The 55,998-nt window shown below is 34.0% G+C and overlaps 2 protein-coding genes and 2 long non-coding RNA genes across 6 annotated transcripts; 2 read left to right on the forward strand and 2 right to left on the reverse strand.

Annotated features, from left to right (window-relative positions):
* The first annotated feature begins 17,765 nt into the window (after nt 1-17,765).
* LOC112697513 (uncharacterized) lies at nt 17,766-19,854 on the forward strand. Its single transcript, XM_072221446.1, has 3 exons — nt 17,766-18,500; nt 18,834-19,272; nt 19,593-19,854. The coding sequence occupies exons 1-3, from the start codon at nt 18,402-18,404 to the stop codon at nt 19,625-19,627; spliced, it is 573 nt and encodes a 190-aa protein (XP_072077547.1). The 5' UTR covers nt 17,766-18,401; the 3' UTR covers nt 19,628-19,854.
* Nucleotides 19,855-33,465: 13,611 nt separating this feature from the next.
* LOC112697514 (probable galacturonosyltransferase-like 1) lies at nt 33,466-34,476 on the forward strand. The gene has a single exon (XM_025750725.3). The coding sequence runs from the start codon at nt 33,565-33,567 to the stop codon at nt 34,417-34,419; it is 855 nt and encodes a 284-aa protein (XP_025606510.1). The 5' UTR covers nt 33,466-33,564; the 3' UTR covers nt 34,420-34,476.
* A 5,412-nt stretch (nt 34,477-39,888) lies between these two features.
* On the reverse strand, nt 39,889-44,998 carry LOC140180408 (uncharacterized). Of its 3 annotated transcripts, none has more exons than XR_011874645.1 (4): nt 44,584-44,998; nt 43,431-43,516; nt 41,607-41,837; nt 39,889-40,783 (listed from the first exon to the last, which is right to left on the reverse strand). It is a non-coding gene; the product is annotated as an uncharacterized lncRNA (long non-coding RNA). The 3 variants fall into 3 exon arrangements; XR_011874646.1 differs by having other exon boundaries at nt 40,588-40,783; nt 44,552-44,998; XR_011874644.1 differs by lacking the exon at nt 39,889-40,783 and having other exon boundaries at nt 41,576-41,837; nt 44,552-44,998.
* Nucleotides 44,999-46,608: 1,610 nt separating this feature from the next.
* On the reverse strand, nt 46,609-47,729 carry LOC112697515 (uncharacterized). The gene is made up of 3 exons (XR_011874643.1): nt 47,133-47,729; nt 46,958-47,059; nt 46,609-46,875 (listed from the first exon to the last, which is right to left on the reverse strand). It is a non-coding gene; the product is annotated as an uncharacterized lncRNA (long non-coding RNA).
* Between the last annotated feature and the right edge of the window lie 8,269 nt (nt 47,730-55,998).

The following is a 55,998-nucleotide window of genomic DNA, read 5'->3' on the forward strand; positions in this document are numbered from 1 at the left end:
GATCGAATCTAATATCTATATTCTTTATGTTTGAATTCGATGTGCACATCTACCGGATATCGAATACTATCTGTAAAATAGAAAATATATTAGAAAAACTTATTTCTACATGAGAAAAAGTTAGTAAACTTCTTTTTTATTCTGATGAACCTCTTTTTTTTTATCCTTTTAAACATATTTATTCCAAAAAGGAAAAGTCTAGGGGACCAGCAGTTTTATTGAATTTTGGCCAGCTATCATTAAACCAATCTTTTTAAATAACAAAAAATAAAATAATATGACATATATGAATAATAATTATTAATAAAAATAAAACATAAAAATAACATATATATTATTTATTTATTATTTATTATCTTCCTTTGTTGTGAACTTCTTTTACCACCGATTCCAACAAATAGTCTCTCTCTTGCTTCTTCGTTTCTTGCTGGATGTTTTAGTTTTAGCCTTTTTCTGCTTCCTCCTTTCATATTATTGCTACCGCCTATTGCGAGTTCAACATTTGAGACAATTTGCATTCCTCCATGGTCTTCTTTCACTGCTGGAATTGGTTCAGGTAAGGCATAATTAGTGTAATATTGTGGGCTATAGGTATTGGTGGGATGTGTTGGTGGTTGTGTGAGAGGTCTGGTTCTATATTTTGGTTTAAGTTTTGATGTTGCTTAGTGATACATAACGTATATCTCGGCAATCTTCACAAACGTACGGCAATCTTCACAAACGAATATCTCATCACAAAACAGAATCAAACAATAACTAACCCACAAGATCCGAACGAGCTATGTAAAATTCGACAACGTCATTGACAAGTCAAATGTAAACATTAAGGATAGCTTTGGCAAAAATAGAGGATTCCGATATAGGCTATAACCAAACAACCTAAAACGTCTATATAAGCAGATAGGTAATCTCGGAATAAAACAGATCACATAACTCACACTGATTTATTATAATCACTTCTCATAACTTATATTCTTACTTGAGCGTCAGAGTACGTTTTACAGGTGCTCCCGCCGCGGTGTTCCAATTCAGCCGACGTGTAACTCTTTCACCCGAATTCGATCGGCAACAGAAGAAGTTACCATACCTCGACTACATACGTACGGAACACTTAGTATATTGAAATGTGTGGTGGTCAGGACGAGGTTCAATATGGGCCAGGGTTAATTGGTTTTAGTGGTTTAGTAGGGCTTTATTTGTCTCATTAACTGCAAGGTTTGAAAAAAAATTTAGGAGGTTTACAAATGTTGTTTTCATAGAGGGTTTGTGCTGATTTGATTCCCGTTTGGTGTTCTTTTGGTTTGAGTTTTTTTTTTGTCTTTAAGTCTCCATCCTATTTAAGTGGCTCTCAACTCTGAGCTCCAAGCCTCCTTTACCCCTTGATTCGTTGCAACAACTTCACCTGAGTTAAGGCACATTATTGATGATGATAGCAGAGGGGTCTTATTACCCCGTATGGTCTCTAGTTAAAACTTTTAGTTGTTTTCTCTTGGGCTTTAAGCCCCCTTGTAAACCAAAAAAAAAAAAACTTCAATAAATTTAGAGCAGTTTCTGCTTTCATGTCTTATGGCTCAATTTGGGTAAACAACTTAAATAAGTTCTTTTGAAAAAAAAGTTTAAAGTTTAAGGACTTTTATTAATAGCAGCTTATAAATAGATTATTTTGTGTTTGGATTTTTAGTTATAGAAATACTTATTTTAAAATTGTAGCGTTTGGATAAATAACTCAAAAAATACAATTTGTTTTTTCACAAAAAATAGATATTAAAACAACGATGATAACCAACGACGGACCCAGGTGGTGGATTAGGGGGCATTTGCCCCCACTCTTTTTTTTTTAAATATATACATACATAATATACTTTTATTTTAAATTTAAAATGACCTATTATAAATAAATTTATCCTAATTATTTAAAGCTTCAAATCCACTTTATCTTTTTATCATTTTGACTATTAGTTAACAAAATCAAATTTAGTCTTCTCTCATTCTCAAATCTAAGCCGTCATCACTCTTTTATTCTCTTAAATCATCTTTTTAGTTTCAACCTTCTTTTTTCTATTCCTTTTCATTAGCCATGTGAATAATCCTTCCACTTTGCAATTGCATACACCAAATGACAATAAAAATTTATTTGACACACTTCGATTTTAAAACGGTCCCACCGGACGTGCCAATTTGTTTTGTCAATTTTTAGCAAAATCGATGGTGGTTCGTTTCTAATGGTCTGGGAGCGAAACCAACTCCTCTAGATACCAATTTTCTATACGTGCATCAAAGCGTCTTCGATTAGACGAATATTGAAATAAAAAATAAACTAAAATTTGTAAAAGAATAAAAGAAGTTAAAAGCCATGAATTCGAAAAGAAAATTGGTTGAAATCGAAAAAATTGCGTTGAAATTTAAAGAAAGCAATAAAGTGCCTTCGACTGGGTCAAAGGGTTTTGACATGAAATTTAAAGGTGCTGAAATATAAATTGGACATTAAAATTAAAGAATGCTTGAAAGATAAATTTGCTTAAAAGGTAAAGTTTACAGAAAGATAAATTAAAAAGATAAAGACGTGGAAGGAACTCTACAGATAATTAACTCAAAGCAGACTCAGAAAGTCTCTGGGAGATATGAGTGTGCGTGAATAATTTTTGAATCAAAGTTTCAACCTTTATTCTCTAACACTTTCTAGTATTTATAATCTATTTCTGTAACCGATCACTAATTATAGTGTTGTTCGTATGCGCAGTCCTTGATAACCGTTTCCACTTCTTTGCCAATAAAACGTTACTCATCAATTCCTCACGTGATGAAAGTCCTCAACTTCTCAACTTATGTAACCGTTTGATTCACAATTTTGAGTGATCATTCAATTTTCACTTAAATACTTGTTCGACGAGGTCTGCTCGATTTAATCGAAGCATCCAAAAATCAAATATGCATCGAACAACTCTTGACCAATGCCTGCGCATGCTTCTTTTAAGCATCCACTTCCACTTCAAATTAGCTCACCTTAATCAAAAATATTTAGACTAAGAATTCTATAACGAATTAATTTCAATTGAAACCACTAGATAAAAAAATTATAATTTCATCTAATATATTAAAAAATTGCAATCTAATAAATTTATTTTTCAAACAATTTATATACGTAACTTATTCTAAAATTAAGAATAATAATAATCATCTTTTAAAGAAGTTAATTCTAGCAACCTAATGGGCAATACAACGTGACACAAGACACCGTCAAGGTTAAAAGAATGTGGTCCGTGTAAAATACAAGTGGCCACTTATTACTGCTCAAGTTTCAGAATAAAACGGAAAATCATTCGTACCTTAATACATAATAGAAATATTTGACTAAAGTGATTTCATTCCAAAATTCTAATTAATTTTTCGGGAATCATTCTCCTTATTAGTAGTAAGCCATAGTGTGATGACACAGTGGTATCTCTTCAAATTTTATTTTTTTTTTATAAATAGGTTCATATTGATACATCATCAAACTAAAATAATCAAATAGTTTGTATTACTATTATTATCCTCTGTAATTTTTTTCTTTTTCAACATGGCCATGGATATCAAACCTTCGCTACTCTCTTTTCTAGTGGTGCTACTCTTCCTTTTGTTTGCTCAATCCTCAAATGCAACCAACAAAATTGTTGAAGTGAACAAAATCTGCAACACAACCATACACCCTTCATTTTGTTCAAAAATTCTAAACTCAAAACCCGGTGGTACAAACCGTGCAGATCTAATTACCCTTGTAAATTACACAATTGGTGTTGTTCGTTCCAACGTTACAAACATAATTCGTCTCATTAAGAAATTCAACTAATTCAGATGCAAAAGATCATTACGAATTGTGTTTGAAACATTTCGATTACGACGAAGGCGCATTAGGCGAAGTGGAATACGCTGAGAAAATGCTGAAGGCGAAGGATTACCAAGGTGTTAATGTTGCTGCTTCTGGTGTTATGGCGACGGTTGATGGTTGTGTTTTTGGTGATTCACCAAGTGATCCTGTTTTTTCCTGATCATTCTTCGCTACCGAAATATGCTGAATATGTGAAGCAAGTTGCGGATATTATTTGTGCCATTTGTAACTATTTGACGGGTATTTATAAGTAATTGTAGGTTAGTTAATTGGGTTTGTACTTCTTAGGCTGCGTTTGTTTTTGAGAACAGGACATGACAAGACATTAAGAATAGAACAGGACAAGACACTGATGGACAGAGATATAAAATTTTGTATTCGTGTTTTTTGTTTGGTGATAAACTAGAACAAATTATGAAAATCTAATTTATTCTCATTTTTTATTCTAAAAATTTGAGATGAAAAATATAATAATAAAAAATATAATTATGAAAAATTAACAAAAATAATAAAAAAAAATAAAAAATAAGTTGTATTTTTTGTTAGTGTCTCCGTGTTCTTTCTATTAGGATGGACACAAAATACACTAATTCAATATCTTTGAACACATTGTCTCTGTCCATGTTTCTTCTGTCAAACACGATCGTATATCTCTGTGTCCTTATCTTCGTGTCTTGTCTCTGTAAACAAATACAATGTAAAAAGAAATGTTAGGATGGTACAATTTGTGATTTGTAGCCATCAATTAGTTATTATTAGTATTTTTAATGATATAGAATTTATAATGTAGTGATTATTTACCTTTTGTACTAATTAAGTGTTAGTTCTTAAACTTTCTCTTATGTAAAAGTTACTTTGTAAGTAGTAATGAAATAAAATTATGAATTTTTAGTTTGACTTACATGTGATTATGTGAAATACATCTCATTGATAAAATAATGTGTAGAGTGTGTCAAAAAAGAACATATTTTTTACTAACATAAAATATATTGAAAAGGTAAAAAACAGAGGCCCACATCTAAAATGCTAAATCGCAAGTTGTGCATCCATCAATATTTTTCTTATTTTGAAAGTGCTTAGTCAAAATAGCCTTTGTAATCTTTTAATGAATTTAATTTTGACAAAGTTTTATACTTACATCAAATTAAAATAGTCATTCAAAAATACATTAAAATTAATTTATATATATATATATATATTATTTAATTTTTATTTTTTTATTTATCAGATTCAATATTTATCAATTTAAAATGGTCAAATATTTTAATATATGATGTGAATTTTCTTTATTGAATAAAACTAATGTAGATTGTTTCTATTTTTATATTGTATTTTGTTACTCGCTACTTGAGATTAGGGATGGCAAAACTCCTTGAGACGTGGAGATTTCTACGGAGATTATCTCAAATGGGGATCCGACTGTGAAGAATTTTTTCCGTGGGGATGGGGACAGGGAACAAAATTTTTCAGAGGCAAGCGCGGGGACTCGAGCGGGGATTCCCGCTAATCCCCGAAATTCATAAATTTACTGAATTGTCTTTAATAGTTTATTTTTCATATATGTGTTTTAGTCATTTCACATATATAGAAACCCAAAACCCTTAATCCTCATTTGCATAACCCTTCTTCAATTTAGAGATCTCTAACGCTGTCCATACTCTATCCAACCTCTCTGCAGCCATTCCCTTGCCACTCTCCCTTCTCACTGCATTGTCACACCTCACGGTGCCATCACCCTCACTTCATCGTGCTCTCTATTTGCGGCGTCCCTTTCTGTAACTATGTCGTCATATCCATTTTCCTCTCTATTGCCGTGTCTCCCACCTCGTTCACTGCTCTGTCTTCTGACTTGCCGTTGGATTCTCCCACTGTGCATTTTGAAAGAAGTCATCATCTTGTCGTTTAGATTTTTTGTATAAAATCTTGCTATTTTTGTATAGGATGGATACTTGTAGCTCTATTCATATAGAAATTAATAAGAGTAAACTACCATTTGTACCCACGAAAGTTGAAAACGCTGACATATCTATCCATAAAAAAAAGAAATTACCATTTGTACCCATAAAAATGGTTTTTATAAGCAAAATTATCAAAACTCTAAAAAATTACCTAAAATCCCTAAATTACCCTTATTTTCACCACCACACCACCTCCTTTACCCAATCACCTTTCTAACCCTAACCCTCTTCACCCAGCCGCTAGCAACCCTAGAGCGACAGTGCCCCCTTCTCCTCTTTTCACCGCCGACCACCCTCACCTACCGGGGCTACCTTCTCCTCATCACCAAACCAGTGCCCCTGACGGGCCATCGCGCCAGCCGCCACCACCGCAGTCCCCTTGCGTGTCTCTTTCACCATTTTTCTTTTCTCCCAGAAAAAGTGAATCCAAATACATGAGACTTCTGTGTTTCATTGTTCAGATTTGATCTTCTCTCCTCACTCTCTTCACACCTTGGATCTGTGTTCTTTTTCACCCTATTTCTATTAGCTTTCTCCATGATACCCTTTTCAATATTTTGTTCCCTCAAACAGCTTCAGATTCAGCTGAAACCAAGATCCAATTTTGACTCTCACCCATCGTCATCCATTTCAAATCCCTCTTTGGGTTGATTTTGATTCTTCCAAAGGTGAAGGTTATGGTGACGAAGGAGTGGCAATGAGGTGGTTTGTGGCAGAGAAATAAAGGTTTTGCTGGAGAGGAGTCGGGCTATGGTGGCCCACCCACTTGTTGCCGAACCAAGCGTGACGATCCACCTGTGGGTGAAGGCCTGATGCTCTACCTGTGGGGAGAGCTGGTTGCACCATCGGAGCTTGCAAAAATGGGTTGGTTCATGAACCTGTAATGAAGAACATAGCAAAGAGGTAGATATAACAATGGCAGGGATCAGGCAGTGACGGTGGTGGTTCTACGACGCGGAAAGAGGTGAAGAGGGTTGGCTATGGCGGAGATAAGGTAGCTTGAAGAGGAGGGTCTCTGACGCAGTAGGCTCTGGTTCGAGGTCGATGGTGATGGTGGCGAGGAGAAGCTGGCACTCTGGTTCGAGGTCGATGGTGATGGTGGCGAGGAGAAGCTGGCGACGAGCTCAGAAAATGGAAGGAGAGAGAGAAGATGGGTTAGTGGTGATGGTGGCAGTGGTGGGAAAAAGATGAGAACATTGAGAGAGAGAGAGAGAGAGAGAGAGAGAGAGAGAGAGAGAGAGAGAGAGAGAGAGAGGAGGGGAGGAGATGACACTGGTAGAGAGAAGGGTAGTTTAGGAATTTTAATTAATTTTTTAGAGTTTGGATAATTTTGCTTGTAAAAACCATTTTTTATGGGTACAAATGGTAATTTCCTTTTTTTATGGGTAGATATGTCAGCGTTTTCAACTTTTGTGGGTACCAATGGTAGTTTACTCAAATTAATAATTAGTTAGAGCTATCAGATAAATGGGGAATGGGGTCCCCGTGGGGCTCTACGGAGAATGAGGATGGAGAGCAATATTCCCTCACGGCGGGAAACAGAGACGAGGACGGGGAGCAAATCTGGGGGTGGGGATGGGAAGCAGGGAGACATCCCCCGCCCCCGCCCTAGCCCTAGCCCTACCCCAATGACATTCCTACTTGAGATGAATAATCATAATATTTTGTAGTTAATATATATAATATTGTTTCTTTTTAGGATTGATTAAGTTCTTTTTTTTCGGGTCGACTTTTTTTTCTCCATTTTTTTTCTTTGGCAATTTTTTCTTTTTTTTTTCCTTAGCTTCTTTATGTTTGTATATATACTTGTTACATTGTCACGCTATAGAGACAGATGTTACCAACAGATTTAGTAGTGAATTTTTCGATAATTATGAGTGAAAATGCGTCTTTAAAATAAATTATCTCAAATTTAAAATTTTTTAACTAAATCCAACTGTAAATAGAGGCACGAAAATAAATTTTATTAGCGTCAAATTTAGTATGAAAAATTTTCGACCGCAACATACATAAATTAGTGAAACACGGCGTTTAGCCAATGATGAATGCCTTACTTTTGGATGTTTTCGCTAGTAAATCTAACCGTAAATTTGAGATAAAATTCAAACGCAAAATGAGGTCGACTTATCCGTGAATAGGGTCGAACCTAACAAACAAAAATTTTGGCATCTGACGTATCTCTTAATAGACTCCTCGGTGTCCAATGGCTCTGCGTCTCTAATAGTCCGAACCCAACCCAACTTTATATAAGATTTCGAAGAACTACTAACAGCCGGTTCGCGACCGAATATCGCGATGCTCTGGCTCTGTAGGAAGTCGCTACTACTATCTGTCCATCCGCTCACAGGCTCTCCATCAATGGGTAGGCCAAATATATGAGCGATATCTTCCAATGTCACAGTAACCTCACCCACCGGTAATACAAACGAATGAGTTTCTGGCCTCCACCTTCCACCAAAGCCGCTAATAAGGGGTAGTCATAAAATTCTCTTATCAACCCAATCCTAGAAACGTGGTAGAATCCCGTTGAGCATAAGTAGTTTCCGACCATCGGATATCACTTCAGCAACGGATCCAGTTTACGATCCATCAAATTCCTGTTTAGCTGGTTCAACAAAAATATATTTATTCACTAAATATTAGCTTAAATAAATAAAAATTATTAGAAATAAACATATTTATACTTATTTAGTTTCGAAAATAAATAAGTACAAATAATATTTATTTTTGAAAATATATAAATATCAATAATAATATTTATATTCAAAAATAATAAATATAAATAACATTTTTATTTGGAAAAGAATTGTAAATAATATTTATATTTATATAAAATAAAATATATAATTATATTAGATAACTAAAAATATTATTCGAAAATATTATTAAAAAATAATAATACTAAAATAATAATATATATTTTCATATAATATCAACAACAACAAAAATAAAAATTTTTTTAATGTAAATACATAAAATAATAAAATTTATGAACTTACATAAACTGAATGATCCAAATAATTGATAATATGTTCTTCGGGTGCCGTATAATTACGTACCATTTTTAATCACTACAAATTAATAATTTTTTTATATAATTTTTTTCTTCAAATAACCCTAACTCTAACACTCTTCTTTAGCCTCTCAACTTCTCCACTCACTGTAAAATTGTGAAGTATTCAACAACAATACTAATGCATGAAAATGGTCCCAGAAGCTCAATTTATAGAGCTTCCTTGAGCGTCACTGGTTACCAGAGTGGGGGGTTGTCCCCTGCATGCAGACCACCTACAACACGCCCCCCATGTTGCTCCAGGCTCTTCGAAAACGAGCGAAGACCCTGCTGCGCTGCCAGGATTCCGAGACCAAGACTATGCTACCCGTCACTACAAGCCACCTCACCACACCCCATGCATGTTTTCAGTGCCCACCACGCCTTTGATGCCCTGTCACAACGCGAAAAAACACCTCCACGCCTTTGATGCCCTGTCACAACGCGAAAAAACACCTCTCTTTCTAATATTGAGCCAATACACCAATGTAGCTTTCATAAAAGAAAAATAATTTCTGCGAATATTGAGAAGTATACCCAAAAAATATTTTAGTTGACATCATTTTTTAGTGAAATTTATTTTAGCAATTTAAAGAATAAGAAAAGAAAAAAATTTTAAAGTTGAATTTTGTTTTTTTATTGCAAATTGATAATGTTGAGAGATAAGATATAATTTTTTTAGAGGAGAGAAAGATATTTTAAAAAATAATAATGCTATACATTCAGATCTTTTTATGAATTAAATTTAACTAAGTTAAACAAAAAGACTTGAAATAATGTTAGTTTGATTTTTGTTATGTTAGACCAATTTGATTAGACTTGATTAAAAAAATTTAAATGTATAGTATTATTCTAAAAATAGATGTTTTTGAAAGTGCTCACTCTAGTACATATAGTCAAACTATGTAAAAAATACATAAAAAAAGAGCAAGAATGAAAAAATGTCAGGTGAATGGTTACTTTTTTGTTTATAAATAAAATATAATTTGTTAAAGGTGCAATTAGAATAGCTACGAGTGTGAGCAGTTTAGAGAGAGCAAGAAGAGAATAAAGAAGTTGTGACTTAATTGAAATGGAAAAACTCAAAAAGACATCTAAGTACTGTATACCTTATATATAATCATAGATAAAAGTTGTTAGTTCGAACACCATTTAACTAATTCTGTCATGCTTACATGTTAATTGTGCACACTATACTCACCAGATCACATACTACTCTAACCACTTTGTAATAAATATTCCTTCTATTAACTATCTAAATAACTACACAGCTAGCTAATATTAGTTCATTTAACTCTGAACTTATATATACATCAAGTAACATAATTTTATCATCAAATATAATAATCTTTTGTACTCTATGTATATTATGAATTTGTATGTCAGTGTTGACCTTTTTTGAACGATCAAAATGATAGTTTATTTTTTTCATAAATAAATATAAAAATATTTTATTATCAAAATATGTTTTATTAGATAAATATTTGAAATGCGTATATATGTACCACTTCAGAAGTATCACCCACGAAATGAATCAAACTCTATTTTGTGAATGTTATAATCAAAATGACATATTGATGGGACAAAATCAAGCATAAAGCACAAGGAGACGACCCATGCATGCATTTATTCAAGTAAGACACCACGCTGCATGGATGGTAGAAGTTACTCAATTTGATGGTGGAAAACTCAGCCCATTTTGTGTGTGCCATCCATGAACCATTTTTAAGGTACCTATGCAGGAAATGGAGTGTGTTTTTGTTGTATTTGTATTATTGTGTTTCAAACTTAGTCCTATATATATTAATATGAATTATGAAACTTTTGTGTTCATATATTAGAATTGAATATTTATAGACAAAAGAAAGAAAATTGATGGATTCTCACACACATAGTGTGAATTTGTCTTTGTATTAGATTCTTATTTTGATAAATGAACAAAAATAAATAAATTCCAACTAAGCAATATGAATTTTGGAAAGCAATTCAATAATGATGATTAGTGATAATAATGATAGTTTTTTTAATCAAACACAGATTTTATTGATGCAATAAAATAAAATATCCATCTTGGACTTACAACAAAGGTAAAAATGAGTATTTTCAAACCAAATGAAAAATCTAAAAATTAACTTCTAAGAAAAGAGAAGAAATGTTACTAAAGAATATGAAAAGTAAAGTGAAAAAAGGAAAAAAGTTATTGAGTAAGAAAGCTAGTATTGGAGAAATAGTTAGTCACTGCTACTAGAGTTCTAAATCCTGCAATAGCTACTACTTCTTGAGGAGAAATGACTTTGGCTTTGAAGATTCTGAAGCTTTTCATCTTCCAAATTTGTCAGGTTAGTATTGCTACCAAATGAGTTTTCTCTCTCACTTGCTCTCTCCCTCTGAATTATTCCTGGAGCCATAAACACCATATCCATGTTTCTGTTTCTTAGGTTGTCCAGGAAAGGTTTGCTATTTTTCAAGCATTCTCTGATTCTAGGCATTAGGTGAGGTAGTTAAGAGTTGATAACATTGAAGCATCGCAACGATTGCATACTTGGTTCACTATTTGGATTCTAGAGTGTAACTTTTCCTTGGCCGGTAAGCCTTCATGCATTACTTTTCAAAGAAAAATTTTAATTTTGGTCTGGCATTTTAACTTTCAAATTGAACTTCAAATTTTTCTCCTTCTGCACTGTTCCGGCAAGAACTCAATTGGCGCATAGTAAAACTGAAAGGCCAAGGTATATCCAGAGACAACTGAGTAGCATTCACTCTTCTCCTTATTCCAGGTAACTATATCTTCTGCTTCTTTGCTATTTGTGTTTATGATTGCCTGCGCTACTGTGTGTGTGGATGTTGAGGTGATTAGCTCTTGATTCCAATTTTGATCTGGTAGGAGTAGTTTAGAAACCCAAACTGGGTGATTGTGTGAATTGTCCTCTATGATTTTAACTAAATGTCTTCTTCCAATCTTTCAGAAAATGCCTTTCTCCAAAATTTTTCTGCATTCCATAACACTTTTCTAACCCCAAGATGGATTATTACCTATTTTTGCATGTAGGAAGTTTGAAAATTTAAAATATTTACTTTGATAGACCCTGTAAATTAGAGAGTAAGGCCGAAAAATCAACCTCCATCCCTATTTCCTTAACACAGCCAAATTAAAAGCCTTGAAATCCTTAAAATTCAAACCACATTGGTTCTTTGGTCTACAAGCAATTCGCCAATTAATCCACTGCATCTTTCTCTATGCGTTCCTTTAGCCCCAAAAATACTGCATCATTGTCTTTTGTATGTCTTCTAATAGTGTCTCGGGGAGCTTAAAGCAGCTCAATATATAGATAAGCACTGTAGTTGACATTGCTTTTAGTAAAATCTCTCTGCCACTAGCTAAGAGCAAAACTCGCTTCCAATGCTGTAGCTTTTGCAAAACTTTATCTTTGATAAAATTAAACGTCTTCTTTTTCAATCGATTGACCACTGAAGGAAGTCCTAAATATTTGTTCTGGCAGCCAACATATGGTACAAACAACAGGACAGCCAGATGATCACGGATTGATGGAGGAGTGTTCTTACTAAAGAAAACAGAAGATTTATCTAAATTTATCACTGGACCACTCACTTTTTCATAGACTTTTAACAACTTTAGTATACTTTCACAATCTTCTATTGTCGTCTTGCTAAACAAAATAGAATCATCTGCAAAGAATAAATGATTGACCTTAGGACATTTGGGATAAAGTTTCAAACCAGAAAACTCTAGCCTCCATTCTCTTTGTAGAGCAGACAAGAAAAACCCTCTGCACAGAAAAAAAAATAAATAGGGGAAGAGAGGATCACCCGGACGTAATCCTTTACATGGTTTGACAAAACTATGAGGTTGACCTTCCACAGTGACGGAGTAAAAAATCGTCGTCACACACTCTTTGATCTAGTCCATCCATTTTTTGCAAAATCCCATCTTGTTCATAATCTCCCACACAAAATTTCACTCAACCCTATCGTAAACCTTGCTCATATCAAGTTTCAGAGCCAATTCATAGTCTCCAAAACTCTTATTCTTAAGAAAATGCATAAACTCATGCGCAATTAAAATATTATTGCTAATCAATCTTCCTCTAATAAAAGCGTTCTGAGTATCATTTATCACCTTGTTCATCACATGTTGTAGTCTATGCACCAATATTTTAGAAATGATTTTATAGGAAATACTACTAAGGTTGATTGGTCTAATGTGCTTCATAGTGTTAGCATTTCTAATTTTCGGGATAAGGAAATATTTGTATGATTGAAAGCTTTCAACAATTTACCTCCTGAGAAGAAACTCTTGATTGCACTAATTACATCCTTCTTAATTAGCTCCCAGTAAAACTAAAAAAAAACTTTCCTATAAACTCATCATCGTCCGGAGCTGAAAATAGATTAATAGAAAACACTGCTGTTTTAATCTCGCTATCTGTTACTGTTCTAGTGAGCATTTAGTTTGTGCCAACATCCACTTTTGTAGGAATTCCTTTTAAAACTTCCGTAGGCTCCCTTGGATTATCAGAAGTAAATAAATTAACAAAATATTCTTGATCTACAGCCACAATAGCTTGTTTATTAGAGGCCATGTTACCACTTCCATTAATGAGTTCATGGATTTTATTCCTCCGGCATCTTGACTGAAATATAGAGTGAAAGAACTTTGTGTTTTTGTCACTCCAATTTAGCTATTGTACTTGAGACTTTTTCTTCCAAAAACATTCTTCCTGCTCCAAGTTCTCCTCTAACTCAGCCTCGAAAATTTTGATTACTGCCCCATTCGCAGTTATTCCTTTTCCTTGTTCTTCCAATTTTTTCTGCACACTTCGAATCTGCTGTTTTGAGTTTGAAGCTGCTAATTTTTGCCATCCCACCAATTTATGCCTGCAATGTTTTAGTTTTGTAGCCAATTTAAATAGGGGTGAGCCCACTACTTCCAAGTCCCAAACATGTTTACAATTCTCGATACCTCTTCGTTATCGCACCAACGCTCTTGGAACTTGAATCTTCTTCTAGACTTTCTTCCTTCCTTTTCTAAATTAATGAAAAAGGGAAAATGATCAAATCTTCTATCATCCAAATAAGACATAAAGTCTTTTGGATATTCTGCTCTGTATTCTGTCGAAACAAGTATTCTGTCTAGTATTTTCTTAATAAAATTACCTTTGAATTGCCTATTACTCCATGTGAATTTCTTGCCTTCATATCCCAAATCCGCCAATTCAGTTTCATTAATAAAATCATTGAATTTTTAAATGGATGATGCTGATTTCATTCTCCCTCCCTCCTTCTCATGGTGGGCTTTATATTTATAGTATTGAAATCTCCTACCACCAATCGATGCTCTCCCGAATTATCCATGACCTGAAGTAACTGTCCGAACTGAATTTCTCTAATAGTTTCATTGTGTGAAAGTGCATAGAAAAAACTTCCCATGTTTTTTCATTTTGACCACCCTCCCATGCAAAGTACAAAAAAAAACCTCAAAAGCTCTTATTTGTACCTTCGTTTCCTCCTTACAAGTAACTATTAACCCTTCCGCCTGTCCACGAGTCCACACAAAACAAATTCAAAAAACCAATATCCTTAATTACCCTCTCCACATGCGAGGTGTTATTTTTTGTTTCACAGAGAAACAATACTGTCAAGGACTTTTTCAAACTCCGATAGTTTCACATTGTCATCTCCATGGATCCTTGGGTGCCAATTGTTGGGCGGCACCCTCTCCCTTCTCAGTTTGACTTGTTTCTATCGAACAATACTTCTTACTTACTGCTATATCCTCCTTTTCCCCTGTTCTCCTTTTAACCCCTGTCACCTTATTGCTCAGTTTACCCTCTCCTTGCCATCTACTTCAAATGCAACTTTTGTTTTCCTTTAGTCTCAAGTGCACTGGCCGAAGCATTAAAAAAAATTCTGTTTGAGTTAAAATTCTATTTTGAATTTTCTTCTCTATTCTCCATCTGTGCTGCCTTCTCAGTGTTATATTTCTTTTTCTGAACTGGTTGATCAACAAGGACCAAAATTCTCCTCTCCTCCTTCTGTGTCCCACTTTCCACCTCATTGTTCTTAACTCCTTTTCGCATGTTAACCTCATTAGCCAAGAGACTTGCAAAGCTTTTGATCAGGCTTAACAGAGTTGGCTTTCTATCTCTTTGGTATTTCTTCTCTGGCTGCTGATCATCATTTGGATTCTGGTTCTCTTTTTGGGAGCTGACCTTCCTTCCAAATTGTTTAGCTTTGTTCCAAGGCCCCAATTTATCTTCTTCAACCTTCTTTGCTGCCGAATCCTCAAAGAATTTACTGCATCCTCGAGTCTCATGTCCCAAGAATCCACAGTAGTAACAAAAGTTTCCTATTCTTTCATATTTGACTTGCAGCTCAATCACCTTCTTATTTTCTCCTGCAATCTTCATCAATCTTCTCAATAATTTTGTGGCATCCAGCCCAATCTGCACTATTACTATTTGCTCATCTTTTTTCTCTTAAATTGAATAAGTCAACATCGAGTGCTTCTCCCATCACTCCCCCATTCTTCCTACCTAATTCTTTCGTTTTACAATGTTCCGGTAAACCCACAATTGAATCTTCTCCTTTCTATCTCTTTAGGTTGAGAATATAATTTTTAAATAGCCAAAGAAATTCATTCTCAATCTTAATTATCTCAATCTCCTTTCCAAAAAAAATTAGAACACGTTGCCACTATGATCCAAAATTTTAAAGCCCTCAAATTGTCTCCAGATCAAGGGTAAAACAACCTCTAAAGTACTAGCACTGAACATACGATCAGCCATTAATCTCCCTCCAAACCTTCCCTTATATTCTCCTTACCAAATTTAATAACTTGATCTTTCTTTAGCACCTCCAATCTACCTCCTAACTTCTGAGATGTAATAAATGTTATCATTATTAATTCGTATGAGATTTATTCACAAAAATTTTAATAAGGATTAACCTCAAGATCCTAGTAGAACACCTTTTAAAAAAATTCTAGCTAAGAGCACACGTTAATTTTTTTTACTTTTTATTTTAAATACTTGAGGTGGGATTTGAACTCCTTTTCTCAAAAAAAGAGGCACCATTGACAGCCACCAAATTATCATGCTTCTTATATATAAAACACACACACACATACATATATATATATATATATATATATATATATATATATTCAACATTATTCTTTCTTATTTTCAATATCTATCTTTCGTATTTTTTTCTATTTATGTTTAGTATCATTCGTGATAAATTTATTTTAATATTTTTTAATTTATTTATCTATAAATTTTATTTGTATCTAAAATAATTAAAATATTATTTTAGACATTTATTTTCCTACAGTCCCATCTCAACCACCACACACACGAAATGGACTTTATCCGTTTCAAAACTTGCATCCACGGAATGGATGAACCTTGGAAAGGAGCACACATGTTAATTAAAAAAAAAAAAAGTAAGTCGACTTGCATCACCTTAAATAGACTAAAATTTTTATGAAAAATAGTTAAAGAATTGATGAAGTAAAATTTTAGTTGAATACAATTATCATCAATTCGCTAGATTTGTTAAAAATTTAAAGAATTTTCAAGTTGTTTATAGTAGTATTAGAAATCAAAGAATGCCAACTTAAAGTTAAAAAAAATATAAGATGTTCAAGTTACTTATTTAAATAGTCAAAGTAAAGTTGGTCAAATATGTGTATTCATCACCAATTAAAAAACTGAAAAGTCTCGAATTATTAGCATCACCCTTTGCTTATATAAAAGCCATATGTACATATGATTATATGTGTGTTTCATAAAAAAAATGAGTATAGTTTCTCAAAATTAAAAATCTTTATCTGTTCTTTTATTTTATTGAGAGTTGATGAGTTTAGAAGATTGAAAATATAAGTGTCATTTATGTAAATGAGTGATCCTGAAACCAATCAATTGTAGAGTTTATACTTACAATACATCCAACATTGTTGCATTAGTATCATATCACTTCTTCTCTTCCAAAGAAAAAATGTAATGAATAGGGTATGTTGGTGTTAGTATTTAAAAAATATTTTGTTAGAGGTGTATCGATTATTAGTAAAAAAACTTCATAAAATATGAATGCGAAAAGGGTTAATGTGGAGTATAATTAGTATCATATTTTTGCACATATTGATGGGAAGTTTTTTAACATTTATTTAAAAAAAAAATTGAAAACCATTTTTTCTTAGAAAAATATTTAGAATTTGAAAAGATACCAAGATTTTTTTTTTATTATTATTTTGATTAGAATTTGAAAAGATACCAGACGACTAATTTCCTTTGCTTTCTTGAACTAAGTTCTTGATCCAATGCTTGTTTCTTTCCGTTCTCCAAAATATTTCAAGAAACTTGGCCATAAAAGAGCAGCAATAATATTTCAAGACGTGAGCGGCGTCGGCAAACGGATCGGGGGCTAATGCGAAAGGGTCCAAGGAGGGATAATGCGTGTGGTGGAAAGTTGTTTCTCTTTTATGTCTACGACTTTTAAGATGGTTACTGAGTTTATGGATTGAGAAAGAAATTGGAAATTTGAAGACTTGTTTTCACTGTTTCTTTGATTTTCTTGCAAACAGAGAATTGAGGCTTTGGTGCGATGGTTTGAAAGAGGAAGAGCGGTGACATTGGATGGAACATCTGCGCGGAAAAATAGAAATTAGGACTTTAGGAGGAAGGGAGAGGTAATGATGCGTATAATTAAGATTATATATTAAATAGTATTTTATCTTATTAATTAGGTACTTCTTAGGTACTCTTGAAGTACTCTGGTGTACATGGATGGTTAGATAGAGTGTATCTATTAGGGTTAGGATGTCTAATATCCTTGTATATATATGGATAATAGTAATGAAAAATGTAAGAAAGCTCTTCGCTCCTCAGCTGCCTATTTCTTTCTTTTCAGAGCCTCCTTTCATACGGTGCTTACTCCACTATTTTACCATTCAACTCTGCAGGTTTGAATAGAGTTTTGTTGGTGCGGTGAGCGTGGAGCCTGCAACAAAGTGTGAATCTTTCACCACATATGAGAACTTGTAGTGAGAGTAGCTCGTAAAAGTAGATCTGTCCGATTTATTCATCAATGGCAACAAATGAGGCAGAGGTGATGAATCCAGATACGCAAAGTTTCACTGCAGCAAATTTTCAGAACTTTGCAAAGATGATGGCTCAGTTTCAAGCTTTCCAAGCCACTTCTAGATCTAACACCAACCTTTTTCAAGATCCTTCAAGTTGTTACTACCTTCACCCAAGTGAGACACCTGGAATCGCTTTCACAACCACTCCACTTACCACATTGAATTACCACACTTGGTCCAGATCTGTGTGGATCTGTTTAAAATCGAAGAATAAAATTAGATTCATTGATGGCACGTGACTCAAACCAGCTCCAACGGATGATTCGTATGATGCTTGGGACTGTTGCAACACATTTGTGCTATCGTGGCTACATGGATAATTGAGTCCAGAAATTTTGCAGAGTGTACTGTGGTGCGACAATGCACACGAACTGTGGAAGGACCTCAAACACCGATTTTATGAGGGTGATCTATTTCGGATTGCTGAGCTTGAGGAAGATCTGTTCAGCACAAAGCAAGGTGAGTTATCTATCACCTCTTACTATACAAAACTGAAAGGGATCTGGGAGGAAATTGACGAATTCAGACCCATACCAACTTGTGCTTGCTTGATTAATTGTAGCTGTGGGTTAGACATAATGAGGCAATATAGGTTGCAGTCTTATATGATTCGTTTTCTTAGAGGTTTAAATGACCAATATGCAAGTGTGCGCTCCCATATTATGTTGTTTAAGCCCCTTCCAGATGTGAATACTGTATTTTCTCTACTTCTTCAACAAGAAAGACAAATGATGCATCTCATTGAACTAGATTCTAGAATGTTAGTGAATGTTGTTCACACTAAATCTATAGGTGAAAGAGAGTCATACCAGATTAGCTCAGGCAATGTCAAATTTGTTAATACTAGAGGTGAAAAGGGCCAATAATGTCAGAAGAAGAGGAAGAGGGCGTGGTAAAGATGGCAAAGGTACTACTAGAGGAGCTCCCAAACTTTGCTCTTATTGTGAAAAACAAGGTCACTTGGTGGATACATGTTACCAGAAGCATGGCTTTCCACCACATATGCAACCAAATCACTCTAATGGAGTACCTCTTTCAGCTAATTCAGTGAACTCAGTGGTAGTTGCGAGTAATGCAGAATGCAACCCCACAGTTATCCAAAATGAAGGCAAGATCAGTTTGGATGGGATATTCTTGGATAGACAGAAAGAAGCACTTATTGCACTATTCCAGCAACATAAAGAACCTCTTCATGATGAAAATTTGGCAACCATTCATACTCCTTCAGCCGGTATATTTCATCTCATTTCTCTTTCCGGTTTTGAATTGAATTCTCAAGATTAGATTTTAGATACGGGAGCAACTGCTCACATTTGTTTTAGTCTTAAACATTTTTATTCTATTAAACATATTAATCCAGTTAAAATTATCATGCCAAATGGTTCACAAACTGTTACAACCTTATGTGGAACAGTTTTCTTCTCAGCTGATTTTTATTTGACTGAGGTTTTATATGTACCAAGTTTTAAATGTAATCTCATTTCTATTTCAAAAGTTATTAATGTCTTATCTTGTTGTTTTATGTTCAATGCTCATAATTGTGAAATTCAGGAGCGGCCTACCTTAAAGATGATTGGAATTACTGATCAAAAGCGAGGACTGTATACAATGAATACTCAAGCAAAGATGACAGTCATACTCTTTATTCCCAACAAATGTATCATATAATATAATCTCTTAATTCATATTTTGCATATTAATATTTAGGTTAGAGAGATATCACGTGAGTTTAGGACAAATATTTATTTGTAAACTGTAAATTCTAAAAGATCAAGAAGTTTCTGTACGTGAGAAAAATAACCATTTTTTGTGAGATGTTTGTTATAAGTTTGTGACGTACTAAAATAAAAATACAAATAAAGATGTGAAATTTGTAATTCTAAAAAGAGAATAATTAACAAAATTACAGGAAATGTATATTTGACACTTTTATTTTGATAATATCATTTTTTTTATAAATTTATACAAAAATATAATTTAAAAAATTATATATAGAGAAATATTATAAAAGCTAAGTGACAATATTATTACCCAAATTATTAATTAACGTGCAATAATCATTTATATTCTAACAAAATGTATTAAAATTTGGTTTTTCTAATGGCAAGTTATTTTTACATAATATTAAATATTAGAATTTATTAGGATCAATTAATTTTTAATTAAAACTATTTAGTATATTTGAATATTTATTATAAAATTTTTTAGCTTTATTATTTTGAGTCTCTTAGCACCTATAATAAATACCCTTTTATATTGTGTATATCATTCTACTTTATTTGAATACACATTGATACACTTTTTTTTTATTATTCTCTCTTACCTTTTTAACATGGTATTCGAGTCATAGTATTCGGCTTCCTTGAAAAGGATATGTTATTTTTCTTTTAGTAAAATCATCGTATTTTTCACATTTTTTCTTTATGTCATTTTTTTCTAATTTTTTGTTATGTTTTTTTTTTCATCCTACTGATTAGTCTATCATTTTTGTTCGTATCTTTCTAAGTTTAATGAATTAAACACCATTATCATTCGCTACATACCTATTCTTATGGAAAAATCATATTTTTTCATCATCTTCGGACAATTCATAATCTTTTTTACAGTTTTGTCTGCACTTTTCTTGTGCCAATTTTGTCTGCTCTTTTCTGTAGCAATTTTGGTCTGTGTTTCACTTGTGACAATTTCATCTGCACTTCCCTTGTAGTAGTTCTGTGTGCACTTTCTTGCGGCAGTTTTCTTTCCGGCAATTCAGTCTCCACCCCGTTCTATCAGTTGATACAATTTTTTTCTTTATTTTATTATTTTAAATAAATTTTAAACTTAAGTTATCACTTGAGTTTGAGGGGAATGTTAGAATATATTATGATCAATTAACTTTCATTAGAATTATTTAATATATCTGAATATTTATTATATATAGCGACTTATAGGCTATTACATTTTTATTATTTCGATTCTCTCTTATCATTTATAAATATCTTTTTATATTGCATCATTCTATACAACTTGAATACACACAAACTTTTTTTTTACTACTCTCTCTTATCTTTTTAACATAGAGTTAGAATGTAATTAGGATGAATCAAGATCAATAAGCATCAATTATATTTATTTAGCATATCTGTATATATGTGTTAGAACAATAAAAATAATAAAAACATAATATCCTATAATATACAGATATACTAAATAAATATAATTGATGCTAACTAATCTTAATTTATCCTAATTATACTCTAACATTAAAATTTGATAGGAGAAAACATTTTTAAAACTAATTTCTAGAGAGACAGTGTTGGTTTGGATTAATTTTTTTGAATGAAAAAGTATTTTTTTAAATAAAATATTTTTATTTAATTTTAAACTTATTTACTTCTTCTAAAAACTAACAAAACCTTACTAAAAAACAAAAGACATTTTTAATATTTTAATTTTTTTTAAAAAATATATCCAAACGTAAAAAATCATTTTTGTCTATTAAATTTTTTTTAGATACTACTAAAAACAACATATTAGCTGCGATTTTTTTTTTCGAATTTTGACTTAAATTCGCAAGTAATTTTGTTTCCTGCAACTTTTGCTCCTAATTTAAATCTGCAGCATATGACCTCATGGATAACTATTGCATGCTCTGGGTTTTTGAATTTGCAGCTAATTTACTAGTGACTTTTACTACGAAAAACTTGTAAAATTTGCAGGAAATTTGGTGAAAAAATCAAACACTTTTGTCTAATTTTGATGCAATTTCAGCTGCAAATTTTTGGCATGTATGAAATTTGTAGCAAAATTCACAAGTAATTATTACAGTAAACTTCACAACTAACAAAATTTGCAAAAAAGATAGTAGCTAATTTTTTTGCAATAAATTTCGTAGACAATTAATTTATAATAAAATCCGTAAGTAATTGATACAGCCAATTGCACAAGAAATAAGATCTGTAACAATAATTCGCAAGTAATATTTTTCTCTTTTTGATGCAAGAAATAGCTACCGTATTTGCTATAAATCTTGCAATTTGCAACAAAAATTTTACATATTGTTCATGAGTGATAAATTTGCAATAAAATTTATGATAATTTTTTGAAAAAAAAAGTTTACAAGTAAATTCACAATTATTTTATTATTTTTTACTAGTAGAAAAATAACAAAATAAATATTTTTTTAAAACTAATCCAATCTTACCAAGACAATAAAACCTTGATCAAATTTGGAGAACCAAACTATTTAAACACTTTTTTTAACTATGATAGCTTGTCTAATGTCATACTAAGTGACGGTTAATGTTTCATTTTAATTTTCCGTTGAAGTCATTGACCGGTCAACTAGATTAATTAAATCTGAAGGATTAATTGATCAATTTAAAAACTGAAAAATAGCAAATTCAGGGACTAATTTACTTAGGTGGATATACAAAGCAAATGCACCATAAAAAAACATAAAAAAAAAAAGAGAATACAAAGCAAATGCATCATAAATGCCGATATACTTAACAGTTAACACTAAAAAGTCAAAATGTCAACCTTTTGCATTGACCCCGGTGTTTTGCATGTCAACATATTACATCCATTCCAATTTCCAAATTCAATTCCAATGATTCTAGTGCTCATCGTGAGATACCAATCAAATTGTTCTTTTGGTTTTGCGCTATAATCAAATTTGTAATAAAATTATTTTTTTAATTTTTAAATTTGGGTATCAACTTAGGATGTGTTTGGTAAAAGTATTGGTGAAGAAAGAAGTCGTTTGACCTTCTTAAAAATTTCACTTTTATGTTTGTCATTTTTTTTATAAACGTAGAAACGATTCTGCCTCTGAATTCACGTTGAGAAGAAGCTAAAATTTGTAACTTCTGCGTTTCACATTCATGGTTGTTGATTACCTTTAGAAAATTAGGTGAAAAAAATTTTTTTTTACCAACTTTACCCTTCATTTTCTTCTATAAAAAGGATACCAATAATTATAAGTTTTACATTAGTTTTCTGTAGTTCTTTCTACTTTTTTATAGTTCTTCCTTCCATTTTTTTTCCATCAAAATCGTTCAGATTTGTTTCAATCACTAGTAAATTCAATGTTTTAATTTTTTATTATTTTTAGTACTTATTTTCATATTTTAATTTTTAGTGTTATGATTTTTGATGTTATATTTTATATGAGTTTTTTTTGTCATTTTTTATATTATTTTTTATATGTATATTTTTTATGAATTTTTTTATTTTTGTTTGACTTTGTTTATATAATTTTTTATTTATTTTATTGTATTTCTTTTATTCATATGATGAATATTATTGATTTTTTTATTTCTTGTAGTGCTATAATTTTTTAGGTATTTTTATTAATTTTTATGATTTTTTTATTATTTTTTGTTCATATAATTTTTTTTTCTTTTATCTTTTACTACTAGGGGTGGCAATACGTACCTTACTCGCGGATACCCAATCCAACTCCACCCGATCGGGTAGGATTGTCAACGGCGGGTAGGGTTTTCGTGCGAGTCGGGTAGTGTATGGGTTGAGCTTTAACCCTACCCGACCAACCCGCACCCTATATATATATGCTATATATTTATATAAAAATATGTTTCAAGTGGATGTTAAACTAAAGATCTTTCACTAAATGCAAAAAATCTTTAGCCACTAAAAGAAGATTATTAATTGATAATTTAATATTTTTTTTTTACATAAAAGTCAGTTCTATTTTAAATTATTATCAAGTTATATAATAACGTTACATTTTTTAGTAACCCGCGGGTAGGGTCGGGTACCTGCGGGTTAAGAACGGGTAGGATTAGGGTTGAGATATTCTCAACCCGCAGGTAGGGTTAGGGTTGGCTCCAAACCCTACCCTACTCATTGCCACCCCTATTTACTACATTGTATTTATGTTGTGTATGAAATTTTTTTATTTATTTTATTCATATGAATTTATTTAGTTTTTATTGTATTTTTTTTCATATGATATATGTTGTTGGTTTTATGAAATTTTTATTATTTTTTATCTATATGATTTTTTTTTATTTTTTAATGTACTTTATCTTTGTTTTATATTAATTTTTTTTATTTTTTATTTTGACTTTATAAAATTTGTAATTGTAATTATTATATACTAAATTTATTATCAAAATTTTGTATAATATAAACTATGATCCTAAAAAAAAGGACAAAATAAATAAAAATTAATTATAAGTAACAATAGAGCCATAAATAATGAAAATTTATAGTCCAAAATAATACCGAATTAAAGATTACGAGTAATATTAGAAAAATTATAAAATATTTTTTTGTTTAACATTATAAAATTTATAGTACTCTCTTTCATTTTTTTATTGTATTTATTTATTTATATAATAAATATTTTTTATATTATTTTTGTTAGGTTCTATTTTTGTATGTATATAAAAAAATAATTTAAATTGATGTCTCTTTTAGTAATTTTTCATTAAAAAATGATTTTGAGTAGTATAATCCAAACAACAATTATTTTGCTATAATCAATTTTCATACAAATATTGTCAAACACCCAAACTTACTTTTCATTAAAATCAATTTTGTAAAATCAATTTTATGCAACCTCACACGTTTACAAACTGAAATCTAAACACACACCTAGTCCTTCAGTTTTAACCGGTCAATGGAAGAGTTTGCCTTTTAAAAAATACTACTTATACAATAAAATTCAGCCTTTAGTCAAACTTTAATATTATTTACTTATTTTTTATTAAAGACATATCCTATTTTTTAGATACATATTTATAATTAAATTTAATTTAAATTTTAAAAACTTAAATTTCTCTAACTTCCTATTCACTTCATCACTTCATAGTTATTATTTCTTTCTTTCTTTTACGTTACTTCATTATAAGAGACACTGTTTCTTCCTTTTTTCTTTAATGTTACATTCTTAAGTCTTAACAATGAGAAGCACCTCTCATCTTTGAGCTGAACCAGAACGGTGAAGTCAAGTAACACCCTCTTCTTCTTTCTTTTTTTTTAATTATTATTATTATTATTATTATTATTATTATTATTATTATTATTAAATCAATGAAGTTTTTAAATTTAGTGAATTTTCAAAATTAATTAAACTCATTTTAATTATTTTTTTATTCAAAATATTTAAAATTTATATCAAAAATACATCTAAAATTAAATAAACAACATAAATACATTTAAAATTATGTATTAACACATTTAAATTATTGTTATTGTAGTTTTAAGTTATATATTGAACACAAAAAAAATAAACTCAAATACACATCCAAAATTATAAGAATGCACTCTAAATATTTTATCAATACATTCAAAATTCATGTAAAAAAACTTATATATATACATAAGAACATAATGAACAATGTAAACACATCTAAAATTAAGTATAAACTTATATATGTATATAAGAATATAATAAACAACATAAACACATTTAAAATTATAAAAATGCATTTTAAAAGTGACGAGGAAAAAACAGAACAACAACATAATAAAGCTTAAAATGACAAAAAAAGAAAATGAAGAAAGAAAAATAAAATAGAATACCTATGAGAGAAAGAAAAGTAAAAAACATAGTAAACGCAAAAAAGATAAGGGGTTAATGAGAAGAGGAATGAATGAATTGAAAGCCTGCTTCCATTTATAGACCAAGCAGCAGCATGTCACGGCCTTGGACACACTCCAACGCTACCGTGCCGGCACTCGGACTTACTCAACCTCTTGAGTTAAGACCAAGTCAGCCTAACCCTCAATACTTAGCAAGAAAGCTAAGAACACAAGAGAAAGGAAGCTTTGGTGGAAAGAACACTTTATTACTCAATTGTTGGTTACAAATGATTCACACACCAAACTCTAACTCTCACCCCTATTTATAGCCATCCACCTCCTCAATGGATGGTTAGGATTAAATCTAATCAACGGTCCAGATTAATCATCCAGAACCTTCTTTACAAATATCTATCCTACCACAACTCTCTAAATGTTTCTAGATTATTCCATACCACTCTTTATACTTCTATATACATCTATACTCTTCTAGAATACTCTATGACCTTCCAGAGTATTCTAGAACCTTCTAGAGTATTTTGGAACCTTCTAGGACATTCTAGAACGTTCCGGAACCATCTAGAGTATTCTCAAACACTCCAGAAAACTATACAAACACTGTTAAATATAACCTTCTAAGAATTTACCGTGACATTCTCCCCCACCTAATGCGCAGACGTCCTCGTCGCGTTCTGTTCATGATAGCGCTCTAGGTGTTCTTGGAATTGCCACAGATCTTCACGAGCTTCCCAACTAGCTTCAGTTATTGGGAGCCCTTTCCACTTGATCAAATATTGAATACTTGGTGGTACCCCTCTTCGTCTCACAACGCGATTAGCTAAGATCTCTTCGATTTCTTTATCGAAGGATCTAATCACCACAGGCGGAGCACGACTCGAGTTACCTCTACTCGGTTCGTCTTGGTCTCCATGATATGGTTTAAGCATACTCACATGGAAGACCGGGTGAATCTTCATAGAGGGAGGAAGTTGTACTTTGTAAGCAACCTCCCCAACACGTCCAATGATCTCAAATGGCCCTTCGTATTTGCGGATTAATCCCTTATGAACCTTGCGAAAGGCTTTGAATTGTTGTGGAAGAAGTTTGATCATTACCTTGTCTCCCACTTGATAGCTTGCATGCCTCCTCTTCTTATCTGCCCATTTCTTCATCCTCTTGGCAGCTTTGTCGAGGTAAGAACGAGTGACATCTGCTTGTTCTTCCCATGACTTAACCATATGATAAGCTCCAGGGCTCTTCCCTGAGTAAGAGGAAGAAAGAGAATGAGGTGTAAGCGGCTGTTGTCCAGTCACAATTTCGAATGAGCTCTTCCCTGTAGACTCACTCCTTTGCAGATTGTATGAGAATTGAGCAATGTCCAGGAGTTTTGTCCAATCCTTCTGATTAGCGCTTACAAAATGCCTCAAGTAACACTCAAGTAAGGCATTCACTCTCTCAGTCTGCCCATCGGTTTGAGGATGGAAGCTTGTTGAGAAATGAAGCTCCGACCCAAGGAGTTTGAACAGCTCTGTCCATAGTCGTCCTGTGAAGCGTGGATCTCGATCACTAATGATGCTCTTAGGCAATCCCCAGTACTTCACCACATTCTTGAAGAATAGTCGTGCTGCTTCCTCTGCAGTGCAGTCAGTAGGGGCAGGTATAAAGGTAGCATACTTCGAAAATCGATCCACTACCACGAGAATAGATCCAAACCCCTCGGACTTCGGTAAGGCAGAGATGAAATCTAGAGAGACACTTTCCCACGGTCGCTCTGAAGGAGGTAGAGGTTCCAACAACCCACTTGGTGTCTTATTTTCAATCTTGTCTTGTTGGCACACAAGACAAGTCTTCACATAGCTCTCTACTTCATCTCTCATTTGAGGCCAATAATAAGAAGATTCAATGAGTGCCAAGGTCCTTCGCTGACCTTGGTGGCCAGCCCACTTGGTGTCGTGGCATTCTCTTACCAACTTCCTTCTCAGATTTTCCCACTTAGGAACGTATAATCTTCTCCCTTTTGTGTAGAGAAGGTCGTTTTCTAACCAAAATCTTTTGGTTTTACCTTCTCTAGCCAACTCCACCAACTTCTTGGCTAATGGATCGTGATGCAACCCTTCCTTGATGGTATGCACAATATCTCCTTCAACCATAGAAATGGCCGCCAACTCAGCCTTGCAACTCAGCGCATCAGCTACCACATTAGTCTTACCTGACTTGTATTCAAATTCGAAATCAAACTCAGCCAAGAAGTCTTGCCACCTAGCTTGTTTGGGGCTTAACTTCTTTTGAGTTTGGAAGTAGCTTGTAGCCACATTGTCTGTCTTGACGATGAAGTGTGAACCAAGCAAATAGTGACGCCAAGTTCTCAGACAATGCACCACCGCGGTCATCTCCTTCTCTTGGACAGTGTATCGCCTCTCTGTATCATTCAACTTGCGACTCTCAAAGGCAATAGGATGTCCTTCTTGCATCAGAACTCCTCCAATAGCGTAGTCAGAAGCATCAGTCTGTACTTCAAACACCTTTGAGTAGTCGGGTAGTGCTAGTACTGGTCCTTCTGTGATAGCAGCCTTCAACTCATCAAAAGCCTTTTGACACTCCTTTGACCATTCCCAAGAGTGGTTCTTCTTGAGAAGATCAGTTAATGGTGCAGCCTTGGCGGAGTATCCCTTGATAAACCTCCGATAGTAATTAGCCAACCCAAGGAATGACCTCAATTCAGATACCTTGTTTGGAGGTTCCCACTCTTTGATAGCCTTCACTTTTCCTTGATCCATGCAGAGAGTTCCATCTTTAATGATGTGTCCCAAGAAGTGGACTTCGTCCCTTGCAAAGGAACACTTTTCCTTCTTCACATATAGGTTATTCTCTCGCAAGATCTTGAACACGGTTCGTAAGTGTTCTACATGTTCCTCCAAAGTATTGCTATAGACAACAATGTCATCCAAGTAGACCACTACAAACCGATCAAGGTAAGGTCGAAAAATCTCGTTCATCAAGGTACAAAAGGTCGCAGGAGCATTGGTTAAGCCAAAAGGCATCACCAACCACTCATACGATCCATACCTCGTGACACACGTGGTCTTATGTTCATCACCATCGGCAATTCTCACTTGGTGATATCCTGACCTCAAATCTAGCTTTGAGAACCACTTAGCTCTACCAAGTTGATCAAACAAATCAGCTATCAAAGGAATGGGGTATTTGTTCTTGATGGTTACCTTGTTCAGTGCTCGATAGTCGATGCATAGTCTCAATGAACCATCATGCTTCTTTTGGAACAAAACGGGTGCGCCATAAGGTGCCTTCGATGGACGGATGAATCCAGCATCTAGCAAATCCTTGAGTTGCTTCTTCAACTCTTCAAGTTCTGGCGGTGCCATCCTATAAGGTGTTGAGGCGGGCGGCTTTGCTCCTGACTCCAATTCAATCTTGTGGTCCACCTTCCTCCTAGGTGGTAGTTGTTTTGGCAACTCGGGAGGCATCACATCCTTATTTTCTTCAAGGACTTCCTTGATTTTGGGAGGAACGTCTTCTCTTTCGGATGTTGACTCCTCTTGTAATAGAGCCAAATATGTAGTCTCTCCCTTCTTGAACCCTTTCTTGAGTTGCATGGCAGATAGTATCGGTGGTCCGCCAACTTTAGAGACTGTAGGGACCATGCATTGAGACCCTTTCTCCATGACGCATACTACGTCGTAGTATGGCATAGGTATTATATTTGCTTTCCTTTGCAAATCGAGTCCGATGACTATTTTAAAATCGTCCATGGGTGCTACTGAGAAATCCACAAGGCCCTTCCAAGAACCAAGAGTCATCTCAACCCCTTTTGCTACTCCTTTAAGGGGTTCACCCTTGGTGTTCACGGGTTTGAACCAGCCATTCTTTTCGGTGATCTTCAACCCAAGTCTCTTTGCTTCATCAGGCGTGATGAAGTTGTGTGTAGCACCAGTGTCAATCATAGCCATGACGGGTTTTTCATTGATAAAGGCTTTGACATACATCAAGCCTTTCTTTTCTGCAGTGCTTGCCTCTTTGGCCTTCACAGCATTTATGTGTTGGATAGATCCAACACACTCAGTTACTTGAGTTTGAGCTTCTCGTTCCTCAGCGATAGATGCCAAAGTCCCTAGCTTGGGACAATCCTTCATTTGGTGTGGTCCCTTGCACACGAAGCATCCTCCTTTGGGCACGAAAGCCTTCTTCTTTTCTTCGTACTCTTTCTTTGAAGAGTATTTTCCTTCCTTCTTGGTTGAGAAACTCTTCCCCTTGTCTCCCCCACCTTTAGCAAAACTAGGCTTGGAGGAGGACTTGGGTTTAGAGTCTCCCCTATGATACTCAGTGAGTGATTCGGCCACCACGATGGCCTCATCGACATCCTTAACATTCCTTCTTTGTAGTTCTTGCTTTGCCCAAGGTTGGAGTCCATCAATGAAGAAGAACAATGCATCCTCTGATGCTAAGTTGGGGATTTGAAGTGTGAGAGTAGTGAACTCCTTTACGTAGTCACTAATTGTACTCTTGTGCTTCAACTCCCTCAACTTCTTTCTTGCTTCATAAACCACATTTTCAGGGAAGAATTGTCTTTTCAACTCCCTTTTGAAATCTTCCCATGTGGTTATGTTGCAAGTACCCTTCTCCATATCTACGCACTTTCTCCTCCACCACAAAGTAGCATTATCAGAAAGGTAGAGAGCTGCAGTGCGTACCTTTATTGCTTCTTCGACCACCCCTTGGCCTTCGAAGTACCTCTCCATTTGCCATAGGAAGTTCTCCACCTCGCGAGCGTCCCTTACGCCCTTGAACTCCTTTGGCTTAGGGAGATCAATCTTTGTCGTCTCCCTTATAATGGTTGGTCGAGATTTCGCCTCCTCGAACCAAACTTGAACTTCCTCAAATAGCTTCAAGGAGTTCTCAAGCTTCTCTTCGATTTGGAGCATGCTTTCTTTGAAAGCATCTAGTTCTCCTAACACGTGAGCCTCGAGGGTCTCCTTGTCATGTTCTATCCTTTGGAACCGCTCATCCATAGAGGATAGAACATTTTCTAACATAGAAACTCTTTCTTCTAAGAAGTTAGAGTCCTTACCTCTAGGCTCACTTGAAGAACGTACCTTCTTGCCTCCCCATTGAGAAGGAATAGTATCCCTTCCCCTTTGTGACTCAACATGCTCCATGGTGATGTTTGAAGCCATACCCACAAACCACTTGTGCTCCCTCTCGAACCTGGCTCGGATACCAAAATTGTCACGGCCTTGGACACACTCCAACGCTACCGTGCCGGCACTCGGACTTACTCAACCTCTTGAGTTAAGACCAAGTCAGCCTAACCCTCAATACTTAGCAAGAAAGCTAAGAACACAAGAGAAAGGAAGCTTTGGTGGAAAGAACACTTTATTACTCAAGTGTTGGTTACAAATGATTCACACACCAAACTCTAACTCTCACCCCTATTTATAGCCATCCACCTCCTCAATGGATGGTTAGGATTAAATCTAATCAACGGTCCAGATTAATCATCCAGAATCTTCTTTACAAATATCTATCCTACCACAACTCTCTAAATGTTTCTAGATTATTCCATACCACTCTTTATACTTCTATATACATCTATACTCTTCTAGAATACTCTATGACCTTCCAGAGTATTCTAGAACCTTCTAGAGTATTTTGGAACCTTCTAGGACATTCTAGAACGTTCCGGAACCATCTAGAGTATTCTCAAACACTCCAGAAAACTATACAAACACTGTTAAATATAACCTTCTAAGAATTTACCGTGACAAGCAGTACCAACACGAATTTATAGGTATTTCACGACATAGGAAAATAAATTTTGAATTTTAACTAATTTAATTTTTGTATGTATATTTAAATTGTAATATATTAATAATTAAATATATTAAATTTAAAACAGAAATTTAAAATTAAAATTAAAATTTTAAATTTTAATTTTATTTAGTTTGTATTTTAAATGTGTATTTAATTTTAAAAAGATACTAAATCTATTTATAATTTTTAAATGTGTTTATTTTACTTATTTTTTAAATTATTATAATAAAAAGTTGAATATTGTACAACTTCTAAAAAATACCTAGTTGAATTGTTCTTATTATTGCTACCATGTGCATCCTCAACAAACACCAATTTCTAACACCGAGTTAATACTCAAAATGACCCTGAAATTTGACTTTCGACGTAATTTAGACCTTAAATTTTCAATTGACTCAAATTGTACCCTGAAATTTTGACAGGTGCCTCAATTTGGCCCTTCAGACGTTTTTCGTCACCGGAAAACTGACTTGACAATTTTAAATGACACGTGACACTGTAATAGTTAGATGACATGGCCAAATTTTTCAAAGCATTAATTTAACCCCTCACAATTTGAATATAAACCTAATGGTTTGATAAAAAAAATTATAAAATAAAATAATAAATTACATAAATATCCTCATCTTCTTCCTCTCACATCTTCTTCCTCTTTTTACATCTTCTTCCAACATCCACCCTCCAACAATCACCATTGTTATCATCACACTAACCACTGCACCACCAAAATATATTATAACCGATTATTAGATCTTAATGGTCTTTATAGAAAAAATATGAAATAATTTTGTAAAATGTCATTAATATCCTTTTTCTTTATCATTTTTAAAAAAAAAAAACCTCGAGTTCTTCCACCAACCTTTTTAAGTGTGGCCATTGACATTCATGAAGGTTGAGGCGCTATGAATCTTTTCGACAGGGAATTGTTCTCCATATAACCCTTCCTTCACGGCACTTTATCACCTATATATGTAACTAAGCATTGTAAATTGAGATTGCAAATTTTGGGTCTTTCTTTTTTGAGATTTTAATTTTTAAATTTGTCAAATAGACATCGACCAAAAATTTTACATCCATATTTATTAGGACTCCCAAGACTTATTATCCTAGGTGTTAATAGGTGTTAATAGAGACTTGGTGGTTTGAGATTAAAAAGTTAAATATGTGAAAAAAAATGAGTCAAATGAAAGAAAGAAAATAGAAAAAATAGCAGTAATAGAAAAATAAAATATAAGAACTAACATTCTTAACCTTTTGTTGTGTATTCTATGAGATTATGTTATTTGCAATAAGAGTCAGGGAAGGAACAAATGAAATTGAATCAGGTGAACTGATGTATAGAAACGGGAGAGAGAGAAAAAGAAGAAAAAAAAAAGATAAAATTGAAATTTTAAAATAAAATGATTATTTAAAATATTTAAATATAAATATAATTATTATATAATTAATAAAATGGTTGAATCTTAACCATTAGTTCAAATTTTCAATGGTTATGATTCAAAAAGAAATTTGGACCACCAAAAATCAAAATATATTTTACCCATTTAAGAAAATTCCTAGTATGTTAAATACAAAAATTATTTGTCACTAATAAAAATAAAAGTTTATTTATTTTGTGTCTTATGGAGACATGTTAAGTTTATAAATTAATAAATTTTTTATTAAAAATATGAAAAATTTTAAATTTTTAATGTATTTATTTTATATTTATTAAATGAAAATATTTAAAAAATTTTAATAATAATAAACTTATCATGTGTACTTAGTACACACATTAACTACTACGATTTGGGGGAATTGGGGCTGCGCTAGGTTTTATGTTCAAATTGTTAGGGGTTAAATTGATGCTTTGAAAATTTTGGTCATGTCATCTAACCGTTACAGTGCCACATGTCATTTAAAATTGTCAAATCAGTTTTCTGATGACAAAAAACGTCGAAAGGACCAAATTGAGGCATAAGTCAAAATTTCAGAGTACAATTTGAGTCAATTAAAAATTTAAAGGCTAAATTGAGTCGGAGGTCAAATTTTAAGGTCATTTTGGGTTTAACTCTTCCAACACCAATTCAAAGAGGCACCTCAATTCTACAATTTCCCAAATTGCCCCTCCATTGAAGACAATAATTACATATGCTCTGATGAACTAGTTCATGTTGCAATGACACTAGACAAGACATACATACGAGGTTCCATGGCAGTAATCCTAAGTGTCCTTCAACACTCTTCATGTCCACAAAACATCTTCTTCCATTTTGTTTCATCAACAAAATCCAACTCATCATCACTCTTACACACCACACTCTCAAAATCATCCCCATACCTCAAATTCAAACTCTATGACTTCAGCGACGAATTAGTGTCTGGTCTGATTTCAACATCAATTCGCTCCGTCCTCGATTGCCCTCTAAACTACGCAAGATCCTACCTCCCAACCATTCTCCCAACATGCGTGAAAAAGATCATCTACCTCGACTCTGACCTCGTTCTAGTCGATGAAATTACGAAACTAGCCTCCACCCCATTAAACAAGGATCAAGTTCTTGCAGCACCGGAATACTGCAATGCAAACTTCACAGCTTACTTCACTCCCACGTTTTGGTCCAAGCCTTCGCTTTCACTAACGTTTGTGAATCGAAATGCTTGTTACTTCAACACTGGGGTGATGGTGATTGATCTTGAGAAATGGAGGGAAGGAGATTACACAAGGAAGATAGAGGAATGGATGGAGCTTCAGAAGAGGATGAGGATCTATGAGCTTGGATCGCTGCCGCCATTTTTGCTGGTTTTCGCGGGAAAGATCGGAAGTGTGGATCATCAGTGGAACCAGCATGGGCTTGGTGGAGATAACTTTAGAGGTTTGTGTAGGGATCTTCATCCTGGACCTGTGAGTTTGTTGCATTGGAGTGGGAAAGGGAAGCCATGGATGAGGCTTGATGCTAATAGACCTTGTCCTTTGGATGCTCTTTGGGCACCTTATGATCTTTTGATCACTCCTTTTTCTTTGGGTTCTTGATCATCATCAACAAAATTGTTTCTTTTTATTGGATCCATGAGTTGTTTCATAACTAAATCAACATTGCAATAGGTCGATCAAGATGACACGATAAAATATATTTTATATCATCTAATAGTTTTTATTTATCGTCTTTACATAAAAATAATTTCATGTGAGTAATCACTTTTTTTTAAGTAGTATTTAATTGTTTTTAAATGTCGAATTACATATTAGATAAATTTAAAAAAGTTTATATTTTTTCAATAAAATAAGAAAACAAAGATGAGTTGCAATGCTGATTGGTGAAGCAAGGAATAAATAAGGGTAAATAGAAATTTCTTGCTTTTTAAGATCATATAGCTAGGAATTTTTTTTCAATGTGAAAATTAGCTATGTACAGAATCTGGTTCTAGAACATTTCTAGTGGGACAAAGCATATGCAGGGGAGAGATCATAGAAAGGTTGATGATCCTTTTTGTTGATTCATTCTCAAATATTTGAAAAACTCATTTCACAAGAGAAACAAGAGGAGGATTATATTTGTGATTCGTGAATGAAGGAACAAAGATGATTAGTTTGGTTTATGAGTTTTTCATTGAGGATAATTGTATTATTAGAAAAATTTATATAGGGATAGAGATATCTTTTATTGGATACAGAGAGCAATTTTTGTTTCTAACGAAGAGAATAAAATAATAAAGTTTCTTTGGCATAGATAATTTTCACTTTACATCTTTAGTATCCATTTGTTCTCTGTTTTATTATAATTATTTAGTAATATGAAGTTCCGATTTTGTTACTCTACTATGTGTGTGTATGAAAATTGGAGGCAACTTTTGATAGCCCAATCTTAAAAATTCAATATGAAATATAATATGAATAATATTATAAAAACTAATACAATTTATTATTTTTATTCCGTAGTTAATCAATAATATTTAAAAATATTAATTTAAAATATGGTTCTAAACTGCTGAGCTAAATGTGTGAGCTACTAATTAAAAGTATTGACCAATGTAAATTAATAAAACTAGTACACATAAAATGTTCCTCTCACCAAACATTATTATATGAATTATATGGGTTGAGTATAGTACAAATACAAAAGTAAATGGTCAAATTCGTCACTAAAAGATTATTTATTTGAGAAAAGGACAATTTAGTCCCTGACCTTTTAACCTGAGGACATTTTCGTCCCTGAGCATTGGAAAATACATTTAAATCCCTGACGTTCCTTAAAATAAGACCGATCAGTCCCTCCGTCCATGAGCCACCCTCAGAACGGACGGAAAACGCTGAGCTGGCTCCCCCTATGCTGACCTGGCTCATCGGTATTCCCACGTGGCAAGTAAGTGGGATGGATGTTTTGAAAACGGGACACATTAGTCCCTCTAACACAAAACGACGTCGTTCTGCCCTGGACACATTAGTCCCTGGACACATTAGTTTCTCTACAGGACCTTCCGCAATGTTGTACTTGGAACACCATTCTTTCACCTTGGTTCTCAACTCCTCCCAAAGAGGCAAGCATCTACCAATCAGTGGTCGCTCAGCTTCAATGTCCTGAATCATTCCTCTTATGACCTTCACAATGGAATAAATGGCTTCTAACTCATTCCAAAAGCCCTCGTTGTTAAAATCCTTGATTAAACTAATGAACCCCTGAAGCTGACAAGAAGTATTTACCATCCAATGGTTCTGAGCCTCCAAGTTCCTCAAAGCCTTGGCCTTGAACTTGTCTGCAACAATCCCAACACACCTTTGAACAACACTTCCACTAGCACCAGTCACAGTCTCCCACAGAACCTCCTCAGCATAACTGGAAGACACAACTCCACCAGTGAACAAAGCCTTCTGGAACACACTAGTACCATTGGGAAGATTCACCACAAACTTCACCAAATTCTCACCACCACAACACAAACTATACCAATTCATATTCTTCCAACCATCACTAGCCACCTGAAAGAACATGGCATCCCTTATCTTGGCCTCAGACTCAGCCTTGGCCTCACTGAACTTAGCATCAAGCCTTGGACCTGAGATTTCACGCCTCAAAGTATTTGTTGCAGGCAAACCAACCTAGCATAGAAAAGGCTGAAACTTTCTGTGCTCAATTGTGGCCAGAGACACATAACCACAAGTCTCATACAACCAATCAGAGAGCAACTCAAGGGCAGAGTTGACCTGCTCCTTACTCAAAGCAGGACCAGGTGAGGTCTTAGGGCTCTTGAGCTTCTTCACACTGTCCTCAAACATAGCCAAAGCACACAAATCTTCCTTCCCACCAGACAGCACTAAATGCTGCTGCTGCTGATGATGCTGATGCTGATTATGATGATGGTGCTGGTTCACAGAGTTACCATGCAACTGAGTGTACCCAATTTCACCACTAAAAGGACCAAACTTTGAAGACTCCACCATTGCCAAGGCATGATTTTGATAAGGAACAGGTGATGCAGGTGAAGCCATATTCCTGCTATTGTTGCTATGGTTCGAACTGGTGTTGACCACTGAGATTGGAAGCGAAGAAGGAACCGAACCGGGCCTCAATCCTGTGCTGAAATTGGGACACAGTACCAAGCACCCTTTCCCTTTATGGCTTTGGTTCGAACCGTGGTGAGTGCGTCGAATCGTTTTGTGAGGGCTTTGGCAGCGATGTCATCAGGGGAAGGAAGAGGGTCGGTGGAGTCGGTGGAGTTTGTGGAAGCCATTGTTGGTGTTGGTGTGAAAAGGGTGTCTGAATTTTGTTCCAAAATGGGGTCTTTGAGGTGAAGGGTCAGAACAGGGTGGTTGTTATGGTGGTTGGGGGTGGTGGTGAGGGTGGTGGCGTCACCATTGGGGTGTGTGTAACTCCAGGGCAGAGCTGTGTGTAACTCCAATTCCTCAAGCCCCTCCTGTGTTTGAGGGACTAATGTGTCCAGGGCAGAACGACGTCCTTTTGTGTTAGAGGGACTAATGTGTCCCGTTTTCAAAACCTCCATCCCACTTACTTGCCACGTGGGAACGTCGATGAGCCAGGTCAGCATAGGGGGAGCCATCTCAGCGTTTTCCGTCCGCTCTGAGGGTGGCTCATGGACGGAGGGACTAATCGGTCTTATTTTAAGGAACGTCAGGGATTTAAATGTATTTTCCAATGCTCAAGGACAAAAATGTCCTCGGGTTAAAAGGTCAGGGACTAAATTGTCCTTTTCTCTATTTATTTTTTAAAAAGGTCTCTAAAATATTTTTAATTAAATTCATTCTTCAAAAACTTTAAGTTAGTCACATTAATCCTTTCGTCACTTCTGTTGCTCACAGTATCAAAATTTGCTAATATGACATGTTAAATGGTCTTTCAAACACATGCAAATATAGGTTAACTTATACGAAAAATAATACATAACATTTTTACACCGACATAACAAAGTTATCACCAAATGAACAGTATAATGAGAACAGTAATATGTACTTTAACACAAGAATACCAAATGAATCTACTAAATAAATAGAAATATGACTATCTAGTATTTTGCGATCGAAAATGTGAAAGAGAAAAGTGAAAAAACTGGACGATTAGTGAATAGTACCTTCAATAATCTTTCATCTTCGATTTCTGTGTTTCTTGATGAAGATTTCAAACATAGCTTTGAGATTTCCTTGAATTTTCACGAAGATTTTGAGTGATTTTTTAAAGATTTTGAGCGTCGTTTGAAGTTTGATTGTTTCAGTTTTGATCAAGGGTGAAGAAGCATTTTTCATATTAATTTGAAGTTGGTTTTTGTTGGATTTAAGCCAACTTAGTTGAATTTAGATGTCAAAAAGACTTGCATGTGTAACGAAACTATTTTGTTTATTCTTTGGATTTTTGATGTTCTGTTAGAGGATTTTGTTTTGTTTTGTTCCTTTGCTGTTAGGATTATCTATTTCGTATTGTTGAGGATGATCTAAAAGTGATGTCTGAATATGTAGTGGTGGGGAGGGGGTGAAGTGCCACTGAGCTAAGGCTCTTCGGTGTCTATTTTTTTCTCATTCAAATCTTCATACTGGATCACTGTTTAATTATGTCATGGTAGAAGCCTAGTGTCTATTAAGCTAGTTTGTAAAACTGTTTCAAAAGAGAAGCAATGCAATGATTTTGCAAATAGGTTCAGGGAAGTTTGTTACTTATTATTTTGTTTCCCTTACAGGTGATTTACAGCATATCATTGTTGTTAAGTTAATGTACCTGAAGATATGTTAAGCCAGTTTGTTTCTGTAAATAAGTATCAAGTCACAATTAGTTTGTAGGCGACTGCAAACATTGGTACATTAAAATGCCTTATTTTCACAAATATACTATATTAACATTACCACTACCCATATCTTCAAAGTAGGTAATACAGATTGAAAAGATTTTGAATATGTGAATGCAAGTTTGAAGGCATTGTAGATTTAAATTCTCATCATGCACCTAAAATTAAATGCTTTGCTGTAGATTGCCGTAGGATTCTGTCTTAGTGTTCAATAAAACCGTTTTTAATTTTGTACTTGGTAATGTGGGTTTTGATGTGCTGACAAATTTTTGAGCGCTCACTATTCAACTTTAAGCTGTTGCTTGAATTTATTGAAAAGGTATCATACTTTTCGTAAGAAAAAGATGTGTATACATCTTAGTAATTGTGCTTATTTTGATTGATCGTGAATTATATATAGGCTATCATCAAGCCTCAGTATGTTGACCACATTCCAAAAGCAGTGCAAGGAAATGTGGGGCAGGTGCTTGATCAGAAAGATGAAAGATAAGAAGGCAGAGCTTTGTGCTGATCTAGAGCTTAACCAAGTTATAGATTGTAATGTTGGTGATCTTTCTGGTGGAGAGCTCTAAAGGTTTGCCATTGCAGTTGTTGCCATCCAGAATGCAGGGATATATATGTTTGATGAACCCTCTAGTTACCTTGATGTGAACCAGATACTTTATAGGATTCCTTTAGGATTCCTTTCTTGTTATAAAAGGCCAAGGCCCTCAAGATACCAATTTAACGTGCCTCGAGGAATTTAATATGGAATAGATTTACGCTGTTTGGGTATGCTAAATTTGTCGTCATAGTTGATGAATGATAAGACATTCTAACTTCTACCTACTTTGTAATTTGTTGATTTGTCAAGGGCAATGCTGCAATTCCTTATAAACTGAATTCAATTCTCTTGAATACATCACCAAATAAAGCAGGTGATACAACTGATATTGAATAATGGAACAAGATTCCAATAAAGTAACTTCGCATCAAAAAAATAAGAAACAACCTCTTGCTCAGGTTCCTGCCGATTCAGAGAATTGTTCCACTACCAATGCTCTCTAACATTAGTTTGCTATGAGAAGATCAAAAGGTAACATCAGATCAATGAAACTCTAGATCAAACATAGATAGACAGAGATAAATATAAACTAACCTTTTTTTAATGTCTAGTCCTTCCACATATAAGTTAAATAAAGGATTATTGCTGGAAAAAAAGAATAACATTAAGTTTAAAAAATAAGGAAAAGATTATAAATTAATTAGCACTTGCTATGAATCATTGATACAAATTGTATTCGTGAGCTCTATAGATCGTGACATGATTTCATAATGCTGTACAAATAGTTCATGAATCTTCAGAAGTGAGTTTGGCTGCAAATATATATAATAAAAAAAGTCAAATAATATAAAATTTTAATTACCTTTCCATTTAGGGTTTTCAGGAAATCCAAGTGTGTTGCATGCAGTTTCTATAGAACTTTATGATGCTTCGTTGGATTTATACTGGTTAGGATATTTGTCTTTTGCATGATTGTAGACCGTAGACATTGCTGGATGTATATTTTCTTTAAATACCCATTGTCCAAATGCAAAGAAAAATCCATTGCATGATTGTATCCAAATGCAGAGACGAGCTTGGGGAGAAATCCATTTCTACAAGCCAATCAATACACATATTGCCCCAGAAATCTGATCCTCTTGGTGAGGCTCCAAAACAAAACTAAATTCAGCGTCCATCTTAGTATTAAGCCGGTTATAGTGTTCTTAAATCGAAATAATTTCAGTTTAACAAAAAAATCATAAAGAAAAAAAAAATCATAAAAGGCAAAAAAATTATACCGGTTTTATATCTTTAAAAGAGAAAATCAAATTGATGATAGCATAGCTTCTCAACTTCAACATTGAGAGGCTTGTCTGCAAATAGATGGATGGTTAATGACGTGTAAAATTATTGATCTCAGATTCTGTACATCATGCATTTGTTTTTCATTAATATTAGTAGCATTCTGTCTTTCCATATTTGTCAAAATACCACGAAACTACGTAAAACTGGATAATTCAACTTTAATAGAATCGATCTTCAAGTTACCATGATATCCTCTCCATGAACATCTTCTTCAAAGCTGACAAAACAAGTTTAAAAATCAGTATAAATTCCTCTCTTATGTACTAACAACCAACCTGTTGCTGATCGCTTCTGGAATTTCTCTTTCAACCAAATACTTAAGCACGATTTATAATAGTCCGTGATTGCCTTTCCCTCGGAGAGATGCAGAAAAGACATTCTGAGACAATTTTCATAATTGGTATTGCAGAAAATGTCTGATACTATCTTTTACCAGTATCAAAGTTAGCCTTTTCACTAAATTCATGAACCACCGCCTTTTGTGGAAAGGGAAAAGTTAGCCTTTTGCATCTCTTCGAAAGAAGGGCAATCACGGACTATTATAAACAAAGCTTAAGTATTTCGTTGGAAAAGAAATTACAGAAACGACCAACAACAAATTGGTGGTTGTACATAAAGGAGGAATTTATACTGATCTTCAAACCTATTTTGGCCTATTTTGGCGACTTTGAAAAAGATGTTCATGGAAGGGATACCATGGTAACTTGAAGATCGATTCTAAAAAAATTGAATTATCTAGCTCTAGGCAGTTTCGTGGTATTTTGACAAATATGGAAAGACAACATACAACTAATATTAATGAAAAACAAATGCATGTCTAGAATCTGAGATCAATAATTTCACAAGTAATTAACCGTCTATTGTAGACAAGTCATGTTGAAATTGAAAAACTATGTTATCATCAACTTGATTTCCTCCTTCAAAGATATAAAAACCCGGTATAATTTTTTGCCTTTCATGATTACTTTTTTTTTCTTTTTATGATAATTTTTTTGTTAAACTAAAATTATTTCAATTTAATAACACGGCAACCGGCTTACCACAATGATGGACGCTGGACGCTGAATCCAGTTTTGTTTTGGAGCCTAATCAAGAGGATTAGATTTTTGGACAATGTGTATTGGCTAACTTATAGAAATGGATTTCTCCCAAAGCTGACTTATAATTATGTTGCTGTGTCGGTGCTCACTGGAAACGAGGAAGAAGGCTTCGGTGCTGATGGCTGGTGGGAACTGGGAAGTGTAAAAGGCTTCGAGCCTGAGAGCAGCAAACTGCATAAACAAATACATTGAACAAAATAAATTTAGCACCAATTTACAAAATCAAGATCCTGATTACAAAATCAAGCAATTTACAAAATCAAATCCTGTTTACAAAATCAAGCAATTTACCAAATCATTAAACAACAAGCAACAATACCAACAATAACTTAATTCAACAAAACTAATTCAACAATATCCTGTTTCTCGTAACATACTAAATCATTTAACAATATCCTGTTTCAACAGAACAGCAAAACAAAACACAACAGAGACAGTTTCAGTAATTCAATAGAATAAAACAAACCAGAAGCAGTTGAAGCAATTGGAGATGAAGTAATGAACAACAGCAATTTCAGTCAAGTTGAAACGGTGCTTTGTGTCCGCTGGGTGAGTGGTGGTGCTGGGTGCGACTTGCGAGGATGGTGCTGGGTGGCGGGTGCTCTGTGCTATTGCTGGGTGCGACTTGCGAGGGAGGTCCTGGGCTGCTAGGCGCTGAGTGTGGCTGGGTGTGTGCGGGGCTGCTCTGTCTGTGAGGAGGTCCTGAGAGCAGTGGAAGGGCAGCGCTGCGAGGAAGGTCGGCGGCGCTGCGATGTGGTGGGAGGAACGGTCCCTCGCCGGCACTGGGAGGTGCAGAGAGCGAGGCTTTGAGACCTAGGGAGAGAGCGGCAAGGTTTCCTTCTTCGTTTGGGGGTGGGGCTTGGGGGTTACTTGAGTTAGGGTAGGCTAGGTTATGTTCATTTGGGGGTGGGGTGGGCTTGGTTTTTTTAGGGTTTTTTATTTTCCCGGTTCGGTTTGGTTGGAATTTTCATTGTCAGAACTCAAAACCGAAAATCGAACCAAACAGCAATAAAAACAGCAAAACATGTTTTTTCGATTTTTTTATCGATTTATTCGGTTTTCGGTTTTTTGGTTCGATTGATCGGTTTAGTTCGGCCCGAATCGGTTTTGAACACCCCTAATTAGGATGGGAGAATGTTAGTGGGTAATTATGAAAATGGAAAGAGATATAGTGAAAGGGTATTTTAGTAATTTTATAACCAAATGTGAGGGTCATTTTGGTGTTATTATTTTTTGAAAATCGTTTTTGTTAAAATTTGAATCTTTTAGGTGTCAAAATGATTATTTACTCTTAATTTTATTATGAGGGAACAAAGATGATTAGTTTGGTTTCATGAGTTTTCAGTCGAAGAATAATTTGTATAGCTCAGTCACAAACAGGGACAAAGAATTTCTTGTCCTTGTGGTCTACCTTTAGAAAAGGCAAAATCCAAAAATGAATTAACACCATGTTGGTAACTCTCAGTATGTCTTGGTAAACTAGTCCACCTTTTGTCCATTACTTTGTCAACTAAAATAAAAGACACGGACATATGTTTTAGACTAACTATAAGTGATATTTCCAATCAATAGCTTATTACTTCTAAAGGATTTTTAAAAGTCAACCACAAATGTTCAAAAGAGAACATCTCAACCAATCATGAAACTAACAATTTGTATCTAACAAATTATGCAAAGAAGCTTAAGCAATCAATCAATCACTAAATATTCTTAACAATTAAATCTTCAAACAAATTTAAAAAGATAATATATTAAATGATTTACCTGTAGTGCAGCTCAATGTCTAAGATAGTGGCAGCTACCGAGAGACGCACTATTTGATTCCCTTTTTCTGGTTTTAAAGAGACAAACTACAACAGCAACAAAGAATAAAAATATAAGCAATTCATAACCATAACTCTAATACTAATGTTACTATCACTTCCATGACAACACACTAGCATTAGACAAATAGACAAATTCACTATACTTAGTGAACCAAAACACTTTTCTGATTTATAACATCCAAAAATTAACAACAAAATCAAACTTATTTGCATTGAACTGTTCAAAGAGACTCAAAATAATAGCACATGAGTAGAAGCCACCAAACCAGTCAACCATATACAAAATCTTCATAATTGTGGTAATATTTTTCTATTTTAAATCAATGACGAAAACAAAGCAATGACCAAAATCAATATTAAAAACAACACAAAATCAGAACAACATTTTCAGATAACCAATTACCAAATCAAAATTAGAATAGCACTACACCAAATCAATATTAAAATCAAAATAAAATCAAAATAACATTTCCAGATAACCAATTTCCAAATCAAAATCACACAGCATTATACTAAATCAATATAAAATTAATATTAAAATCAAAACAAAACCAGAACATTTCCAGAGAACTAAATTTTGGACTATGAAAAGTGAGATCGAGTCAAATTTCTAGGAAGCATGTGACATAGCAGAAGGAAAATATTTTAATCGCAAAAGCGTTCCCGTAAGTCCATAATTAGGGATGGCAACGGGTCTCCATGGGGCGGGGACATGCACCCGCCCCTGCCCCCCACCTCCATTATCGGTCCCCGTCCCCGCCCTGTCCCCGCGACGGGGAACGGGGACTCCATATCCACTGGGACATGGTATCCACGGATATCTATGGATTTTCTTAAAAATGAAACAAGTTTGGAAAAATTGATCACAGAAACAAAACACCCAGAACAGATACAGTGATAACAGCAAATCCATAGAGGTACCAATAATAACAAACCACATAAATCATTTTGACAACAAAATCAAAACACAGAACAGAAGAGATGATAACAACAAATTCACAGAAGATAAAAATTAACAAATGCTTCAACATAAATGAAAATTACAGAAGCTGACTTAACAGAAGGAGGGTGAGCCAATGGTAGAGACTAACGATGGCAATGAAGAACGACAAAGATGGTGACCCTCACTACTACGACGAAGATGGCGACGGCGACCCTCGCTGCTGCAATGATGATGCCGTTGAGAGAACCTTCCTTGCTGCAGTAGTGCGACGAAGAAGGCATTGAGAGAACCCTCACTTCTGTGACGAGGACGGCGACGGCGCAACGCTCCTGACGCAGGAAGACAGCGACTGCACGATTTTCCTGACTCATGAAGATGACGATGATGTTCCTTCTTTCGGGGTGGTACTCTGCGAGGTTGAGGGGGTGTACGGGTAGTGCAACGGTGAGGGGGGTTTTGGGGGCGGCAGTGGGCAGTGAGAAATTGAAGAAGAGAGGTGGGCATGGTGGTCTTAGAATTTGAAGAGAAAAGGGCTATGGTTTCATATTTGAAGAAGGTGTGATCTGCACTGAGGCTAGGGTTATTGAGTGAAACTTATACATATATATCTGAATGGCATTTTGGTAATATTTGAAAATTATTGAATGAATTGATAAATCTAATTAAATTATCATCTAATAATTTTTAACTATAAATTTTATATAAAAATAATTATATGTAAGTATTCACCTGCATAATATCTATTATGTTATCACTTTTAATTAGATTTTGATAAATATAAAAAAACCTAATACATATATTTTTAGTTGCTAATTATCAACAAAAATCTTATGTATATTAGAAGTTAATTATTAAATTAGTTATCATGTATTTTTATATAAACTAATATTTTTACTCGTAATTATATTACAGGAATATAAATTTTTTAAAATTATATCGATTTTATCTAGACATTATAGATTATAGCACAAAAAATTTATAAAATCAAACTACTTTTACAAAAAGATCGTAAGGGACAAAAGTCTCCGTCGGCTAAGAAGACTAGGTCTCTGTAGATAAAAAAATCAAATAATAAAATTTTTAGTTATTATTTTTATGTGAAAGAGTTTGATTTATTACTAATAGCTAATTTTAATATTCGTTATCTAAAATTTGAAAAGATTTAATTTGTATACTTTTAATTAGGTGTTAAGTTTGTTGCACAAATAGAAATAATTATTTTTTTATGCTTGCTATTTAAAAATATTATTTTTTTCTCTATGTATATAAAAATATAATTAAATATTAGCATAAAAAATTATATTGATAGTTATAAAATTAACTCAAAATCGATTTTTTAAACAACTGAATCTTGATTTTAACTTTTAATCATAACATTAGTATTTTCTCCAAATTATATTTAATAAATATTTAAAAGAAGAGAAATAAAAATAAAAATATAGATTAGAAAGATAAGCAGTAAAAAATTAAAACTAAATAAAAAAACTAAAAAAATATGTTTATAATAATAATAATATTTTTTATTTGAAGCATATTATTTTGTTAATTTTATTTTGTGTAGAACAAAAAGATAGAAAAAAATAGAGAATGAGAAAAAATAGAGAGAAAGATAAAGATTGAGAGAGGAAATTTGTTAATGTTAAAAGAAAAATTTTATTTCAATTATAATAAAAAATATCAGGTGACACATTTTGATTTGTCAAATTATTAATATAAAATATAAATTATAAATTATAGATAGAGTGAAAAGGGGAGAGAAAAATAGAAAAAGAAAAAGATGTAAAACCCTAACTATCAAAATGTCACGCTTCCGGTTGCGCCACTTTGATAGTTCGGGTATTACAACTCTTAAAATATTTAATACTAAAATATGAGCCTGTTTAAATTTTAAACCGAATTTTCAAAACATACACGCATAATTTTCAATACAATTACAATACTTACAAATAATACATGTATATATACATCATTCCAATATATAAACTTCACATATCAAATCAAATTTTAATATTAAATCTTTTCTAAAATCAAAACACTTCCAAAATTATACTAAATACCAATACTAAATCTCTTCCAATAATTCAAGAAAAACCACTTCGACATCACCAGTCAACTAATCAGAATATTTAACCTTCTTGATCGATCGACCAACCAATCAAACAAACAATCTCTCTTTCAACACAACTCAATTTAATTTATAAGACTCACAAAATTACAAAAATATACCTTAAGCATTAATATCGACTCATAACAACTCTGGAAAGTAAAACAAATTTTAGAAAAGCGCCCCTACCTCAAATGTCGACACTATAACCCATATGCGCCAACATAACCTTTTCTCTCGATCTTAAAATCACCGCCAGCTTCAACCACGGCTTCACTCGCTTCCGCAAGAACAGGAACAGCCCTTACTCACAACATGCGGCCCCGATACTTAATCCTAAAAACATTAACGTCGCGAAAACCTTAATAATACATAACTGAATACTAACACGAGGGTTTTTCAAAACATAACTACGTACTGAAATCACAAAACGAAGGAGCCCCAACTCCAAATCGACCCGGCGGTAGCTCCGACCATAACTTCAAGCGACAGCGGCGAGCAGAAACTCCGGTGACGGCGGCTGTAACAACGCGCAGTGTCAAGAACCTTCCCGGAATCCAAAAGAACAGAGATCAAAACCATAAAACCGTTACCGGCAGAGTTTCTCGGCGACGGCAGCGAGGTTTCAAATGACAAAGGCAGCGTGAAGCTCCGGGGGTGCAGCCACAGTGGCGGTGGCTCCCAGTCTCCTCTTCTGTTCGTGTTTCCTCTCTCTCAGATCGGATGGGTGGCGGACCTCTAGTAGCAGCGATGGAGCATGAGACGGCGGCGGCTGGGCTTGTCAGCGGTGGCGGCGACGATGCGGCTCGGTGACGGTGACGTGGTGGTGGCGCTGGCTTCCCTCGGCGACGACGACATGGATGGCCGCAGCGGCGCGAATCCTTCTCCCTCTTCGCGCCTCTCTCTCTGTCGATCTTTCTCTCCTCCGGCATCGGTGGCTGGCGCGATGGCAAGCTAGGCAGCGGTGAGGCGCAGCTAACGGCAAGGCGTGGCGGATTCGGCGGATCGGTGGGGGGGGGGGCGGCAGCTCTCTTTCTTCTCCCTCACTCCCTCGACGCTCCCTCTCGTTTCCCCCTTCCCCGATTCTGTTTCCCCCTCTTCCCTTTCTTTCTTTCTTTCTTTGTTTCTTTTTGTGTGAAGCTGGTAGGTGTTATTAGGGTTTGGGGAAGGGAAAGATGGTGGGGGTAGAAGGGTAGGATTAGGGTAGTTTAGGTCATTTTTATTAAAAATAGGAATAATAGTGTAATTTTATGAAATAAATAAAAAGTAAGATAATAGTAAACATTAAATTAAATATAAAGTATTTATCTTTAAAAAATATCTTTTAATTAATAATTTTTAAATAATTTTTAGTTAAATACTAATTTAATAAAAATTGGAAATAAGTAAATTAATTTTTTTTTATTTATAAAATAAGGTTAAAAATTTATATATTAAAATTAAAGCATATAAAATACTCATTATTTTTTAATTATAAAAATTCTGAATAAATAAGAATTTACTCAACTTATATATACAAATCTCTAAAAATATAATTTTAAATAAATATAACCGATCACATAATTTATTAATAACCTTTTGAAATTTGAAATCTTACAAAAGAGATAGACAAGAAAGTTTAGAAATGAAGTTTATTAATTTTTCAAAAAAATATTTCCTCTCAATTTATTAAAACTTCAGATATTACTAAACAATTTAAAAGAAAAAAAAAAGAGAAAATGGAATAGTAAAAACATAAAGTAAAGAAGTGGATACACTATTAAAACTATCTAATATCTATACCAAAAAAAGAAAGAAGAAAACATTATTTTTTTCCTCTTCATTATAAACAAAATTTATTCCTGGATCCAATACACGATATGCAGCTCTTTTTCTATATACCCATTAATTTGTTTACAAATTTTCAGATTTTGTTTTTGATATTGAAGTGATAACAATGTTTTTTCAAAATGTTGGTTGATGAAATGTTATTCTCAAATGTGGAACCGTTTAATTAGATAAACAAAAATCGGACCGTCCGATTTGTGAGGATATAAGAATCGAACTGAAGAATTTGTGAAATCGAACCAATGAATTTATGAGTACAGAAATCGGACCGAAGAATTTCTGTTAAAAAAAATTAAAAAATTTAAAGTATAAAAATCGGACTCTCTGATTTGTGTATCTTTCACATTTTTAAAAAATACAAAAAATTACAATGTTAAAATATATCACTACTTTTACTTTCATATACAAAAAAAGAGATACAAATTTTTCTAATATTACATTTATCCTTCAATGACAAACTCATGAGCCAAACTAGTCGTCTTCATTCCTTCATTCATCCCTCCTTTCCTTTGTGAGAATGAGTTTTTCAAATTTGTCTAAATGCATCAACAAAAACATTTTTAGTTTCTAATTACTCTTAGTATTGCCAGTCATCTTTAGTTTCTAAACCACCTACTATACTACCTTCCATTTTTTTTATTTGGAAATTGGAAAAGTTGTTGAATAACCTCAATCCTCATCATAAGAGAGACAAAAAAAGTAACTCGGTCTTAAAACTATGTGATAAGAATAATACAGCCTAATCTACTCTGTTCAAGAAAACATATTCCTAACAGCAACATCTATGCTACAGTAGTCTTCCCTTTAATGTCTTGGTCTTCAGCAGCAAACCTGTCCACAATGGATAGGGTCATGAATTATTAAGTTTGAGACATTATAATAATAGAAAGAACAGTGAGAAGAGAAAGGTGCATGCTTACACATAGTACTTCATATGGGGACCAACTTTAAGATTACCCTTGGATTCAACCTTAGCAGAAAAATTACCATCTGTTTGGAGCTTGACTCTGACATAAGGAACAAAGTTAATATAATCATTTGGACCCTCAATATCCATTTTAATATCCATATAATCTGTATTAATGAAGACATAAATTAGACTTTCTTTGCTTGTGTGGTGACAACAAAAAACGTCAGACACCATCCCTATCTCATCCAAATCATTCACAGGCACAACTGCCGCGAGTTTCTTCTTAGACAAGTCATAGATCCACCAAATAGATACAAAATCAATAATAAGAAGAAAATCACTGCAACCCAAACGAACGAATTTCCTATAAGCTCGGTAATCACGAACCGGCGGAAAATTGCACTCAAAGGGGCTCCAAATGTTGGCATTCAAATCATATGACATGAGCCATTGATTCACATCATCAGAAGAATACAACACAATGAGGGTTTCCCACAAAAAGTAAGAGTGAGGATCCATGCGCACGCTAGCGGGCACTTCCCTCTTTTCCCAAAATTCTGATTTTAGGTTGTAGATATCAACCCATAAATCATCACCAATGAAGCACAATTTGCCATCGTATGGAATTATTATGGGGCGCAATTGGTCGGGGAAGAAGATGGTTCTGCATAAACTCCAAATCCAAGTATGACCATCATACTTGAGGCACCACATTTTTTCAGCGTAATCAAAAACCCGTTCTGTTGCAATATTCTCATCCAGGTAACCAATAAAGAACAAGCTGAGACCAACGGAACAAAATTCTTTAAATGGTAATCTAGAATAGGTTGCTTCACCATTTGGAAGAGGCCATTGGACAGTTACAGGACCTCCGTCTTCAAGATCAACAGTTCCACTCTTCATGAAGTTGGCCTCACTGATAGTTAGCATCCGGCGCCTGTAAGGTGTACTTCTATCTCCATCATCCACATTTTCCACCAACATATATATGCATTTTGGATCACAACAACCAGCATCATCCTGTAACTAAGAAAACAATCATAATATTTAGGACAAAATTAGATCACCAGTTTAAAACAATTATCTATCAAATAGAAAGCATTTCAGTATTTAAGTATTGATAATAAATCGAATCCTGGCGAGAGATGGGATATGAAACCAAAAATTATATAAAGGATAAGAGCATGCAGAAATCTACCTCAGCTTCAGATTCCCTGCACATGCCATTAGCAACTTCTCCCGAAACCGCCGCAACAACACTTCCCCACCACTCTTCAAAATCAGAATCGTATTGAACATGATCCAAATCCCTAATATGATTGACGGCCTTAGCCATCAAATTCTTACCATCCCTTTTGCCCACCACAAATGCAGTGAAACTGCAAGCCTTCACAACAACCGCTCCGATCCCAAAGCTTTCCGCGTTATCCACGAGCCAACTGGCGAAGTCCTTTGCCCCTTTGCTGTTGTCGGCGAACGGTAGGGGAGGTTGGTTATGCGAAGTTGAATGAAGGAGGAGGATGAGGTTCTCCTTGGGTAGGTCTTCGGGATCGTAAGTCCGAGCATCTACGACCTCCAAAACGAGGCCTTTCGACTCTAACAAATCGCAGAGGCGCTTCGCTACGGCTTCTGCAGTTGAAAATCCGATTCGCGAAACGAACAGGATCTTGCCACGAGGATTGCGTTTGGGTTGCTCTTGATGGAGTGTTATGAGATTCTCTTTGTGCGGGCGGAGGTGAGACTTGTAGATTAAGAAGGATGCGGCAGTGGCCGCCGCCGCCGCCGCCGCCGCCGCCGCCACGCTGGACAGGATAGCGGATACCGATACATCCCTCGGTAACGAAGGCAACCAAAGGGGCATTATTGGCTGGATTTGGATCTTCTAAAGTATAATCTCTCACCATTTATTTTAGGAAAAGTATGTGGAACCAAAAATAAATAGAAAAAGAAAATCATTTAAAGATAGAAGATCACATTCTATTTTCTAAACTAAAAATTCAAAATTTAAAAGATCCAAATCTTTATTAGCAAGCTCAATTTTTTAATAAACATAATAAAGATAATTATAATAACAGTTAAAATATGGCATTAGTAGACTTAAAATGTAAATACTTTCTTATATTAGAGTAAATGTTAAAATATAAAATAAATACATATTAAAAATAAATTAATTTATATATATTTATATATAATAATTAATTTAGTAAATAATTTTTAATTTGCAAAAAAATTAAATATGTTTGCTGATATTCATATGTCATATGAAAATATTAGGTTAGTAATATGCTTAATATGACTATAATATAATCCCGACATACTTTTCTTTTTGTAATTTTTTCTATTATAAAAAGAACAATCTTTATTCTTTATGAAAAGATAGAATGCATTGGACCATTATCCTCTTAATTTATTCGAATTATTTAACCATAATATCTATCGCATACAGATATTATTATTATTATTATATAAAGACGATAACTAAGATATGTTAGATAATTTTACATAAAAACGTGTTCATATGAATAGTTATACGTTTAGCCATGCGAAACATTTTAGTGTGTGTTTGGATTTTAGTTTGTAAACGGGAATTTGCTTAAAAGTGATTTTGCAAAATTAATTTTGATGAAAAAAGTAAGTTTGGGTTAACGTGATTTTTGTTTGGCAATTTTTATATCAAAATTGATTGTAGTAAAATAAATATTGTTTGGATTATACTACTCAAAATCACTTTTAGATGAAAAATTACTAAAAGAGACATCAATTTAAATAATTTTTTATATATGCAAAATCAAAATACTAATAAAAATAATATAAAAATATTTATCATATAAATAAAATAAATATAATAAAAAAATAAAAATATAAAAGAGAGTACTATAAATTTTATAATGTCAAAAAAAATATTCTATAATTTTTTTAGTACGGTTAGTACTCTTTAATTTAGTATTATTTTTTACTATAAATTTTCATTATTTATGATTTTGTTGTTACTTATAATTAATTTCTTATTTATTTTGTCCTTTTTTTATAGGATCATAATTTATATTATACAAAATTTTGATAATAAACGTAGTATATAATAATTACAATTATAAATTTTACAAAGTCAGAATAAAAAATAAAAAAAATTAATACAAAATAAAAATAGAGTACTTCAAAGAATAGAAAAAAATCATACATATAAGAAATAATAAAAATTCCAAAAAATCAACAACATATATCATATGAACAACAAAATATAATAAAAGGTAAATAAAATTCGTATGAATAAAATTAAAAAAAATAAAAAATTTCATACGCAACATAAATATAATGCAGTAAAGGATAGAAAAAAAAAATTCATATAAAAAAATAAAAATATCCTAAAAAAGGTCAACAACATTTGTCATATGAATAAAAGAAATACAATAAAATAAATAAAAATATCAAACAAAAATAAAAAAAAATTCATAAAAACATATACATATAAAAGATAGTATAATAAATGATTAAAAAAACTTATAAAAACATAACATGAGAAATCAGAACACTACATAAATAATATAAAAATATTTATCATATAAATAAAAAATATAATAAAAAATATAAGTAAAAAATACAATAAAAAACATAAAAATTAAAATATAAAAATAAGTATTAAAAATAATAAAAAATTGAAATATTTAATTTGCTAGTGATTAAAACAAATTTGAACTATTTTAATGAAAAAAAATTTGGAACGAATAACTATGAAGAAGTAAGAAGAACTGCCAAAAATTATTATGAAAGTAATAGTTATTAGTATCTTTTTATAGAAGAAAATGAAGAATAGGGTTAGTAAAAAAGAAATAAAATTTCACCTCATTTTCCAAAGACAACAAGCAACCATGAAAGTGAAACGCAGAAGTTACAAATTTTAGCTTCTCCTAAACGTGCTTAGAAGCAGAATCACTTATGCGTTCAGGAAGATAAAAATAGCCAAACAAAAAAGTGAAACTCTCAAGAAGCTCAAACGTGCTTCTCTCCTCCCCAACGTGTTTGCCAAACACACCCTTAATCTTACAACTCACCGTCAGAGTTGAAATTACAACAGGTATGGCCTTAGGCAACTTCTATTCTTAGACATCTTACAAGATGACTCAATGTCCTTCATTCATTCCTCCTTTCCTTTGTGAGAATGAGTTTTTTAAATTTGTCTAAATGCATCAACAAAAACGATCATCAACTTTTTTTCTCCCCTGCATAATTGGACACATTGCTCTGTCCCACTAAAATCTTAGCAGAGCCAACTTTTGTAATTTGTACATATCTAATTCAACATTGAAGAAAATTCCTATATGATCTTATATCTTCAACAAAACATATTCTTATTAATATAATGGCCACCACACCAGTATGATGCACAAAACTAAGCTAAGCTACAATCTTCTCTTTAATTCAGTGTCTTGATCACCAACAGCAAACCTGTACAAAGAAACTCAATGGATAGAGTGAGCAAGTTTGAAACAGTATAATAATTATAAACAAAGAAAGCAGAGAAAGGTTCATGCTTACATATAGAGTTTGCTATAGGAACCAATTTTAAGATTACCCTTGGATTCAACTTTGGCAGAAAATTTACCATCAATTTGGAGCTTGACTCTAGCATAAGGAACAGAGTCAAGATCACCACCACGTTCCTCAACAACTTTTTCATTTAGTTCCATGAAGAGATAAATCAGACTTTCCTCGCTGCTGTAGTGGCAACAAAAAACATATGACACCCGTCCAGTCAGATCTTCCAAACCATTCACGTGCACATCTGCCACGAGTTTCTTCCTAGAAAAGTCATAAATGTACCACATAGCTGCAGAGTCAACAATGAGTAAATAATCACTGCATGCCAAACGAATGAGTTTCCTTGGATAAGAATCACGAATTGGCGGAAACTCCCACCAGCAAAGGACTTCCCAAAGGTTGGCCTCGAAATCATATGAGATGAACCGCTGTTTTTTACCAAAAGAACAATAAAACACAACGAAGGTCTTCTTATGAGGCTTCGTTCTGTCCTCCCACAAAAAGTAAGATTTAGCATTCTGAAACAAATACGTATCTTTGGACACTTCCCTTTTTTCCCATAAATCTAATTTTGGATAGTAAATTTCAACCCAATATCCACCTTCAGTGTCACCCCCAAAGATGCACACTTTGCCATGGTATGGGACCACTATGGGATTCATCCGGTAGTAGAACATGCTTCCGCATAAACTCCAAATCCAAGTAGAACCATCGTACTTGAGGCACCACATTTTTTCAGGGAAAAAATGTTCCGATTCCAGCTCAAATTCAAATTTTGGTCCATTATTACACATGATACCACCAGCAGTGAACAAGTTGCCACCAAGGGAACAAAATCCTTGAAAAGTTGGTAATTTGGAATTGATTATTAGATCATCTGCAAGAGGCCATTGGGCAGTTATAGGACCTCCATCTTCAAGATCAACACTTCCATTGGCCTCAGAGATAATTAACATTCTGCGCCTGAAGGTTCTTTTTCTATCTACTACATCCACATTTTCCACCAACATATATATGCTTTTTGGATCAGAACAACCAACATCAACCTAGAATTAGAAGTTTAGAACAACAATCATAGTGTTTAGAATAAAATTATATAAGAAATTAAAACGGCATAGTTATAAACTGACCTCAGGTTCAGTTTCCCTGCCATTAGCAACTGTATCTCCCAAAACCGCCGCAACAACACTTCCCCACCACTTTTCAAAATCAGAATCGTAGTGAACATGATCCAAATCCCTAATATGATTGACGGCCTTAGCCATCAAATTCTTCCCATCCCTTTTGCCCACGACAAATGCAGTGAAACTGCAAGCCTTCACAACAACCGCTCCGATCCCAGAGCTCTCCGCGTTATGCACGAGCCAACTGGCGAAGACCTTTGCTCCTTTGCGTTTAAGGGAGTACGGAAAGGGAGGTTGGTTCCAAATATGCGAAGTTGAATGAAGGAGGAGGATGAGGTTCTCCTTGGGTAGGTCTTCGGGATCGTAAGTCCGAGCATCTACGACCTCCAAAACGAGGCCTTTCGACTCTAACAAATCGTAGAGGCGCTTCGCTACGGCTTCTGCAGTTGAATATCGGATTCGCGAAACGAACAGGATCTTGCCACGAGGATTGCGTTTGGGTTGCTCTTGATGGAGTGTTATGAGATTCTCTTTGTGGAGGCGGAGGTGAGACTTGTAGATTAAGAAGGATGCGGCAGTGGCCGCCGCCGCCGCCGCCACGCTGGACAGGATAGCAGATACCGATACATCCCTCGGTAACGAAGGCAACCAAAGGGGCATTAATGGCTATAAGCTCAAGTTTGATGCAGCCGTCGAAGAGGGTGGCGCTGGGGAAGTGATTCGATGTTCTTTAAAATCAGATGCAGTGAATTTCACGTCGAATTCAATCAAATTATTTAATAATTTTTAGTTTGAAATCGAATGCACTTGAGTTCTTACCTGTAATTAGGGATTCGAGATTCTGATGGCAACAACATGGAAGCATCCCTTAACAGTTAAGCAGTACGTAACACTCCCCAGTGCTACTGCATTCTGCATGTGTCTTTGGCCTGAAACTTCTTGTACACGGGCCGTATTTGTCAATACAGGAAGCCTAATTTTGAAAAACACCCTACAATTCAATAAGGTAGCGTTTGGTAGAGAGATAGAGACAGAAAGATTGAGACTGAGATTAAGAGACAG

The sequence above is a fragment of the Arachis hypogaea genome, chromosome 16 (assembly GCF_003086295.3).
Source record: "Arachis hypogaea cultivar Tifrunner chromosome 16, arahy.Tifrunner.gnm2.J5K5, whole genome shotgun sequence".
NCBI classification, from domain to species: domain Eukaryota; kingdom Viridiplantae; phylum Streptophyta; class Magnoliopsida; order Fabales; family Fabaceae; genus Arachis; species Arachis hypogaea.

Bases quoted from the DNA above. Each gene is read 5' to 3' on its own strand.
- LOC112697513 (XM_072221446.1), top strand. From the start codon at position 18,402: ATGCACACGAACTGTGGAAGGACCTCAAACACCGATTTTATGAGGGTG. The intron at 18,501-18,833 runs GTGAGTTATCTA...CTAAATCTATAG, and splicing joins TCTGTTCAGCACAAAGCAAG to GTGAAAGAGAGTCATACCAG. The intron at 19,273-19,592 runs GTATATTTCATC...TGTGAAATTCAG, and splicing joins CATTCATACTCCTTCAGCCG to GAGCGGCCTACCTTAAAGAT.
- LOC112697514 (XM_025750725.3), top strand. From the start codon at position 33,565: ATGACACTAGACAAGACATACATACGAGGTTCCATGGCAGTAATCCTA.